At 45.9% G+C, this 71,396-nt stretch overlaps 4 protein-coding genes across 5 annotated transcripts; all 4 read right to left on the minus strand.

Annotated features, from left to right (window-relative positions):
- Positions 1–7,942: 7,942 nt before the first annotated feature.
- Positions 7,943–12,697, minus strand: LOC123181423 (uncharacterized GPI-anchored protein At1g61900). Its single transcript, XM_044593681.1, has 8 exons — positions 12,374–12,697; positions 10,958–11,119; positions 9,406–10,245; positions 8,926–9,168; positions 8,811–8,825; positions 8,500–8,640; positions 8,339–8,386; positions 7,943–8,231 (listed from the first exon to the last, which is right to left on the minus strand). Exons 2-8 carry the CDS (start codon positions 10,986–10,988, stop codon positions 8,161–8,163), a joined length of 1,389 nt encoding a protein of 462 aa, XP_044449616.1. The 5' UTR covers positions 10,989–11,119; positions 12,374–12,697; the 3' UTR covers positions 7,943–8,160.
- A 3,587-nt stretch (positions 12,698–16,284) lies between these two features.
- LOC123168337 (uncharacterized) lies at positions 16,285–17,408 on the minus strand. The gene has a single exon (XM_044586210.1). It carries the CDS (start codon positions 17,227–17,229, stop codon positions 16,561–16,563), a length of 669 nt encoding a protein of 222 aa, XP_044442145.1. The 5' UTR covers positions 17,230–17,408; the 3' UTR covers positions 16,285–16,560.
- A 3,291-nt stretch (positions 17,409–20,699) lies between these two features.
- On the minus strand, positions 20,700–22,186 carry LOC123168346 (probable RNA-binding protein 18). Of its 2 annotated transcripts, none has more exons than XM_044586219.1 (5): positions 22,059–22,186; positions 21,716–21,783; positions 21,558–21,631; positions 21,351–21,477; positions 20,700–21,268 (listed from the first exon to the last, which is right to left on the minus strand). In XM_044586219.1, exons 2-5 carry the CDS (start codon positions 21,716–21,718, stop codon positions 20,969–20,971), a joined length of 504 nt encoding a protein of 167 aa, XP_044442154.1. In that variant the 5' UTR covers positions 21,719–21,783; positions 22,059–22,186; the 3' UTR covers positions 20,700–20,968. The 2 variants fall into 2 exon arrangements, with proteins under 2 accessions (XP_044442154.1, XP_044442160.1); XM_044586225.1 differs by having other exon boundaries at positions 21,716–21,780; positions 22,059–22,165.
- Positions 22,187–25,208: 3,022 nt separating this feature from the next.
- On the minus strand, positions 25,209–45,082 carry LOC123181424 (non-lysosomal glucosylceramidase). Its single transcript, XM_044593683.1, has 18 exons — positions 44,657–45,082; positions 44,023–44,133; positions 43,861–43,917; positions 43,413–43,489; positions 43,217–43,316; positions 42,420–42,493; positions 38,697–38,797; positions 31,047–31,150; positions 30,693–30,746; positions 30,543–30,598; positions 30,424–30,462; positions 29,953–30,094; positions 29,593–29,777; positions 29,203–29,270; positions 28,943–29,015; positions 27,633–27,694; positions 25,968–27,087; positions 25,209–25,711 (listed from the first exon to the last, which is right to left on the minus strand). The coding sequence occupies exons 1-18, from the start codon at positions 44,753–44,755 to the stop codon at positions 25,483–25,485; spliced, it is 2,751 nt and encodes a 916-aa protein (XP_044449618.1). The 5' UTR covers positions 44,756–45,082; the 3' UTR covers positions 25,209–25,482.
- Between the last annotated feature and the right edge of the window lie 26,314 nt (positions 45,083–71,396).

Genomic DNA, 71,396 nt, shown 5'->3' on the forward strand with positions numbered 1-71,396 from the left:
GAAAAAGCTTCAACCTGATAAGCTCGAACCCAAATGGGAGAAATGTGTCTTCATAGTATACCCAAAGGAGATTGTTGGGTACACCTTCTATCACAGATCCGAAGGCAAGACATTCGTTGCTAAGAATGGATCCTTTCTAGAGAAGGAGTTTCTCTCGAAAGAAGTGAGTGGGAGGAAAGTAGAACTTGATGAGGTAATTGTACCTGCTCCCTTATTGGAAAGTAGTTCATCACAGAAATCTGTTCATGTGACTCCTACACCAATTAGTGAGGAAGCTAAAGATGATGATCATGTAACTTCAGATCAAGTTACTACTGAACCTCGTAGGTCAATCAGAGTAAGATCCGCACCAGAGTGGTACGGTAATCCTATTCTGGAGGTCATGTTACTAGACAATGACGAACCTACGAACTATGCGGAAGCGATGATGAGCCCAGATTCCGCAAAATGGCTTGAGGCCATGAAATCCGAGATGGGATCCATGTATGAGAACAAAGTGTGGACTTTGGTTGACTTGCCCGATGATCGGCAAGCCATAGAAAATAAATGGATCTTCAAGAGGAAGACGGACGCTGATAGTAGTGTTACTATCTACAAAGCTAGACTTGTCAAAAAAAGGTTTTGACAAAGTTCAAGGTGTTGACTACGATGAGATTTTCTCACTCGTAGCGATGCTTAAGTGTGTCCGAATCATGTTAGCAAATTGCCACATTTTATGAAATCTGGCAAATGGATGTCAAAACTACATTCCTTAATGGATTTCTTAAAGAAGAGTTGTATATGATGCAACCAGAAGGTTTTGTCGATCCTAAAGGTGCTAACAAAATGTGCAAGCTCCAGCAATCCATCTATGGACTGGTGCAAGCATCTCGGAGTTGGGATATATGATTTAATGAGTTGATCAAAGCATATAGTTTTATACAGACTCGCGGTGAAGCCTGTATTTACAAGAAAGTTAGTGGGAGCACTACAGCATTTCTGATAAGTATATGTGAATGGCATATTGTTGATCGGAAATAATGTAGAATTTTCTGGAAAGCATAAAGGAGTTTTTGGAAGGAGTTTTTCAAAGAAAGACCTCGGTGAAGCTGCTTACATATTGAGCATCAAGATCTATAGAGATAGATCAAGATGCTTGATAAGTTTTTTCAATGAGTACATACCTTGACAAAATTTTGAAGTAGTTCAAAATGGAACAGTCAAAGAAGGAGTTCTTTCCTATATTGCAAGGTGTGAAGTTGAGTAAAGACTCAAAATCCGACCACAGCAGAAAATAGAAAGAGAATGAAAAGTCATTCCCTATGCCTCAGTCATAGGTTCTATAAAGTATGCTATGTTGTTTACCAATCCTATTGTATACCTTAGCATGATTCTGACAAGGGAGTACAATAGTGATCTAGGAGTAGATCACTGGACAGCGGTCAAAATTATCCTTAGAGGACTAAGGAAATATTTCTCGGTTATGGAGGTGATAAAAGAGTTCGTCGTATAGAGTTACGTCGATGCAAGCCTTTTACATCGATCTAGATGACTCTAAGTCTCGATCTGGATACATATTGAAAGTGGGAGCCGTTAGCTAGAGTAGCTCCGTGCAGAGCATTGTAGACATAGAAATTTGCGAAATACATACGGATCTGAATGTTGCAGACCCGTAGGCTAAACTTCTCTCACAAGCAAAACATTATCACTCTTTGGGTGTTAATAACATAGCGATGTGAACTAGATTATTGACTCTAGTAAACCCTTTGGGTGTTAGTCACATGGAGATGTGAACCAATCACATAAAGATGTGAACTATTGATGTTAAATCACATGACGATGTGAACTAGATTATTGACTCTAGTGCAAGTGGGAGACTGAAGGAAATATGCCCTAGAGGCAATAATAAAGTTGTTATTTATATTTCCTTATATCATGATAAATGTTTATTATTCATGCTAGAATTGTATTAAGTGGAAACTTAGTACATGTGTGAATACATAGACAAACAGAGTGTCACTAGTTTGCCTCTACTTGACTAGCTCGTTGAATCAATGATGGTTATGTTTCCTAACCATAGACATGAGTTGTCATTTGATTAACGGGATTACATCATTAGAGAATGATGTGATTGACTTGACCCATTCCGTTAGCTTAGCACTTGATCGTTTTGTATGTTGCTATTGCTTTATTCATGACTTATACATGTTCCTATGACTATGAGATTATGCAACTCCCGAATACCGGAGCAACACTTTGTGTTCTACCAAACGTCACAACGTAACTGGGTGATTATAAAGGTGCTCTACAGGTGTCTCCGATGGTACTTGTTGAGTTGGCATAGATCGAGATTAGGATTTGTCACTCCGATTGTTGGAGAGGTATCTCTAGGCCCTCTCGGTAATGCACATCACTATAAGCCTTGCAAGCAATGTAACTAATGAGTTAGTTGCGGGATGATGTATTACGGAATGAGTAAAGAGACTTGCCGGTAACGAGATTGAACTAGGTATTGGGATACCGACGATCAAATCTCGGGCAAGTAACATACCCATGACAAAGGGAAAACGTATGTTGTTATGCGGTTTGACCGATAAAGATCTTCATAGAATATGTAGGAGCCAATATGAACATCCAGGTTCCGCTATTGGTTATTGACCGAAGACATGTCTCGGTCATGTCTACATAGTTCTCGAACCCGTAGGGTCCGCACGCTTAACATTCGGTGACGATCGGTATTATGAGTTTATGTGATTTGATGTACCGAAGGTAGTTCGGACTCCCGGATGAGATCGGGGACATGACGAGGAGTCGAGTTACGGGAATACGGGGGAGAAGTATTGGGCCTAATGGGCCAAGTGGTGGAAGAGAGGAGGCAGGGCGCGCGGCCCCCTAGCCCAAACCGAATTGGACTAGGGGGCCGGGCCCCCTTTCCTCCTTTCCTCCCTCTCCTTCCTTCTCCCCTTCCCCCTTCCTTTCCTCCTCCTAGTAGGAGTAGGAAAGGGGAGTCCTACTCCTACTAGGAGGAGGACTCCTCCTCCTGGCGCGCCCTACAGGGGCCGACTGGCCTCCTCCCTTGCTCCTTTATATACGGGGGCAGGGGGCACCCTAGAACACACGAGTTGATCATTGATCCCTTAGCCGTGTGCGGTGCCCCCTCCAACATAATCCACCTCGATAATATCATAGCGGTGCTTAGGCGAAGCCCTGCATCGGTAGCAACATCATCACCGTCATCACGCCGTCGTGCTGACGGAACTCTCCCGTGAAGCTCTGCTGGATCGGAGTTCGTGGGACGTCATCGAGTTGAACGTGTGCTGAACTCGGAGGTGCCGTACGTTCAGTACTTGGATCGGTCAGATCGTGAAGACGTTCGACTACATCAACCGCGTTCTCATAACGCTTCCGCTTATGGTCTACGAGGGTACGTGGACGATACTCTTCCCTCTCGTTGCTATGCATCACCATGATCTTGCGTGTGCGTAGGAAATTTTTTGAAATTACTACGTTCCCGAACACACCGGCCATGGCCCAGCACCGTGCGCTCTTGGGCAGGTGTGCATGGGCGCCGACGTCAACAACGGCGACACGAGCACGAAGTCCAGCATGTTCGGGCCGCCGGAGAGCAACGACATGTTTCGACCGCTCGACCCGGTGATGCTCTAGCGGACCAGTCACCTTCTGTGAGGATGTACTACGTCCAGCCGCAGCCGTCGGATGTGGTGGAGCTCCATGCCCCGCCACCCTCGCTCTGCACCTCGCCGGCATCGTACCTCCAAAGATCCAAGGGCCGCAATCGTCAGAGCTAGCCCGCCGTGGCTCAGCTGGTTCACACAGGTGAGCGCACGCAGGGTGCTCGACAAAATGTCAAGGCCGCTGCAGAGCATGCGGAGCTGCGGAGAGGAGATCTGTGGCCCTTTTGCTCGTGTGCTCAGGATCCTCGGAGCTCTTGGATACGGCGACGTTGAAGAGGCTAGAGCTCCACCTCATGTGTGCACCGGACATGGCCCATTCTGCACGTGTAGACCACACCGGAGCTCACCGGACGGACGTTGGGCTGGGCCTGCGCGGGCACACGCGGCGTGCAGCGCACCATGGGGCACGACCAGGGAGCACGAGGGTGGGGCAAACAAGATCTCGCCGAGGTTGAGCCCATGGCGGCCATTGTGGCCGGTGGCGACGACAATATTAGGGAAGAGGCTAGAGGCGTGGGTTGGGACGCGGAAGAAGGGGTCAGGGACTACGCTGCTGCTGGTGGCAACGATGGCGGCGGCAGCATGGCGACGGCGAGCTCCAGATCGCTGGACGTTGTTAATGGCACGGTTGTCAGTTTGTTAGAAGAGAAGATGAGAGGAGGGTGAAAGGAGAAAGACAAGGGTATTGTTGTCTCAAATTTAACGTAATGGAATATAGAGGAGACAGGAAGAGTTGTAATGGCATTTTTCCAACGTGCGGAATTGTAATGACATTTTTTCAACTCGTGAAAGTTGTAGTGGCATATATCCAATTAACCCATATATAAAGGGGTGACCCGGCGGCAAGTTAACTCAAGTAACAATCAATCGAGAGCTAGGCCAAGCGTATTCGCTCCCTGGTAATCAAAACCCAAGCAATACAACCTAAAGCAGGAGTAGGCTTTTACCTCGTTGAGAGGGGCCGAACCCGGGTAAACTCTGTGTTTTCTGTCCCGTTTAACCCCTTCAAGCTAACCTAGTTGCGATAGCTCCACACCTAAGTCATTTTGCTAGGGCATCTGCCGTATTAAGTCCATGATAATCTTCCATTTGGGATAATCATAACCATCAAAGATAGGGCACGCAGCGGAGACTTTGATTATCCCTGCAGTTGACATAGCTAAAACTCCAGGTGGTTAAACCGAATCACACAGAACAAGGGAGCACCTCGCTCTGATACCAATTGAAAGTGCTAGTTATCGACTAGAGGGGGGTGAATAGGCGATTTTTATGAAAGTATTCAAAACACAAGGTCTTTGAAGGCAAACAGTAGAAATGAACCTATATGATATGCAGCGGAAGATGAACTACACTAGACAGGCCATAGTCAATTAAGCAGTACGGTTAAAGTATGAAGACTAACAACAACTAGGTAGTATGGATCAGAATGGAAGACAGTATGAAGCCAAACAGGTAATAGTCTTCACACAGTGAAGTCAATCAGATCAGGCAAGCAAGTAATGACTTCACGAAGACAAAATGAAATGTAAAGGAAGTAGGGGATAGAACCAGTTGCTTGGTGAAGACAAGGATATGGTAGACCAGTTTCAGTTGTTGTGACAACTGTACGTCTGGTTAGGGAGGCTGAGATTGAACTCGGAAGACTGTGTCTTCACCTTATTCCCCTTGAGCTAAGGACACCCATCCTCGCCCAATCACTCTGGTAAGTCTTCAAGGTAGACTTCCAAACCTTCACAGACTTCGTTCACCGGCGATCCACAATGACTCTTGGATGCTCAGAACGCGATGCCTAACCGGCTGGAGGATGCACAGTCCTCAAGTGTAACAAGTCTTCAGGTCACGCGGACAGAGAGACTTCAGTGATGCCTAACACTCTTTGGCTCTGGGTGTTTTGGGCTTTGTCCTTGCAAGGATCTCTCTCTCTCAAAGGCTTCGGAGGTGGGTTGTTCTCAAACGACAAAAGCAGTTCACTAACTCTGAGAAGCCACCAATTTATGGTGTAGGGGGTGGGCTATTTATAGCCTGGAGCAACCCGACATGATATGTCCGAAATGACCCTGGGTAACTAAGGAACCGACACGTGTCCAACGGTCGGATTCCAAACACACGCGGCAGCTTGGCTTGGGCTACAAGCAAAGCTGACTCATCCAACTCTGGATAAAATTTGCTCTCATTTTCTTCGCTCGAAGACATAGGATTTTGGTTGAGCATCACTTCAGTCATCTGACTTTGTTCACTTGGACCCCACTTAACAGTACGGTGGTTCCTATGACTCAATAAAGAAGAAAAGGAAACTACGAAACAACTATGTCTTCGCACTCCATAGTCTTGAAGTGAATGTCTTCACAAGTCATTATCTTCATCGTGAATGTCTTCACGAACCACCATTGTCTTCAATGTCTTCATACATTTTTAGGGGTCTTCTCTGGTAGATAAACCGAATCAATGAGGGACTACTGCCTGTGTTATTCTGCAATTCTCACAAACACGGTAGTCCCTCAACCACGTTTGTCGTCAATACTCCAAAACCAATTAGGGGTGGCACTAGATGCACTTACACATAGGTATATCAGCATGCTATTTTTTCAGGTCTTAATAACAATAATTTAAGTATCAAAATGGTTGATCACTTTGTGATTATTTAATTCTGAGGAAAATGTTGCATATCAACATCAATTTTTATCCTAGGCGTACAGATATTGCATATCAGATCGTAGGCAAAATATACACTACAATATTCAAGCATCAACAGTCGTTATATTTACAACCTTTGCTGTGAAAGAGGCAAGCAACGATGGATATGCTATGACTATTTCTATGGAACAATTACAATAGAGGTATATGCATATATATGTCGCTTTTCTAGCGAAGTGTGTATATAGATGAATTGGTCAGTAATGTGCTTTTATCAGAAAGAAAATCTGTTGATAATTCTCATCCTTAACCGGTTTAGCTGGGAACTTTGTTTTTGTACAAATTTATCGACGTTGGCAGAGGAATGAGTGGCTGGAAGCGCATGTCTTTGGTCTAACATCCAATAGGTTTAAGTTTTTTCATCCTTTAGGCATGCTTGACTACGGTAAAAATTATACTTCATGCAGGGGGGAAAACCTTTCTACATAATGAGTGATACAAAACAATGCTAGTTTTGCTTGATTCATTTTAATACACATGCCTGACTGCTTGATGAATGGACTATCTTAAAGTATATTTTAGAAGAATATTTCATTCAAATTTCTTATTTTGATACAGGTTAAAGATCTGAATTTTTGGTTATGCGGTTCGCCTGCATTTGCTATATATCTCCTCTGTTCCTTCTCCGTCCCGTTGGATGGGTGTTCTGCCATGTCTTCTGTGACGCCTGGTTCGCATCAAGGTTCAGCAACCCCCAACAGAGCACATGTATGTTCTTCTTGATTCTGGCATGGTATTAGTCATCTTTTCATTCTGTTTCTTTGTGGATAGCATTCTAAGCAAAAATGCTACAAGGTTTATACTCTGCCCGAACTGACTTGAATGAAAGAGATAGCTTTCTTCCAATTTGGCACACAGTTTTGTAAACTCACACATGAATATAGTCAGCTTACATACAAAATACATCCATGTACATAGATCAATATTTAATTATTTATATATACAGCTAAAGCAAAGAGGAAGCAAACGACACCACGATGACTTCCAGTAAACAATCCTTCGAAGAAGTATCCCTGAATGACGTACAACGATCCACAAGAATGTGTGCTCCATTGCGTTGCAACTTCATCTTACAAGAATATTGACAGCAATCCTTCGAAGAAGTATCCCTGAATGACGTGCAAGGATCCACAAGAATGTGTGCTCCATTGCTTTGCAACTTCATCTTACAAGAATATTGGCCGATCAACGGGCCATTGTAACTTATTCAACAATCTATGTTAATTCTTCAATCTGCAATTACTATCAAGACTAGCGACAACTGCTTCGAGCTATTTGGTAGTGTAAGCTCTGGGCTCACCATGTTTCTCACCAGTTACAGTCAGTCTAAGATTGACACTACACTGTTTGAGTAATATATTCAAGTGGGGAACTGGTTCCAGTGTCTATCATATCAGACATCAGTGACTTGTGACGTATTTAGCAAATTTTACCGGTTTTTACCTGTATTTCAGTATGTTCACTGAAAATTTAGAGGCATAAACCTGATTGCTGCACTGTATGTTCCCGAGTTTCGACAGCCATACCAATTCGGTTCATATCATCCACTGTCGCAAATCGCAATCCATGCCAGGTGACCAGCCAAAGTCTAGGAGATTTTACTTCCAGAGATAATGTCTGAAAAGGTACAACAGTCCTCTCTAGCACGTCACAATGCTATCTGCTGGACAAAATGGAAGGGGAGAAGGGAAAGGCTCATTTACAAGAATGCAATGCGACATAATTTACAACGCGGGGCCTGCACAGCGGGGGAAATTACGATGCTCCTGGCTCAGGACATGGCGTCCTTTTCTCAGATGGAGATGGTCGTGGTGAAGAGCACAACAGGCAGCAGAATCCCAATTCCAGTTCTGGAGATACGTGCTGTCGTGACAAATATTATTTCAATCTGTTAGCAAGGTCTCTTTGGAAACAAATAGCAAACGAATGGACCCACGGTTGTACTAGCGAGCGAGAGACTGTTGAAGTACCTGAGCTTCCTGATAACGGCGAGACCGGTAATGCAGGCAATGACATTTCTGAAACCGAAACAGACAAAAGTTTATTGTGAATACATGCACAGTCGCAAGGAAGTTCTCTTATTTCTTCGTGCCGCATGCATTTCAAAACACATTTGTGAGTTCCCTCTCACCTGGAGCACACAGCGACAAAGACTGGAGAGACGATGACGATGGCCATGGTGCTGCAATATTGTCACTCAAATCACACGTAAAGCTAATGCCCGTAACGTTGTCGAATACAATGTCCGTAGGTAAGCTCCGAAGTAGACAACCTACAGAATGAAATATTCAATTTAGCACAGAACCACACAAGTACTCCCTCTGTCCCAAAATATAAGAACGTTTTTAACACTACACTAGTGTCAAAAACGTTCTTATATTATGGGACGGAGGGAGTACATATCTATGATGAACCAGATAAAGTTGATCGAACAGAACTAACCTTGCTGCCCAAAAGCTGCTCCAATTTGACAAATGGTGCCACGGAAAATAGACAATGTTATTTTGTGTTCCGAGATGAAGCAAATATTGAAGAGAACTAATATCTTTGTGCATACCTTGCAGGCTAAAATCTTTCAAGTCAATATCACACAGCCCATAAATATCATTCCCCACACCAGCTTTCTGTAGCATTGATCCGAACATTGTTGCACAGTTAATTGCTTGCAAGTTTGTGACAAATATTTGTTTCTGTCTAGTTGCGATATAAGATTGCAACGCTGTGCAGCATGAAGGCCTTGAAGATGCCTTGCCACATGCCTTAACGACTGAAGAAGGATCATCGAACTCCAGTGGACAGACTGCATAATTCAGAACAAGAATCAGAATTTCCACTTGATGCCATGCATTAGTATGATGACACTGACAGCAGTGATGAGTGATGATGACAGGAGGGTCGGATTGTTAAAAAAAAAAGGCACTTGTAATTGAAGTATGACAAACTTCGTGAAATCTTGGTATCACGGCAACCCAAGCAAGGGATTAACATCAGAGAGAAAATATTAATGTACCAACCAAAACTAGCAAAAGTTGTATACCTTTGTTCACCTTGCAGCCAGATAATACTCTGAAAGCACTGTTCGCCACTTCTGATGAAAGTTTCACAGATAAGTAGGAGTGAACCACCCCTTTACAGTCACTGACAGTATTAATTCCAACCGCACTCCCAGGTATGGTAGTACTTCCGAACATGCTTGCCCCTCCTGAGGATATATGAACCGCTGCCTCCACTATTGCAGGTTGGCAAACTGGCCTACAACACTCTTTCAGTGGATCAACACTGCTGCATGCATCCAGGAGTTTGCTTACGTTAACCATTCTCTCAAACGAACTAATATCCTTCACGGGACAAGAAGCATCAGTAAGATTTGACGGCCTCAGAGTACACAACTCAGGGATGTTGGTGTTTGCCCCTTTACTTGCAAGTATGCTCATGATGTCAGAGAAACAAGCATTTGCTGAAGCTTGATTGAGAACAAGCGTATTGTTTCCACCACCATATGCAGCTTGGAATATATTCATCAAGCTACTAACTTGGGGACAACATATAACATCGGCAACCAGTGGTGCTAAAGGTACAGAACAATCAGACGCTGTCTTGTCCATAATAAAAGAGAGATCAGAAAAGTTCACATGGCATTTTCCAGTCAAAACCGGATCATAGGATGTGTAGTTTGGATACATTGGTGACAGTGGCTCAACTGGGTTGGTATTGTGTGGGAGAACAGATGGCGAAATCTCTATCGGATCAAAGAGACCAATAGGTGGGTCAGACAGAAGAAATTTATCTTTTGGTTGAAGTGTCGTTTGCTGAGACAGAACATGCTGACAGCCACAAAGCCATATCAATACCAATACAAGCCAATGACACACTATACCTGCAATGAAATCTTACTTTTAGCATAGCACATCAAAGACAGTGGTCACAAAAATCACACACAAGGCACTTTTACATATGGACGTCTAGCTAAAAAGTAATGTGCATCTACTTTTTAAAACCTCAGTTAGTTTCCTAAAATCACCAGTATCATAGCTGCACTTGTATTGGACTAATGACTAGCAATAATCATCACCTTGTGACTATCATGTATTTTGGACTTTTAGAATGTACTCCCTGTGTAAACTTTTACCAGACATTTTAGGTCGCTACTTTAGTGACCTAAAACGTCTTATAAAATTTACAGAGGTAGTAGAACATAACATTATAGACCTATACAGTGTGTGTCTGTTGTCGAGGAAAGTCAAACCAATAGTTATTTATTTATTTTCACATGGAAAGTAATGCTTCCATGTAAGTATATTGAAAATACATTATCAATGGTTGTACCATCTCATATTGATGGTGGGACTTAATAAAAACATGATGACAGTCTACATTAGACATTCATATGCAGCAGAAGAGAATGTATCCTTAAGAAGCTTCCATGAATTAAGAACTAGAGGTTCAAACAATCTTCTAAAATCGTATGTGAGATCCCCCCGCCCCATTCAGTTTCTGCCGGCTTACAAGAAACCTTAAGTTTTAACCAAATCAAATATACTGTCTAATTATATGCATGAAAAATTTCTGTGTAGATGAAAACGACTCACCATGAAAACAAGAACCAGAGGCCCTCTCCATTTTAACCTGAAGATGTCAATGCACGCATGAGACTGAACACAGGATCCTCAGTCCCAGCACAAGTTTAAGAGTGGAACTCGCAGGATCATTGGAGGGAGTAGCGCCCGCACAAAACAAATGGGATAAAAAACCTGCAAAAAGATAGAAAGCAAAATGAAAGATTAAAATTGTAGTCAAATGCAGCATATAATTAAGTACTACTGCTCGGAACTATCCACATGCAGATCAATTCACTGAAAAATATTTCCTAACTGCGCAAGCGATGATGCGTGAAATTATCCATTTCTAGTATGTTATTAAGATAAATAAACACTTCCATCTAATTTTCAGGTATGATTCCAATCGACAAAACTAAAAGTATATATGCAGGGAAACTGGGTAGGAATGAGTACAGCACTACAGCTAAGTAATTTTCTAATATGTTATGCAATTAAACTGCGCTTAGCAATTGGTTTTCTACAGATAAAGTTCTGGTCCACTAGACCTTTTGTGTGGGTTGGGGGGGAAGCTACAGACTCTGACTACATGTATAATCCTAATAACAGATGGTAGTTATGGAGCACATGGTTGTGGTTTTACAGAGAAGTGACAACCACACAGTAAAAATAGTGCTTCCATGCACAAAAGGGTAAGTTTTATTCCTTATATATGAACCACAGATGCAAGTGTCTGTCAGAAATCATGAGGTAACTCTACAAGCAAAGGGACTTGGAAGCCAAACTATGCTGCCTATTGATGAAATCCCAACTCACTTGACAAAGGATGAAAAAGGTCTGAGGAAACAATCTTCAATCTCAAAAGCGCACAGAAATAAACCATTTCTATTAAATAGCATGGCGTTATCCTTGCACAGCATCAATCTTCAAAGATATATCAATTGTCTGTTGCTATGAAATTCGGAGAACATCCACATGCAGGACCGCCGATTGCACAAGGGACACACAGAATCATAAGCAGAAATCACAACATTTGCTTGAGCTACACAATATGGAACAATTTGTTTGCAATTGAATTAGAAGAACCGACCAGCATGAGTGCAGCTAAGTAGCTACACCCATCTCACGCAACCATCGTTGCGTGAACATACATACGATACTAGCTGCCTAGCTCTCTGCTATACTAGATAGCTGTTCCGTGAGAAACTCGACCGTGGAGCATCTATTTGGCAAGCATTCTTGGGAACATCACTAATTCGATAGCATTTAATCACTTCACAGAATTAGAGCAAGTTACTCCCCCTACCTCTACTCCCTATTCCAGCAAAGAAAAGAAAAGAAAATGCTAAGTAAATGCCATACACACAACCGCAGATTTGCTGTGCGCGTGACCAGGCATTAAACTACTCCGGGAGCACCTCGTCCTAAACACTCTAGCGGGCGCCTCACCTCGGCTCCCTTCGGCGTCGCGTCACTGGATCTGAAGCGTGCCGATCCGGCTTTCCCCTCAACGCCGGGCCCGCAGCCTGGTTGCCGCGCCGCCGGGGGCGGGAGCTGGGAGACGGCGTGCGCGAGTCCGCCCCGCCGCCGCGCGTGCCCCGCTTGCCGCCGGCCGCGAGCGCGGTGCAGTGGGGTGGGGTGGGGCGAGCGCTAGTGCGCCGAGCTGGGGGATTAGGGTTGGCGAGCAGCAGCAGCAGCAGGTGAGGTGGTGGAGTGAGGGGATGCGGCTGTCTCGTGTGTCAGTGTGTGTACACGCCCGCCCACACACGGTGCGGTGGAAGAGAGAGAGAGAGGGGAGAAGGAGAGCGAGAGTGGCCGATACGGGCGTGTCACGGGCTCACGGCCTGCCGCCGAGACGTGGGCCGACCTGAAGCGCGTCGGGCTGGGGCATGTGTGTGCGGCACACACCCCTAAGAAAAAGTGTGCTGCAGACCCATTAAAAAAGAAAATGTTGTTCTAAAAAATAACAAAAAAGAAGGAGGGAAATGCGTGTTGCAATATATACGAGTTTTTTTTCAAAAAAACTTCCAATCTATTCATCTTCAATCATGGCAGTACAACGAACACCAGAAATAAAAATTACATCCAGATCCGTAGACCACCTAGAGACGACTACAAGCACCGAAGCGAGCCGAAGGCGCACTGCTGGCATCACCCCTCCATCGCCGGAACCGGGCACAACTTGTTGTAGTAGTCAGTCGGAAAGTCGTCGTGCTAAGGCCCCATAGGAACAGCACGCCAGAGCAGCAACCGCCGCCGATGAAAAATAACGTAGATCGGAAGGATCCAAACCGAAGACACACGAATGTAGACGAACAACCACGAGATCCAAGCAAATCCACCAAAGATAGATCTGCCGGAGACACACCTCGTCGTGCTAAGGCCCCATAGGAACAGCACACGAACGTAGACGAACAACGACGAGATCCGAGCAAATCCACCAAGATAGATCTGCCGGAGACACACCTCCACACGTCCACCAACGATGCTAGACGCACCGCCGGATCGGGGGCTAGGCGGGAGACTTTTATTCCATCTTCAGGGAGCCGCCGTCGTCTCGCCTTCCTGAGTAGGACACAAACCCTAATAAAATTGAAAAAAACGACTAAAAACGGAGCCCTCCCGCCGGCCCTTGCCAGGATCCACCGCGCCTCCATGGCCCTAGGGCCACCGGAGACCAGGCGGACCTGCGCCGGCGCCGGCGAGAGGCACGAACCCTAACTTTCTTACTTGAAGGAGGAGGAGGAGGCGAAGCCCTGGCTCTAGGTACGTGTACGAGTTTTTCTTTTGTTATTTATACCGCAGCGAAGTGGAGCTTTAGATTGCTCGGGCTCTCATGAACTCTTTCGATTAACTCAAAAGGCCACTAAAAAAATCCTCAAAACAAAAGATTTTGCACATTCCATATAAAGCAAAAAAACGGTGTGCTGCATCTGCGGTTCATATACAAAGGCATGAATGAATGCGTCTAAAGCAAAAACCTGAGATCAAAGAATGCAAAATGTTCTGAAGCTAAGTGCACGAAAGACAGTGACAAAGGATTTTATGAGCACCCATGTATTGGTTCATTTTGCTATGAGAAACGCTCAGTGTACCGATTGGTGATGTGCTTTCTTCCTCTTGCCTCGGCAAATTCCTTAGGAACGATTGTAACAACACTGTACAAAATTAATAAAGCTCTCGAAATCTACAAGACAGATTGCCAAAAATTTCAAGTCTCCTAAAGTTTTTTTTTTTAAATTAGGGTATACCCCAACCTCATTAAGATCGGCCCATCTGCCAAAGTTTTTTCTTCAATATTGCTGTGGTGTAGAAATCCCATTGGTCGTTTTCTTCCCTTCCCCTCGTAAACAGTGGATAGAGCGAATTCGTCCCCGCCAGGCTCCATCGGTGAGCTCATGGACTCGTCTCTCCTCTGCTTGCCACTCCAGCAGTCAGTGGCGGGGAGGACAATCCCAATGCCTCGGCTACGACTAGTTGTTTAAGTTAGTTTTTTTTAGTCCTCGGAGGGGATGATGCTCGAATGGACGACGCTGCTTCTTCCTTGAGTTGGACTTCCAGGCTTCGGTTCTCCTCGGGTTCATCTGTCTGGTCGAAGTAGACGAAGCTTCAACGTAGATTCATGTGGTCTTCTTAGGGTGGAGAGGTTAGATTTTCTCCCCATGCTTCGGCGCGTTTCAAAGGTTCAGCAGTTGCGACAGTGGCTCTAGGTCGCCGATTCTAAGGGGGCATGTACACAAAGACTTTTCAACTGTCATGAACAAGACACAGCTAGCTCCAGCCTCCAGCCTCCCGACCAACATCCGGAGAACACCATCATGATGCCAGCAGCACCAGCAAACCGACGGGGCACGTACGTCGACCCGGCCGGACGGACGTGCGTGAGGGTGCCCTCGAGCTACAAGACACAGCTAGCTCCAGCCTCCAGCCTCCCGACCAACATCCGGAGAACACCATCATGATGCCAGCAGCACCAGCAAACCGGCGGGGCACGTACGTCGACCCGGCCGGACGGACGTGCGTGAGGGTGCCCTCGAGCTACCACCGGGTTTGTGGGTTGTGGCCAACGGGACGGATGATGGCGTTGTCCTGTCGCCGAGCTCCCGGTCGCGCGGGGGCGTTCGTGTTCGACCGCTCGCTCCCCCGTCGTCGCCCATGTGGGCGCGCGGCCGCTGGTCCCGGCCGAACCGACGCATCCCCAACACCCATACACGCAGGCCCCCGCGCCGCGCCGTCACTCTCGCTTGGCCTCTTGCGACGACACGATCCAGCCCGATCCCTTGGCACTAGATACCAAGCACGGCGAACTGCCTGTCTGCCCCGAAAATCTATCGTAGGACACGTACAGGTCGACACATTTCAAAGCGATCGATCGATCGAGTCCAGCCCACCGGCCGGCGTAGCCAAATGATTACCACCACTGGCCACAGGCGTAGATGTCTTCATAAGTATACAAGAGGACGTGCACTTCACTCAAGCCGTCACTCCGATCGATTATGTACTACAGCTGGAGACCGAACTCGATCGACCGGATGATGATAACGAAATCTTCTCCCGCGCTGCCGTGGCTTGGCTGGGCCATATATGCGCATGGGACCATCCCACGAGTCCATTCCATTTTTGCACCGTGAGAGGCGACGTTGCTGCTAGAATGTTCACGTTTACATGCGCATTGTCTCTCTCGGTCTCTGACGGGTAGCGCTCGGGCGGACTGTTTTACGCGCCCTTGGAGAGCTGTCGCCGACTCGCCGGTCGGGAACCGGGGAGATACGACAACCCGGTTTCCATCCGATCACATTATTGGCGCCGGTCTCTGGTCCCGGCCGCGGCCGGCGCATGACGGGAGGGATAGCCCTTCCCATGTATGGGTGGTGAACAGTCCATGTCGGATATCCTCTCTCTCTCTCTATCTCTCTCTCTCTCTCTCTCTCACGCCTAATTGCATGCCAGGATGATTCCTGCGTAGTACAAATGATATTGCTCTGCAAGTTCGATGCCCTGTGCGTATCTACTGTCATTTGGAAGATTGCACCGTAATGTCGGTATGAAACGGTCTACATGTCTCTTACCCTGGCTGACTGGACGACCTAGAAGATAATGGATCAACTGTGCAGCTATATGTTTGACTCGGCGACTTGGACATGGTCGTTCGGCTTGACCTGATCGATATCAGCAGCCTATAGGTTTGAATGAGTTTTAGAATGCGCCTTGCCTTGCCAGGGAAAACACATGAGTTTGCTCAAACGAATCACAATAATCAATAAGTCGATGTTTGTTGACCTAACGCATGGGGTCTGCCTGGCCTGATGCATGCATACATATATAATACGCGCATAATCATGGCAATTAGAAGGAGAGGACAGAAGTGCGTATCTTCCTTAACAATTTCCTTTGAACCGAATCTCGTCCTTAACAATTGATGAGCACAGCCCACATGACAGTGACAGGTAGCTTCATCACAAGGTTAACTGCTTGTTCAAAATGCTTCACAAGGTTAAACCACCTTGGAGCACAGCTCATACTTGCTTACTTCGTAACGTATACGCTATACACTCAGGTACCACATGCATATAGGATCTACACCGGAAATCAATCAAAATCCCCAAGGAGCAGCGACCGATCTTTTGCCGGCCGGCCTACACGGCATCCTGTCGTCCCTGGATAGATTTCTTGCAGTAGAGGATGGCGTCGCTGACGGCGGTGTCGGCGTGGCCGTGGCACCAGTACTCCGTGGCGCTCGCGTAGCTGGACGTGGACTGCCGCGCCGGGGACGACGTCGCCGCGGCCAAGGCAGCAGACCTGGACGACGACCGCGGCGCGAGCGCCCGCACCGGCAGCGCCCTCACCTTCCGGCACAGCGGCGCCAGGAGGCGCAGGTACCGGAGCAGTATCCTCCGCGTCGCCACCAGCGGCGCGTGCCGGCCACGGCGGCGCGAGCTGACCGCGGAGGCCGGCGTGCTCTGCGCGGAGTAGAAAGCGGGCGACGACACGTAGGACACGACGCCAGGCTCGCACGGGAGGAGGGGCTGTCCGGCGCCGACAAGCAGCGGGGAGAAGCACTGCGCGCCGGCGCACGTCAGCTGGCCGAAGTCGAACTCGGCAGCCTCCTCGTCATCCTCCGCCGGCACTGCGGCGGAGGACGTCCACCGCATGGAGAAGAGCTCCGCGGGGTCCATGTCGATGAAGGACGTGGAGCTGTTGAACGAGCACCCGAGGCCGGCGTCGGCGTCGAGCCGCTCGATGGACGCCCTGCAGCCGAGCCACGCGCGGGAGAAGCTGTCGCTGCGAGACGGCGAGGCCTCCATAGACGTTGACGGTGCGCGAGGTGGCGAGAGAGAGGCTTGGATCGGTGACTCAGTATGCGCGTGAGTGAGGACTCAGAGGTAGCTGCGTGCGTGTGAACCGAGGCGAGCGCGGGAAGTGAGTGGCGCGGCGAGGAAGATAATATAGAGGCGGGCGAGGAGGAGGCTGTGTGGAAAAAGAGAAGAAACAAACAGACCGGTTGACGTCTCTGAAGCAAGGCGTTTGGTGCCGTGTCCCCTTCTTTTTCTGTTCCAATGCAGAGGCTAAAAAAGGCTTGCAATTGCGGACCATGTAGGAATAGTACTTTTCACTGTTCCAGGGCACAGAGCAGACTGTTTGCCATTGAAAAATTCCATCCAAATATGGTCGAGAATTATACTGTGCATTTTGTATCGTAGAGTGGATATAGGCCAAAATGATGATCATTTTCATTTGCATTTGCATCATCTAAAACTACACGCCGACAGAATTGTGAGGATGTGTCACACGTAGGTTGCTCTAAATTTGGTCAAACAGAATCACATTCGCAAATCGTGTACCTCCGTTCACAAATACAAGATGTTTTTGATATTTCAATATAGACTACATACGAGGTGAAACAAGTGAACAAATACACTAAGACATGATAATATACATCCGATTCAGAAAAAGGTTAGAACATCTTATATTTGTGTGTCATGTACTACTCTCTGCTGACACTTGTCATGCGGCAGACCTTGCAGTGGGAAAGACAAATAACAAAATGCTATCTCTTTTTCAGTCCCAAAAGACCTGTCAAAGACAGGGTCATCGATGCAGCCAACAATAATGCGGGATTAGTCGGGTGGGTGAGGTAATCGGGACAAAAGAGTGTTCCCGCAGAGAGGAGAGCATCTCCCTATCATGTTGCCATATGCGGTCGAGCTAGTTCCAGAATCTACATGGAACAATGCTCAATGTTTTCAGATCATAAATCTAAGTAAGCGCGAACAATTAACACTATCTACTAGTTCTAACAATTAGGGGGAAATAATCTATGTTTCTCTGAGCAAACATGACAGGAACCCACCAACCAACCAAGAGGCAAGAGCCATTGGCCTTCACATGCGAGCTCGCCCCAGTGATCCTCCTCCTGTCGCCTCGGCCGAGTACCGCCCTGCAATATTCAAATCACGGAGCATGAGACGTGTAAGCTGACGGGGGAAGCAAGCACAGATTCTCAAGGGAGCTTTCTATGGCGTTCCACGAACCTGGTCTTGAGGGAGGCAGAAGAGAAGAACAAAGTTCAACGCCCTCGAAAGATGCCGGGGACAACGGTCTCCATGAGCGTCTGATGGCGTACGGTCTGCCATTTGTTATTCAGTGGGGTGCCCAGTCGGTGAAACAAAAACCACATGGCGAATCCAGCGAGATGATCAAGCGTATTTGTGATGTGATGGACTAAAGGTGTGCAAGTCTAGGCTGCCCCAGAGCCAGAAGGAACCAAACCGGCCTGAATGCAGTTTGGTGCGTGTCTGCATGATGTGTGCGCCGTCGCGCCACAAAGAAGACCTTGTTGGACACTGTGCTGTTAAAGAAAGGTGTGGAGAAGAAGCCTGAAAAGCATTTCTGCCCATGATTAAAGGAGATGGTTAGTTCAGGAAATGTGCTACTGTATATATTGTCTTTGACGAATTGTTTGTGCTTCAGGCTGGAACATGTGTGGACTTTGCGCCTGCTCAGAAATCATTGCACGTTTTGTGGAAATTTTATGGATGGATAACATAATTTTGAGCTCCTTAATTTCTTGGGAGTACCAGATGGTACTCTTTTAGGTAAATGCCTAAACTCCAGTTTTTTTTGAAACGAAGCAAAAGACTTAGTCATTTTCATTGATTAAGAAGAAGAGAATTGCCTGATTAATTGACGGAAAACCGGGCTAAAACCGAAGCGTCCCAGTTGTTGACTATGTTGGTTTAAGAGTAGAGTAGGGGCCAATGTTGTTTACTTACTACAAGCATCCCAGTTGGCAAAGACAATCCTAAGCAGATTTAAGGAGTGAGGACCCGTGGCCGTGGAAACTGTAGCAGAATAGAAATAGTCTCGAAATGAAGAAGAAAAGGCATCAACTACAACTTCTAGCGTATGTAATACTTTCAATATAAGGCATCTCCATTGTAATGATTAAATACATGTAATGATGACCAAACAGGAACAGGATGATACCGTGATGCATGATATTCTCAGTCTCTGATTTCTATACCCAGCGCCTATGAAATGATGTCTTTGCAAACTTTCAGAAGTATTCCGTAAGAACAAAACAAGAAACCGACAAAGCGAACAATTCAATGATGACGCCATTATGTGCTCTAGCATAACAAATATGCCATGAGATTTATGTGCTCTAGCATAACAAATATGCCACGAGATGTGAGACTTGCAGCATCCAGCAGCTATCTACATGACTTTATGGTAGGCAATGCAAAAATGACAGCTAAGGTTTGGAGACATGAATGACTACTGATGCTGGTTCCCCACTGATCCGTGTTCCAAAACTTGACAACAAATTGGACAGAACAACTACATATGAATTATCCCGACCAGGCAGACATGTACATTCGTAATATATGACAGATTCTTAGCTTGTTGTCATACTTTGTCGAGCAATCCAGTACATTTTGTCCCCACAAATCCTAGCTTTCCAGGAGCACAGATTTGCAGAACATTTACTCAAAGTACCTTGCATTAGTATTCACTATTCAGAATAATGACCCTCAAGAAATCATATGCATGGATGCTAGAGCTGGCATGATGTCCAGGCAGCAAACTAACTCAAATAGCAACATAAAGAAAGAAAAGTAAATGTTACCTGCATGTTTCCAACTAAGTGCACCTCCAAGATTGTAAGACAGATAAATAACACTGAAGTCGAAATAGGCACAGATGAGATTTCATCAGATGCTACTCCCCAAATATACTGGAATAATCATGTAGATACTCTAGTTGAAACAACAGATGAGGTAAAAGCCTGATACTTACAATGCTGACAGAGATCACATGTAACAGAACGTTGAGCAATTGTGAAACTTTTCTAGAGTTTCTTAAATCTAAGTAAATTCAGAGATATCACAGCAACATGGCTTATTAAAACGAAATGGTTATTCAATCCTTGCTGTATAATGTATATGCTGTTCTACTTTCTAGTGTATAAATGTAAGCACTGCACTGGTACTGATACATGCCCATTTGGAGAAAATCCCCTTGACTAAGAGGTTCCAATCTTACAAAGCAGTGACGGCACCACATTTCTTACCACCAGAATCGGTTTGCACAAAGTGAAAAACAAAATTGCCATGTATGGTTGGTGACAACATAAAAAACATCCAAAGTGGTCGCATCCTATTCAACTCCAGGATGTAATAACATAAAATGATCTTTTACATCACATGATTTCAGACGCAAGTGACCTTCCAATTTCAGAAGAGCTGAATAAACCAACTGTGACGCAATTCAGTTGGGCAAGTATATGGGGTGGGCTGAAGATCAGCTGCATAGACCAGCATTAACTGGATAACTAGATTGGAAAATGGTTTCTCCATTAAGACTTAATTGTTACTTGGACAATGGTGATTAGTGCAAACAGTTGTACAAATCCGGTGAACTGTGTAATGTTACACCTTTAGTTTGTCTACCTTAATAAAGCTAGAGTATTACAACTGCAACACCATCAACCATGCAACCAGCATAATAGGGCACTGTTCCCATGCGCTGACTAAGCTCACTTCAAAGCTTCTTATCAGATTGTTCTCCAGTGCTTTTCAAGTCATCTGGGTTAAGTCTTGGTCTTTTTGTGCTACAGCCATCATTCTCCAGAGACTTCAACTTGTTTTTTATCGCAGATATCTTTGCAGCACGATCAGTTTGTGCTAATTTGCTTCCCGAACCACCTGCCAGTTTCTTGTCTTTCAGTGCTCTTTGTGAATTACCGGAATCTAGGAAACACTTCTCGCTCGCTAGGTGAACCACCACAGGACGTCCACAGACCAACTTGCCATTCATCTTCTCCTTTGCCAACTGAGCTTCCTGCATGCTCACTTCAGGTGGCAAAGGTGAGAATTACCAGGACCCATCAACATTTGCAAGAAGTAATGAGTATCACTCGTACCTCTTTGGTAGTGTACTGAACAAAGGCATAACCACGAGGCTCGCCTCGCTTCGGGCCACGCGTATGCAACAGGAAATCCTCAGCTATGATCTTTCCATAGGGGGAGAACATCTTGATAACGTCAGACCTGGAGAATCACACTATAATATTGGATTACACATAACACCAGGCCGACCTTGGAAGGGAGACGGGCTAGAGAAAACTCACTCTGATATCCTAAAATCCAGATTGCCCACATAGAGCCTACTCGCCGACTTATCGCTGTCAAGACCCTTGGGATCCTGCAAACTAAGCTGGTTACAAACACAGCATCTAGGCATGCTGCACAATCATCTGTCGCCCCTTTCTAACCAAGACTCACTTACCATTGCCACTTGAAGAAGAAATCGTTGTGTGCACGACTCAGCGCCAATTTCAGAAAATGGATCTTCTGCTGCAGAGAGCAGAGAGGACAACCAATCAGATGCACGAATTCGGCCAATTTACCACAGCGGTATGTACTCTTAGAACAGATTCTCTACAGTACCGCAAACATCAGACATGCACCCAGATATCGGTATCGCCTACAGGATTCGCTGGTCGCGATTGCTAACATCGAACTACCAACATCAGAGCGTACGCGAAGAGTGCCCGCGTGAGGTCTAGATCTATCTGGACAGAACTGGCGACAGAGATGGGCGGGAGGCAGGGCAAGCCGGAAGAGCTTACCGGCAGCGCGGGAGCGATGAGAGCGTGCAGGGATCGCGTTGCTCCGCCGAAGAATTCGGGCAGCGATGAGCCGATGAAGCACGGGGCGGGCGGGCGGGCGGGGCGGCGGCGGCGGACCGGAACAGTTTTTTCTTTTCCAGAACGGAGCAGAACAACTGTACAGCAAACGGGGAATGATCGGATTTGGGTCATTTTGTAGCTGGGCCAAGCCGCAAATGCTATGCCACTGCTCGCCACCGACGTTGGCCGGCCCAGGAGCGGGCGGGCTCAATCGGTTTTTCGTCGTTTTTTCCCTTCTGGTTCATGTTTTCGTGCTGTGGTTCTCAGTGTTTCTCTAGAGCATGTACAATGGTTGATAAGATAGTCTTATTTTAAGTCTTGCATGTGATTTAGAGATGACAAAAAAATATGTCTACAATGGGTCATCTCTTAGCCTTATCTTTAATAACTAGCTATTCCTAAAAACGTGGTGAGACATATTGTGCTAAGAGATCATCTCTTGTCTTCCTTTTCTTATGATTTCTCTCTCCTCCACCTCATCATTTATCCTACGTGGCGTGCCTAAGATAGAACCATTGTACATGCCCTTATTCGACTATTTTTTTCGGGTTTCTTTTATTTTCTCATTCATTTCCTTTTTATTTTTATTTTTAAAATAATTACATAATTCCATGTACTCCCTCCTTTCCATTAAATTAGGCGCCTAATTTTTATGCACGAAAATTAGCGCACGGTGATCCCCGTGCACGATCTCCTCTAACTATCTGGTTGACCAATCCTATCTCTGCTTCAACGTACGCGCCCGCCCCAGGCAATCTGTTGACAGTACGTGTGAGAGAAAATACCGTCGTGGCAGTCAGTTACTGCTAACTGTACGAGAGAGAGGGCATGGAGAGAGAGAGAGAGAGAGAGAGAGAGAGAGAGAGAGATGCATGCGGGAGGAGAAAATCGTGGCAGTCAGTTGTTGCTAACTGTACACCTTAGATTTTAGGATTTTTTTATAAAGGCTAAAACGCCTTACATATCGGGAAGGAGGGAGTATCTAAGAGAGTGATCTCCACTTATGGACGTGTCATTGTTGAGATCAGGGATTGTAGTGGAGATCCCCTTTTAGTTGTTCACCTAAACGTCTTATATTTAGGAATGGAGATAGTAGCAGTTATCCAGATTCAGGCTACCCATAGATGTAATACCCTATTCCTGCTTTACGTTTGTTTGATGGATGATGAACAAATGAACTATATAAGTTTGAGCTAAGTTCTCACAGCCAGCTTTGGTAGTGCTCGGGTGGGCCTATAGCTACCCCGAGCATCCTTCTTTTCTTTCTCTTCCTAGCTTTTCTCCAGATGCTAAATCTGAAGTGTTTAGGAGCAGTCTCCTTCTGATGGCCATGGTCCTGCCCTTATATAGAGTTCGGGGGGACCTGCAATGGTCCTTTAAGTTAAAAAGGTAAGATGTTTCAATAGTCTTTGTTGCTCCTATGCACTATGGAGTTTGCCAAGAGTGGCAAGTATATAATTGTCTAAATCCTAAGTATCTTTGATCGAGAGATACACCTGTTCGCGAACGTCGTCCTGGGCTCCACACATGAGCGTCTGGAAGCTAGTGGAGGCCGCAGCTTTTGTCAGGGTGCCAGAACCATAGTCAAAAAGGCGGCTATGTGTTGTTGTGTCAGTCTAATGAGTTGCCCCCCTTATCGTGTGGGGAAACGCGATATCGACCTGCAAAGCGCCATCATTTCCTTAAAACACATGTTCAACACATTTCACCCGAGAAAAGAAATCGTGTAATTATTTGATTAGACCTTTGTGGGATTGGATTTGTTTGCTCGTTGAAATGCCATAATATGAGAACCAACATCCGTGTACGAAAAACAAAATACGAATGAGGAAGGAAAATATATCGTGATATAAGTCAATGATCCTTGCATCATAGGTGTTGTGATTTCTTGAGATCCTAATTGACATGGTTCTGCAACATCACAAAGAGCAATTGTGAGGAATTGACATTCTAATGAATGAAGCATCATTGGATTGTTCCATTCTTTTCAGCTATGTTCCCAAAAAAGAGAAAGTAGATTGATCTGCTCCCAAAAAGAGAGAGGAGATTGACCTGTCCCAAAAAGAGAGAGGAGAATGATCTTGACGCCTGCGTTGGTTTTCTTAATGAAAAACAAGAACATTCTTTCATGAACTTCCATGACAAATAAAGAAAAGAAAATGTTTCAATAGTCTTTGTCGGATTTTTAAGATTTTCCTGCGAATGCCTGGATTTGTCATGCAAAAACAGATAAAATTGACATGATGTTCTAACGGATTTGCCATGCTCTAAAACAAAAGTTGCCACGTAGTAACAGAAAATGGCAGAAAAAAAATGTTTTTTACGTGTCAACGACGGGCTTGCGCCGGCCTGAACCCTATATAACTTTATAGAAATGTTTACACAGATGAAGGTTACAGCGGGTTGTGAAGAATAGAGAAGAGCAAGGGGATAGCCAAAGAGTACATTAGGTTGCAATCTCGCGGCAAGGTTTGACAACATAGAACTCCAATCTTGGAGGAGCATTTGGCGCTGGGAATTCTTGCATCTTTGAGACCAAAGATTCAGATCGTCCGCCCTGCGCAGAGTAATTGTCATGCATTGATCGGGATCTAACGATCCTAAGGGCGTTCACTGTGATTGCTTACAAAACTGACGTGGTAAATGACACCAAAAAACTCTAGATTAGACCTAGGATCCAAATATAATCAAATTGGTCATTAAAACACACACCCCGACCAACCTTGGATTTCTAGTTGTGCCAGGCGACCCGGATCCCTTCTTATGTGAATATGTAACTATGTAAGATATGGCAAGGTACCGCACAACATTATCGACAAGATGAAGTTTTTTTTTAAGGACAAGACGATAGCAGATGAGATTTTTCACATCCTATATACCTAAGAGAGTCATCCCCACTAACTTATTTATATCAACATGCAAATATGTCACCTCACCGTACAATTATGAATAGAAAAGGCCAACCTCAACATGCAATCAGAAAAAAAATCCACATTCAACCATGCATGAGAAAACGTTCTCCATTCAATCATTCTACTTATATGCAATACATATTTTACAGTTATACATAGTTCGATATGACAAGTCGTGTGATTTAATTTTGATTCTCATGTTATCAACCCAGATTTTCATCAACCAATTCAGGCAATACACGGGGTCTATATGTATATATACTATGTACAGTACTGTACAGAGTTGGGCTCACTGACAATGATCACAATATACAAGACAAGATTGGTTGCACATGACCTTCCCTCCGCAGAAAGGAAATTGCAACTCTGCATTTCTTTACATATGCATGTACAGGAATAATTGAGCTAAATCTCTAATCACACCAGCAACCATAGACCACACACACATTGGCTCAAAAACAGCCACTCTTGGGAGTGATCTTCCTGACGCTATCCTGGAGAAACTGAAGCGCACCAGGGGAAACATAGGCCCTCTCCATTGTATTTACCTTTGGGGCCTCGAGGATCGCCCTTGGAGGAGACAGCGCATGCTGCATTGCCCATATCGCAAGCGGGCGCATATATATCAGCGATCTATAGTGGCCATCAATAGTCCATGCTTCTGGAGTTTGAAACCAATACCTGATTGAAATGATATGTTAACTATTTATAGCTTATATCCAACAACCAGTTATCTCAAATGAATTGAGTCCCTATATGATTATATCCAACAACCAGTGAACAAGTGGTATTTAATGAAATCATAGCTAGGCATTATTAGATGAATTAAGAATTTAAGATAGCGCAACCATCAGCACTAAAAAGCATGATCCTGATCAAAAGTAAATATATGTCAAACACTAAAACTTTAAATATAGTGATGAGACAAGAGGTATACCCATAGCCCTCTTCAGACCATCCTGCAAGAAAAATGCCTTGCGCTGTAGTGAAAGCCTGATCCTCCATTCCATGGAGCAGCATCGTTGCAGCTAAACTGTATGTTACTCCAGTCCAGATTTCTCTTGACTGCATACATGTCTCGTCTACCTTCCCATTTGGGTGCATACCATTGACTGCTCCAATGCGTCCTCCTTTCACCCTCATCACATTATAGTCAAATATTTTTTGAAGCGTGCATTTTATTCTGTCCTCATCAAACAGAGGTGGCAAGCCAGATGATGCAGTGTACCATTGTCCGGCCAACTGATCTGCCTGGATGGAGTGGCTACTGTAACTTGTTCCACTATCATAATTGAAATATGAACCATTCCATAACTTGGCTTCAAACACGTGCTTAGCCTTTGCAAATTTCACCATGCACCTGTCAGCATAGTCATCATGCCCAAGGCTGCGGGCCATTGCGGCTGCAGCTTGAAGGGCAGCAAGCCAAAGACAACCACAATAGGCACTTACTCCAAGAACAGTCCAAGCATCATAAGTTTGATCAGGAAAACCATCATTCTCAATCATACAATCACCATCACGATCAAACTGTTCAATGTATTCCATAGCAGTACAAACTGCAGGCCAGACATCCCTGCCAAATGACATGTCGTCTGTTGCAGCAAAATCCCTGTAAACTTGGAGCACAAACTTGGGATTCAGATCTTTCCATCTACTTGTATCATGTATATTGTATGCATTCAATTCATGCCAAGGATCATGTGCTCCGAGATCATGGGGAACAGCTCCAATTACTTTGCGTGTGCCCCATGTACCATCAGCAAGAAATCTGACTCTAGTTCTATCTTCACGCAAAACAGCTCTAGCAAAGTCCCGTTGAATACTCAGCTCAATCTTAGGAAAGAGATCCAACAGAGCAAACGAAGCATAGAAGTGTACATCGTAAGTGCACCACATGAAGTACTCCACTCCTTCAAGGTACAAAAACTTCCCAACATTTTCTTTGTCATCAAAGTCAGGTGGGCTAGAACCAATAAGTGGAACTGTAGAGTTGCAAGTGCTGTTATGAAGTGGCAAATCACTGTCCTCAGGTAGACTTGAACTCAAATCACTGTCTGGGAGTACATCCACTAGATCAGTAATTACAAAACTACATTATAGAAGCAAACACATAATTATATCTTTTGGCATTGTCACCATTCATGAGAGATGCAATTAAAATGACAAGATTAATTTAGTACTGTGTTAATATACTCTGGAACCAACCACATAGAGTAAGTTTTCTTTGTTACAAAAGAACTTAGCCTTGAAATAAATGTGCTATATAGATCAATAAGAACTTGTTCGTTCCAAAAAAAACTATTTCCAGAGGAATTTGTTTTTTCTTGTTCTAAACAGCTTCTTATTGCAGTGAACTATTTCTACATAGAAATAACCAAGTGATAGTTCATGTGGAATATTCAACATGAATTTTCCTGAATGGAGAAAATACAAATTTGTATTGCAATGTCTCTGTTCATGTAAAATAAATACTGTGCTACAAAGGGGTAACTTGAAGGTGAGGTCTGGACAAGGACATTCCAAGATGAGACTACCAAGTCAAATCCTATCAACAGAGAGAAAAGGAAAATCAGGAACAAGGATCTGGAGAGATGATTACCAATCCAAACAGTTCCTCCCGCTACTAGGAAGTATAACTCATTGAAGAGAGTAATTTTGTACCTGCAAGAGTAAAGTACAATGTAGCACATAAATATATATTTATCGTACATAGCTAAAGCTATAGACAAAAAAGTATATTCTCTAAAGACGTATGAAGTGAAGGCTCAAATTCCATGTGATTAATAATTGGAAACTGTCCACCTCACTCCCCCAAAGGCCAAAGAGTATCGGACCTCAGGTTGACCATGAACTAATTTTCTGAATAATTAACCACCCTGAACTTTGAACGACTATGAACGCAAAAAACGGAGGGACGATCAGGGGGAGGGGTGGAGGGACGATCCCATCGGTAAATGTTTTTACTGTGCTCGTCGTTGCCTACTCCGTCTCAGAGGCGGCTTCGTCGTTGACCCCATGGTGCCCAGCACTGATCCGACCGTTGTGCTGTTGGCGTCTGACGGCGTGTTCGCAGGATCGCCGACTGCAGCGTGCGTGGTGAAGCAGCGACCGTCGCCGGAGCTGAGGCGTTGGAAGGGCCTTCTCCAGGTGGTACCACGGGAGCCTGTCGTCCTCGGCGACGTGATCTCCACGGCAGGATGGAAAGATGTTATATCATCGGCAGGGTCTCGGTTGTCCTCGTCAACGGTGCGGGGAGTGGTGGCTTCTTCATCTTTGTCATCGATGGGCTTTCAGTCAGTGGTAAAGGTAAGCAGCTTGAATATTAGGGCCGTGGAGGGCGGGCAGATGGCCTGGCCCTCTGCGGTTATCATCCCAATCTCGAGGGCCATCAATGATGGGCATATGACCCAGTCCAACTCGGCTTTCCATGACAGCCCACGAGGCATGCATAGCTGACGTGACTATCACGTGTCTTAGGATTACGGTGGAGCTTTTGGAATCAGATACCTCAAAGCATCCGAGTGGGATGAACGGACACAATACTGCAACAACTAGCATTCACGATGAGGAAGATCCAGGAGAGAAGATGGCACCTTGGTTGCCAAGCAGGACAAGCAGGCGGAGAGGCTTATACATGGATAATTGATTGATTTACAGCCAAAGAGAAGAAATGAGAGAGTACAGAGTAGACTATAATGCCCCAGTAGACAAGAACAGAGGACGACTCCTAAAATCGCCCTCCTAGAGAAGTGATCCAGTATTAAAACTCCGAGATGTAACAATGCAAAATATAGCTTATCAGGGGGTTAAGAGGACATTTGAGATACTTTGGGGCAGAAAGTTGGCTATTTCCTTAATAATCTTAGAAATAGTTATGAGTGCAAGTCATGCACAAGTATTATACTGTACCATTCTGGAAACCTTTCATCACGGAGAATTGGGGTCTGCCACTTATCGATTTCCTCTTCCCAATGCTTGTACTCTGTCAATCGGATGGGAATCAATAGACAGATTCAGAAGAAATAAATTAACCAGAAAAATATCTCAACACAGAGAGCACCACTAGAATAGAGTAATCAAACCATAATCTTCATGTATGAGGAGAAAATTAACTGCTATAGTCAACATATACCAAATGTATGCCACAATTTTTTTAAACAAAAACATACTCATCAAGGCATCTTGCGCCAGGTTTATAGCAGATCTTGGGGAAGTTCCGTAGAACTTTGTATATCTCCTGCCAAAAGAGCACGAAATCAAACCTTATTAAACAAATGGAACAGCTGGTCTTATTGATCTTAGTATATATTCAGATAAATACACACGGAAAGTTTAAGAAAAGGTAGCAGAACTATAAATTCAGCCTACGGAATTGGATTTAAGTTTATACAATCACAATCACTATGTTCTATGAAGTATAATGCTACAGTAAGGATGGAGGATAAACTAATGAGTGTGCAGAACATACAAGTTTTGGAGTTCAGAATAGATGAATTAACACCCATTTGGACTTGGCATTATTATCACCAAACATAAGAAGTTTGGAAAATAGAATTTACCTGTGGTACGTACTTCCCTTCTTAAATTTAACCTTGGGAGAAGACCAAGCTAACGAAAATACGACCGTACATCTTCCATGTGGTTCAACCCAGGTTGAAGCAGAAACTGCTGCACAAACTGTATCACCCACTGAAGAAGGCATGCTGGGGCCAGCATTGAAATTATCTCGGTCAAAGCAACCACCCTTTCAAAAATTATATGGCAAGACATAGAGTACAGTCAAATATTTTTGCCAGTTTTTGTTTATTTCAAATGGACAAATCGGTTCAATGTATGATTCACTTCTTTGCACGAGTATCCAAATACCAAGCCTACAAAAAAGAGGTGCATTCTGACTGTAGGACAAAAGGAAAAATCACCTGGACCATTGTGCCCCACATCTCCTTAGCAGTGACTGAACTTTCTCCAGAAAGCCCAAAAATTGGCAACACTGTGACATCAACATTTTGGTTTTCACGTGCAGCAACAGCAAATGTTACTGGAGGATTATTGTTGGCAGTCCTGCAACGTTTTTAATTGATAATTATTGCTAGATAAGCAAAACACTAGATTAGAAGAAACATGCAGAGAACGTCATGTATCTGGCAAAAACTATTGCTTCTTTAGACAGAGATTGTTGGTGCTTCTAATACAAATATAGGGATGAGAATACGTTATGTCACTGAAAAAACTCCGTCCCCAAATCGATCAGAACAAGCCAGTGTGGAGATACTGTTGCAAACAATGATCAGCTAGAAGCTCTTAGTTTGCATTTGGCACTTCACAGAAATGCTTAAGGAAATCTGCCAAATGACCATAGGAAAGACAATTATGGACACTTGATGACTTACTTGTGATGTAGGAGAACACCAGAAATTCCATTTTCTCCACTGCATACGAAACAGATTACAAATCATTTCACTATATTTTTAGTTATAGCATAAACTGTACTAAGCGAAGCCCAACTGACATGAATGGTTCATTTACATGACCACCAGACTGATGTGAAAGTCCACCAATAGAATTCTGGATCGCATCAAGAACAGAACATAATTAAATCAAAGAAACAGAAGAAAAAATTACATAAGAACATTGGAGTAGAAGAGTAGCAAGTTACTACCGCCCAGGTCATTACTAGGCTGACTTTTGCCCTTTCCTTTCCGGTATTCACTAGCTGCACAATTTTCATACCCATACAAACATAAGATTACAAACACTACATAAGGCAGCAGTTATTAATAAGAAAAAGCATGATGCTAAATCAAAATTCTCTAATAAAATTGGTGGTCATGCCACAGTACTTAAATGTACAGTAATATTCTCAGTGTGTTAACAGCGTATACACTCTTCATAAACATACACGAGCTCTGCATACAAGCTTATACAATGAGGAGTTCAAATTTCAGACATGTGAAACATTAAGTCTATATCGCGCCATAATAACCATTGCTCCTACAAGTAATGAAGAACTTACAGTGTAGACAAAAACGGAGACTGGGAGACTACTCTCTTCGTAGTTGTGGGGAATAAATGGAGATATTTGACGGCAAGATAATTTCAGTTCAGGATCAGGTTCACCTTTAAAATCAAATGGATAAGAACTTGTGAGTCTCATTAGCATGTTTGCAGTACCTTTAATGATGTGCCTCATAATCTATATCTATACAATAACAACAACAACAACAACAACAACAACAACAACAAAGCATATATTGCTCCAATGGCGAGTGTTTAACATGTTTAGCATGCAATTAATAACATACCAAATATAGACTATCCACGTAATTAACGCGTAATTGATATCCTACCTAATATTAACGTGTAATTAATTTTCTGCCTAATATAAACATGCAATTAATTTTCTATCTGATATCAACGTGCATTACGCATTTAGTTCATACTAAAAGCACTTAGTAGTTTATAATTCAGTGGCAAGTGTTCAGTATTTATTTTTTATTTTTATCTTATACAAACATTTTTTTTCTTGCATTTTACCCCCTTCATTGCATATAACACGTCGTTTTAGACATGGATGCAGTCCTAAGCTGTAACTTCGACCTTTTTTTTTTTGAAAACCCAACCCATATATTAATTAAATTAGAATGTTAATACAATCATTCATTACAGCATCTGCCACACAGGCCGGAACACTACTAATAAGAACACTGTCAGACCTTCATTTTGTATATGAATATGATTATGTTACTAAGAAATAGCAAAAGAATTTAAAATATTTAGAAAAATCTAACGTTACTGATTTTTTTTCTCAATAACCTGTTTATACCGTAGGTGTGGATGACACCAACCAAACTAACCCGCAATATGAAGACCTGCGCGGGCCTGTATCCATGTCTAAACAACGTGTTATTTGCCCTATGTCATTTATCTGCTTCTGTTCATATCCTCCTCGAATTATGCTTGCACTGAGATTTTGCTTATACAATTGGATCCTTCTTTTATAACTAAAACAAAAAAAATTAACAAATCAATGATTAGCACCCTCAGCCTAAATTCCTTAGGTTCTAGTAATCAACGCTTACGCGCTCCTTTGTCGATGCTCATGCTGGAGCCTAGTAACTTTCCAACCACTTTTTTAGTGTGTCGTCCTAAAGAATTTGTATGTTGTCGGTAGTCTAATTGTTTACAGAGCATAAGATGGTAAAAGGAAATTTTGTACTATATTTTTATAGGAGTCTGTATCCATTGCACATCATTAGTGTATGTGGTGGGGTCTAAGTTATTTAAATAACATTTAGCATGCATGTACTATCGTTTATAGTTCAACTAATAATAATTAACATGTGCGCTTAAAAATATTTTTGCGTGAGATTTTTCTAAATGCAACTGTGATGATGTATCGTTTGTGATTTATGTAGCTAGAGTTACAAAATATACCTGCTACGATCTGTGTAGGACTGTAGGTACAATGTAGCTATAGTTACGCAATCTACCAGTTATGATCTTGCGGAGGTACAATTATGAAGATCTAATAGGTGTGATATGTTTAGGCACAATTACAAAGAATCGATCTGTTTAGGTCCATTTATACAGATCTAACAGATGGGATCTAATGGGTACGATCATTTAGGTACATTTATGTTGATCTAACGGGTATGATCTGTTTAGGTACGATTATATAGATCGAAAGGTTGTGATCTACTAATAAAGAGACGGTCCACCAGATCAACGATCGGATGTTTTGCTTTTTGTGGAAATTTCTAGCATATCTCTCTATTTTCAACCTGTTATGACCGGTTTAGCTTATAACCGGAGGAGGCCCACCGGGCAGTAGTTAGGGGCTTGGCCCACAAGTTATCTTAGGTTAATTATTATGCAAGTTATCTAGGTTATAAGTATAGGCTGTAAGACTCTTTTCGGAATTAAGCAATAAAGATATTTTCTATCCCTATTGCCCGGCTCCCAGAGGAGCCGGAACCCTAGCCGCCGCCGCCCTCCTCTTCCCTCGCGACGGCGCCGACGCGCCGGAGCGCGCGCCCTCGCCCCCAACCTCCGCTGTTCTGCCCTTATAACCTAAGGAGTAGAGCCGGTAGGAACCCTAGTCCTACCAATTTGGTAATCAGAGACCAAGTTCCGATCATGTCGGTGCCACCACCACCGCCGGCGTTTTCCAGCGGCTCCACCGCGCCGATGACGACGGCGCCGCCCCTCACCGCGCCGATAACGTCCACCGCCGGGACAACCGCGCTGGCGGGCCTCGGCTCCACGGCGGCCCCGGCCGCGCCGCCATCCCCGGTGCCCTCTGCGCCACCGCCATCCGCCGTCTTCACACCGGAGCAGGTCACGGCTACCCTGCGGGACCTCGTCACCGCCGTCCAGGGCCTCCACCTGCAGCAGCAGCAGTACGCGGCCGGGCCCTACATGCACCTGCCGACGGCGCCCGCTACCGCCTACGGCCACCCGCCGTGGCCGGCCCAGGGCGTCTCCTCGTTCGGTGCCCCTCTGATGCTGCCGTTCCAGGCGGCTTCACCGGGCGGCCCTCCGGCTGCCGCGGCGCCCCTCTGGCCCTCGGTGCCGACGCCGTCATCGGGTCCCTGGCCGATCCAGCAGATGCCGTTCCAGGCGGGACACCCCAACGGGACCACGCCGGCCGCGGCCCCTCTGTGGTACCTGCAGCCACCCTCCCCCGCGGCCACCGACGCCCCCGCCCACTCCCCGCCACCGGCGCCGCCCCTGCCTAGCTCGGGGGCACCCCCGCCGACCGGCCTCCCGCTTCATCAGGTCCGGTTCCCGCCTTCCCCGTCGCCACTTCCAGCGTGGGCGGCTGGGTCTTCGCCTTCGCCGGTCTACACCACGGCCCCCGGACAGCCGACCCCGTTCCCGCAGTTCGGGGGGCCATCGGGTTCCGCCGGTCCCTACCCGGAGTACTCCGACCAGGCGCCACCCGCCTCGCTGCTCCGCACCTCCGAGCCAGCTCGACACGGTGTTCCCTCCCAGGCACCGCCGCGGTTCGCCAAGATCGACTTCGCCACTTATGACGGCACGAAGGACCCCCTCAACTGGCTCAACCAGTGCGACCAGTTCTTCCGCGGGCAGCGCACACTCGCTTCGGAGCGGACCTGGCTTGCCTCTTATCACCTCCGCGGCGCGTCACAGACGTGGTACTACGCTCTCGAGCAGGACGAGGGTGCCAAGCCTACTTGGGAGCGCTTCCGCGAGCTCTGCCTCCTCCGCTTTGGGCCCCCGGTTCGCGGGAGCCGCCTGTCGGAGCTCGGCCGCCTTCCTTTCACCTCTACGGTGCAGGACTTCGCTGACCGCTTCCAGGCCTTGGCGTGCCATGCGTCGGGCGTGACGGCGCAGCAGCGCGCCGACCTCTTTGTTGGTGGCCTTCCGGATCACATTCGCGTCGACGTGGAGCTTTGCGGCCCTCAGGATCTCCAGACGGCCATGTATTACGCCCGGGCCTTCGAGGCTCGCGCCCAGGCCATGTTGCCGGCTACCCCGGCCCGAGGAGGCCGGCAGACCAGCCGCCCGCCACCTGCACCAGGCCGGCCGCCCCCGGCCACACCGGCACCCACTACCTCGACCACGACGCGCCCCTTTCGGCGTCTCTCTCCGGCGGAGCAGATGGAGCGGCGGCGCCAGGGCCTCTGCTTTAACTGTGACGAGCCCTATACGCCGACCCATGTGTGCCCGCGCCTCTTCTACTTGGAGACGGTCGATTTCACCGAGAAGGACGCTTTGGCCGATGAGGCCGCGGCACTACCACCCCCAGCGGCGGCTGAGGGCGCACCCACGGCTGCCCCGGCGACGGCCCTCGTGGTCTCTCTCCACGCGCTCGCCGGGATCCGTGACGAGCGGACCATGCTCTTGCCGGTGACGATCCACGGCGAGCTCTTGGTGGCCTTGGTGGATACAGGCTCCACCCATAACTTCCTGCCCGAGGCTACCATGCGTCGCTTAGCGCCCGCCGACGGGCGGGAGCAACTTCGGGTCACGGTGGCCAACGGCGATCGCCTCCGGTGCCATGGCCTCGCACGGGACGTACCCATCACCATCGGCGGGGAACACTTCTCCATCACCTGTGCAGGCATCGACATGGGCTGCTTCGACTTCATCCTTGGCGTCGACTTCCTGCGGACCCTCGGTCCCATTCTTTAGGACTTCGACGCGCTGACGATGACCTTCTGGCGCCTGGGCCGCCGCATTCGGTGGGACGGCGTTGGGGGCGCCACGCCCGTACCACCTCAGCTTCAGCTGGCCGCGGCCACCTCCGAGGCCGAGCATCCGCTCTTGGAGAACCTTCTGCAGCAACACGACGACCTCTTCACCGAGCCACAGGGTCTTCCGCCCGCCCGCGCATATGATCACCGTATACATCTCTTGCCGGGCTCCGCGCCGGTGGCGGTGCATCCTTACCGTTACCCGCAGCTGCAGAAGGATGAGTTGGAGCGGCAGTGTGCGCTCATGCTCGCGGCAGGCATCATCCGGATCTCCACCTCGCCGTTTACAGCGCCAGTGCTTCTTGTCCGCAAGTCGGACGGCACGTGGCGTTTCTGCATCGACTACCGTGCCCTTAATGCTGTTACGCTTAAGGACAAGTTCCCTATTCCGGTGGTTGATGAGCTCCTGGATGAGCTACACGGGGCGCGCTTCTTCACCAAGCTCGATCTCCGGTCGGGGTACCACCAGGTGCGCATGCACCCAGATGACATCGCCAAGACGGCGTTTCAGACTCACCATGGCCACTTCGAGTTCTTGGTGATGCCCTTCGGCCTCACCAACGCCCCGGCGACCTTCCAGGCCCTGATGAACGACGTCCTCCGGCCCTACTTACGTCGGTTTGTGCTCGTTTTCTTTGATGATATTCTGATCTACAGCGCCTCTTGGGCAGAGCACCTCCAGCACGTCGCCATCGTCTTCAACGAGCTTCGGGCGCACCATCTTCATCTTAAGCGCTCGAAGTGCTCGTTCGGGACGCCTTCCGTCGCCTACCTCGGCCATGTCATCTCGGCCGACGGGGTGGCTATGGACGCCGACAAGGTGGCGGCCGTCGCAGCCTGGCCGACGCCGCACTCGCCGCGGGCTCTTCGCGGTTTTCTCGGCCTCGCCGGATACTACCGGAAGTTCATCCGGGAGTTCGGCCTCATTGCGTCGCCACTCACGCGGTTGTTGCGCCGCGACGCCTTCGCCTGGGATGAGGAGGCGACAGCAGCATTCGAGGCCCTCAAGGGGGCCCTCACGACGGGGCCCGTTCTTCAGATGCCGGATTTTGACCGCCCCTTCGTGGTGGACTGTGACGCCTCGGGAGCCGGGTTCGACGCCGTGCTTCATCAGGGCGATGGTCCTCTCGCCTTCTTCAGCCGGCCCTTCGCTCCGCGCCATCTTAAGCTCGCGGCGTACGAGCGGGAGCTCATTGGCTTGGTGCAGGCCGTGCGCCATTGGCGGCCCTATCTGTGGGGCCGGTCTTTCCAGATTCGCACGGACCACTACAGTCTCAAGTTCTTGCTGGACCAGAGGCTCTCGACCGTGCCGCAGCACCAGTGGATTAGCAAGCTCTTCGGCTTCGATTTCTCCGTCGAGTACCGCCCGGGTCGTCTTAATACTGTGGCCGACGCCTTGTCGCGCCGCGACTCCGACCTCGACTCCACCGTCGGCGCCGCCGAGGGGACGGCGTTGTGCATCCGCTCCGGGCCCACCTTCGGCCTCTTCGCCGAGATTCGCCGGGCGACGGCGACCGCTGCCGACGCGGTCCTCCTTCGGCAGCAGCTGGCTGCCGGCGACCTGGAGGAGCCTTGGCGCTTCACGGACGGCCTGCTCCTCCATGGGCGCCGCGTTTTTGTTCCGGCACATGATGATCTTCGTCACCAGGTCATGTTGCTGGCCCACTCGGCTGGTCATGAGGGTGTGCAGAAAACCCTCCATCGTCTACGCGCCGACTTCTACATTCCTGGTGATCGTGCCTTAGTCCGTGACTGGGTGCGATCTTGCATGACATGCCAGCGCAACAAGACGGAGACATTACGGCCGGCTGGTCTGCTTCAGCCTTTGGACGTGCCGTCTCAGGTCTGGGCAGATATCTCCATGGACTTCATCGAGGGCCTTCCCAAGGTGGGCGGCAAATCAGTCATTCTCACTGTGGTCGACCGCTTCTCCAAGTATGCCCACTTCATCGCGCTGGGGCATCCATATACTGCCGCGTCCGTGGCCCGTGCCTTCTTCGAGGGTATCGTTCGTCTTCACGGGTTCCCCTCTTCGATTGTCAGTGATCGGGACCCGGTGTTCACAGGCCATGTTTGGCGCGACCTCTTCAGGATGGCGGGCGTCAAGCTCAGCCTGAGCACGGCCTTCCACCCACAGACGGACGGCCAATCCGAGGTGGTTAACAAGGTGATTGCCATGTATTTGCGCTATGTTACAGGTGATCGCCCTCGGGCTTGGGTGGATTGGCTCGCGTGGGCAGAGTACTGCTACAACACCTCCTATCACTCCGCCCTGCGTGCTACACCATTTGAGGTGGTCTACGGTCGGCCGCCTCCGCCTATCTTGCCGGTGGACCCGGCGACGGCGCGGACGGAGGCCGCCGGTGAGCTTATTCGCAACCATGATGAGATGCTCGCTGAGGTCCGTCAGCGTCTCCTCCAGGCCCAGCAGCTGGCCAAGCATTACTACGACGGCAACCATCGCGAGGCGGAGTTCGCGGTGGGTGATTGGGTGTGGCTGCGTCTTCTCCACCACTCTACGCAGTCACTCGACCCGCGCGCGAAGCGCAAGCTCGGCCCTCGCTACGCCGGGCCCTTCGCCGTCTTGGAGCGCATTGGGCAGGTGGCCTATCGCCTTCAGCTTCCGGCCGGTGCTCGCATCCACGACGTTTTCCATGTGGGGCTGCTCAAGCCTTTTCGTGGAGAGCCACCGGCCGCTCCACCCGCGCTTCCTCCGACCGCCGACGGACGTCTTCTTCCGGAGCCAGAGAAGGTGTTGCGGGCGCAGCTCCGTCGCGGGGTGTGGTTCGTTCTGATCCAGTGGGCGGGCCTTCCGGAGGAGGAGGCTACTTGGGAGCAGCGTGACGACTTCCGCCAACACTATCCAGACTTTCAGCTCGAGGACGAGCTGTTTGCGCAGGCGGGGAGAGATGTTATGACCGGTTTAGCTTATAACCGGAGGAGGCCCACCGGGCAGTAGTTAGGGGCTTGGCCCACAAGTTATCTTAGGTTAATTATTATGCAAGTTATATAGGTTATAAGTATAGGCTGTAAGACTCTTTTCGGAATTAAGCAATAAAGATATTTTCTATCCCTATTGCCCGGCTCCCAGAGGAGCCGGAACCCTAGCCGCCGCCAGCCCTAACCGCCGCCGCCCTCCTCTTCCCTCGCGACGGCGCCGACGCGCCGGAGCGCGCGCCCTCGCCCCCAACCTCCGTTGTTCTGCCCTTATAACCTAAGGAGTAGAGCCGGTAGGAACCCTAGTCCTACCACAACCATATTGTGCTTTTAGTATATATAATATATAATAGACAGATGTGGAAAGCTCGAACAGCTATTGTGCCTGCCCAACTAAAAACTGTGACCTATGAGCCATAAGATAAGGAAACTGGAGCGATCTTGTTATCATGACGTCCATCTTACTGCTTGGAGTGATTTCTTACTAAAATAAATGAGTAGCATACCATCATAAACAGTCCATGCTCGAGGAAACAAAGCATGGTATGTTGAACGGTCACCCCTTAATTTCCAATCCCAGGATGATATGCCATCATCGCTAGATTTTCTGAATCAAGAAACACCAAATGATCAGTCAAGTATTTACGATACAACTGATATTAAAAGCTAGAAAGAAGAACCCCCCACAAAAGGGGGATCATGCTTGTCTATATTGTCCATATAATTGAACAGAAATAGTCTAAAGACCGGCGCATTAGGTACTGAAAGGGTTTATTACAAAAAGATCCATGGCCTTCATATGAGAAATGTGATTAGGACCGCAAATCAGTTAAATAATTAAATAATTATTTTTTATAGTAGATTGTGTCATGACTAACTCCGCCTATGTTGTCTCAACATAGCCGGTCCCAAGCCCGGGTAAAGGAGGAGGGTTGTGATAGGCTTGGCGAGCCAACGTCAAACCTCAGCCACTCTTATGGAAATGAAAACCAAAAGGACTATGTTGGGGCGTAACCCTCTTTGCGACATGCCATGAACCAGGGTGTGGTGTTAAATGGGTAAGGGCCAGGCCGTCACCCCCTTGGTGGCGCGCCGTATCTTGATTTGGATACGGTGGTAAGTGAGCAAGGATCGGGTCATCGCATCCTCAGTGGCACACTACATCGACGCCCAGGTGTAGTGAAAAGTGAGCAAGGATCTTCGCATTTGACTTGACGAGTGCGAAGGGTAAGGAAGCTAGCCAAGCCACGTAGGATCCGCTTAGGTAGTTGGAATGTAGGGTCCCTAACGGGTAAGTTACAGGAGTTAGTTGATAAAGCGACGAGGAGACGTGTTGACATCTTATGCGTACAAGAAACTAAATGGAAGGGGCAAAAGGCGAAGGAGGTGGAGGATACTGGCTTCAAGCTATAGTACACGGAGACAACTACAAACAAAAATGGAGCAGGCGTCTTGATCAACAAGAGCCTCAAGTATGGAGTGGTAGACATCAAGAGGCAAGGGGGCCGGATTATCCTGGTCAAGCTGGTAGTTTGGGACTGAGTTCTTAGTGTTATCAGCGCATATGCCCCGCAAGTAGGCCACAATGAGAGCACCAGGAGGGAGTTCTAGGTAGGCCTAGGACATGGTTAAGAGTGGGCCTATTGGCGAGAAGCTCTTCATAGGAGGGGGCCTCAATGGCCACGTGTGTATATCTAACACAGGTTTTGAAAGGGTGCATGGGGGCTTTGGTTATGGCGGCAGGAATCAAGGAGAGGATGTCTTAAGCTTTGCTTTAGCCTATGACATCATCGTAGCTAACACCCTCTTTAAAAAGAGAGAATCCCATCTAGTGAATTTTAGTAGGGTCAACACTCTAGCCAGATTTATTTCGTCCCCGCGAGAAGAGAGGACATGTGTGCTTGCCTAGATTGTAAGGTGGTACTTGGAGAGTGTTGTCCCTCAACATAAGCTTGGTGTGGCTGACTTCAGCTTCCGGATATGTGTCTAGAGGGATAAATGCGCCAAAGTCGCTACAACGAAGTGGTGGAAGCTCAAGGGGGTGGGGGCAGCTCAGGCTTTCAAGGAAAGGTTTATTAAATAAGGTTCTTGGAAGGAAGGAGGTGGTGCAAACAATATGTGGATGAAGATGGCGACTTGCGTTTGGGGTGACCAGGGGAAGTAGAAGCGAAGCTAAAGATACCTTGTGGTGGAACGATGATTTTCAGAAGGCTATTAAGGAGAAGAAAGATTGTTTCAGACGCCTACACCTGGATAGGAGTGCTGACAACATAAAGAAGTACAAGTGGCAAAGAAGACCACAAACCGAGCGGTGAGTGAAGCAAGGGGTCGGGCGTATGAGGACCTCTACTGGCGTTTAAACATGAAGTAAGGCAAAAGGGACATCTATAAGATGGCCAAGATCCGAGAGAGGAAGACGAGGGATGTCAACCAAGTCAAATGCATCAAAGATGGAGCAAATCGACTTTTGGTGAAGGACGAGGAGATCAAGAATAGATGGCAAGAGTACTTCGACAAACTGTTGAATGGAGAGAATAAGGGCCCTGCCATTGAGTTGGACGACTCCTTTAATGATGACAACGACGTTTTGTGTGACGAATCCAGGAGTCCGAGGCCAAGGAGGCTTAAAAAATGATGAAAGGAGAGAAGGGCATGGGCCCTGATTGTATCCCCATTGAGTTGTGGAGATGCCTTGGAGATAGCAATACTGCAATGGTATGCCTAACTAAGCTTTTCAACCTCATTTTTCAATCAAACAAGATGCCCGAAGAATGGAGGCGGAGTATATTAGTACCAGTCTTCAAGAATAAGAGGGGTGTTCAAAATTATATTAATTACCGTGGAATTAAGTTGATGAGCCATAGAATGAAGCTATGGGAGAGTCATTGGGCATCGCTTCAGAAGAATGACAAGCGTGACAAAAAATCAGTTTGGTTTCATGCCTAGAAGGTCGACCATGGAAGTTATTTTCTTCGCACGATAACTTATGGAGATACATGGAGCAAAAGAAGGACCTACATATTATGTTTGTTGACTTGAAAGGCCTACAATAAGAAATCGTAGAATGTCATGTGGTGGGTCTTGGAGAAACACAAAGTCCCAACAAAGTACATTACCCTCATCAAGGACATGTAAAACAATGTTGTGACAATTGTTCGAACAAGTGATGGCGACACCGATGAGTTTCCAATTAAAATAGGACTGCAACAGCCACCAAGGGTCAGCTTTGAGCCCTTATCTTTTTGCTTTGGTGGATGAGGTCACAAGGGAGATACAAAGAAATATCCCATGGTGTTTGCTCTTTCCAGATGATGTGGTGCTAGTCGACGATAGCTGGACTGGGGTTACTAAAAAGTTAAGAGTTGTGGAGACAAACTTTGGAATCAAAAGCTTTTAGGCTTAGTAGAACTAAAACTGATTACTAGGCACAAGGAGGAGGAGGTTAGCCTTCATGGGCAGGTGGTACCTCAGAAGGACACCTTTTGATATTTGGGGTCAATACTACAGAAGGATGGTGATATCGATGAAGATGTGGGCCATCGAATCAAAGTCGGATGGATGAAGTGGCGCTATCTATAGGACGGCGGTTCGACCTGCGATGTTGTATGGCGCAGAAATGTTGGCCAACAAAAAGGTGACATGTCCAAAGTTAGGTGTTGCGGAGATACGCATGCTGAGATGGATATGTGCCCACACAAGAAAGGATCATCTCTGGAATGATGATATATGTGATAGAGTTGGGATAGCACTAAGTGAAGAGATGCTTGTCCAACATCATCTGAGATGGTTTGGGCATATACAATGCAGGCCTCCAAAAGCGCCGGCGCATAGCGGAAGGATGAAGTGTGCTGATAATGTCAAGAGAGGTTGAGGTAGACCAAACTTGACATGGGAGGAGTCCATAAGGAGAGACCTGAAGGAATGGAATATCACCAAAGAACTAGCCATGGACAGGGGCGCATGGAAGTTAGCTAGCCATGTGCCAGAACCATGACTAGGTTTCGAGATATTATGGGTTTCAACTCTAGCCTACCCCAACTTGTTTGGGACTGAAAGGCATTGTTGTTGTTGTTGTTGTTGTTGTTGTACTGTGTCATGACTGATATATATATTCTTACATACAAAGACCGAAGAGAACATTCCATACTTGCATCCATTAGGCAGAACATCCATGGATAGAATTTCAGGAAATTAAGAATGTGTTGTCTGACATGGCAAAAAAAACATACTTTAAACCATCATGCTGACCAGGAGCTAAAACTGAGGAGTACTTTTTGGTTCCTCCTTCTCTAGTTATAAAGATCTGCGGTGAATTAAGAACAGAATGATTAAAAAAATGAGAGGTGTATTTTAGGTAAGAAATTATACTTTTAGCAAAATCATGCACTGCTTGCTTTGACACTCGTAGAGAACTTAAGAGTGTAGATAAAGATACATCACAAAGCTTATTTAACACGCATGGTCATGAAAAAAAAAACTTACTTAACACATGAGGCAGAATAATCTTCAAGGGCATTTGTTTTTAGTATGGAACATGTGAGTTTTCATCAAACCTCAACAATCCAAAAACATGATGCCATTTTTAATATGTAACAAAAAGTTAGGACATTAGTATATTTTTGCTTAATTAACTAGCAGTGCATCTATGATCTATCTACCTAGTGGCTAACACAACGAGAGGGTTCTCAATAATTATGTACTGTCTGTTGGCTGATAACACCATGAAGTATCGTATTCCAAACAACTATTCCAAAGGATAATAGGGGGGGGGGGGGTAATATAAACTACTCTGTTCCAAATTATTAGAAGTTCTAGCTTTGTCCTAAGTCAACTTTTCTTTATGTTTGACCAATTATATAGAATACATAAATCAACATGTACACCTCATTAGATTCATCATAAAATATTGTTCAAAATTGGGATCCATAACAATATGCATTAGAAGCAAGGAAAAAGAATGAAACTGAGAAAAAGGTAAATATTTGAGGATATAGCATGTTTTAGCAGGGTAAAAGGTCTCAGTCACCGAAAATTGGTTTTCCATCACTGGTGACATATCACATGAACCAGGGGTTATCTGCCAATGTTTGAACTCCCCTCTAAAACCTCTTGATATGCTACCAGTCCTGAAAAGGGGAATAAATCATAAATAGGGAGTGATTGTTGGCAACAGAAATAACGGAAGCATGTTTGTGAAGTTTATCATCATGAGTTACACACACCCCATCCCACCAAGGGGTACTCCTTGTGAGGCTGATGGTTTGGTGCTCTCCCTCGTGAATGGATCAATCGGTGCTTTCTGGAAATTGATAAATATCCATGTTAAAAGGAGCCAATAAATAAAGGTACACTTGAATGTAACAAGGTTTTCCTTACGTAGAACATTTAGTAATATGAAATGCACAATCAGCAGGCTCTTGATACATCAGCATCCCAGACCAGGGACCCGTGTCAGCAGCTGCTGCTACAGTTTTGCCGTGATCAGAAATTTATGTTCTTTGTTTCAATGTTCTTCTTCTTTTTATAATTTTATTTCATTTGTTTGGAATTGATTTTGGTTTGGGTTTGTATTCTGAGGCTTCTCAGTGTCTTTCTTCTAAATTCTAATACAAAATTATGTGAATTTAGATGCATGCTTAAGAAGAAAAAAGTAGTATGCCAATGCATTACCCTTCCCTGGGAAGCTTCTTCTCGAACATATGACCAAAGCCGGAGGCCAAGCTTCATCTGATGGTCAAGGGGAAAACATAATTTGGACATCTTCCTCAAGACTTCAGAAGAATGACAACAGGGACAGTTAGTACCTCTGTTTGACAATTGCATTTTTCATACCATTTTAAAAGCTTCTCTGAACGTAACATTGAACTCCTTCAGTCTATTAGCGTGACTACTTAATTTTCTTCTCCAAGCATGTTCTGGTGGTGTACCGTCATCGAAGTCCAGCTGCAGGTGTTGCCATAAAAATCAATAAGAAACATCAGAATAATGAGGCCAGTAACAACAACAGCCTGTTGCAATTATATGATCTAACAAATCCCTATCATATTTTGGGAATGATGCCACATGTTTTACCAAAAACTAAGAATAACTCCTTTCCAAATAAAAAGAAGTCTGACGAGTCTGTGATGCCTTAATCGTGAAATTTGATCTCTTGACTGCATAAAGCCTGATAAACTGTTTTAGTACAGGTACAACTTCTGAATATTCACAGCAATACACAAAACATGCCATAAAAAATACACAAAAATAGAAGGACTCTGGATATTCAAAGCGGCCATAATAATCAGCAACATAGCAGACTAAAATATATCAGCAAAATGCTGTTGACTTGGAGAATGTCGAATGGCGCAATATTACAATTTTGCCACCTCCCCAATACGCACAAAGAAACAGTGTCTGCAGGCCGATTCTGACTGGCAAGTGTCAACTGATAGCAATTGATGGGAGATGATGAAGAAGGCCTCACCAGATGCAGGGTGCTCCTGCTCACTAACTCATCGCGGCGCCATGAGTGCTTCCTCCGGTAGAACAAGCTGCCGCCGGAGGAGGACTTGCCGCGGGGCATGGCGGAATCCCAGGTTTATTTCGAAAAATAAACTGGTGCTGGTAGTATTAGTTGAGGGCAGCTTGGATAGGGTCAACCGAGATTGGTCTTCAAGAGGGAAAATTTTCGTTGGATTCGATTCTTGAAAACAAAGAAAAAGACGAGAGCAAAGACGAACAAACAATACAAGCAAACTATGGCGAACAACCCTTGCTTTCCAGCAGAGGGAACCACGTCCGCATGGGACGGCACCAGAAGATGGGAGAAGGAGGCTGACGAGGAGAAGAGGCGAAGGATTCCGGCGGAGGAGGAGAGAGGACTTTATTGGGGAAGACTGCCGCGTGCCGGCCCGCCCACATTCAATATACCTATTTTACTCCCTTTGTTCCATTTTTTTTAAAGCACATTTGTTCCATACTCCCTCCGTTACTAAATACTCCCTCCGTTACTAAATATTTGTCTTTTTAGAGATTTCAAATAGACTACCATATATAGACATATAGAGTATAGATTCACTCATTTTACTTCATATGTAGTCACTTATTGAAATCTCTAGAAAGACAAATATTTATGAACGGAGGGAGTAGATGACTCAACTTTGTATTAATTTTAGTACAAAGTTGAGTCATCTATTTTGAAACGGAGGGAATATATATTAATAAAAATGTAGTAGTATAAAGTTACTAAATCAACAACATTTAATTTAAAACAAAGTAAGTACCTTTTAAACAAACAGGCTAAATAAATGTGCGTTCCTACATGATGTAACAATATTAAAAAGGACGTCCATAACAGGTGCGGCAGTTGATAGTTAATCCTGAGTCTCTATGTGCTAGGATTTTGAAGGCAAAATATTACCCAAACCAAGATATCCTTGAAACTGGCCCAAGAAGGGTTCGTCTTTCACATGGCAAAATATAGTTGCGGGTATTCAAACTTTTAAAAGAGGTTACATCTTGTGTGTGGGAAATGGCGAGTCCATCAACATGTGGAGAGACCCATGGATTCCAACTAGCCCGAATAGGAGGAATATCTCTAATAGGGGGTTGTCCTGATTGATAGGGTGTCAGACCTAATCAATCCATAGACGGGTAAATGGGATGAGAACTTGATTCAGGACATTTTCTCTATGGTAGATGTTACATGAATTTTAAGGATACCACTCAGCCCAAATGGGTTCGAGGACTTCGTGGCGTGGCGTGGCACTTTAATAAATCTAGAACTTTTTTTGTCAAGTCGGCATATCACGTGGAGTGGAGACACCAATTTGGAAATATTTCACAGCAGTTTCAATCTTCATCCACAGGTTCATATCCTATATGGAGTAAAATCTGGAAGCTCATCGTTCCTGGTAAAAAAAATTGTTGGAGGGCTCTTCATGCGACACTCCAGGTGAAAGCTATACTTGTAAATCACCACATAGGGGCAGATCCTTTATGCCCCATGTGCCATAATTATCTCGATGATATTTCACATCTTCCCTTTGAGTGTTTGCCGGCTCAACACCTTTGGAAAGAACTGAAGCTTGAATAGCGGATTATGGCATCTTTTGCTGTAGACAGATCAGGTTCAGAAATGATGGAATAATTACTTGAATCATCATCAGATCAGTATCGTGTTCTCCAAAATGTGGGGGTGGCTGAGGTGATAGCTACAGCCTGTTGATACTTGTGGTGGATCTGTCGTCAAACAACACATTCAAAAAAGGTTCTACCTGCTGCTAGTTGGATGATGTCTACCTTGGCGTTGTGCAATGCTTACGTGAATGCTAATCAAAGGTGTACAGCGAGAGAGGTTGAGAAGTGGAAGAAACCACGTATGGATCAACTCAAACTGAACATTGATGCTTCATACCATAGTGACTATGGGCGCAACTGCAGCAGTGACTAGGGATTCTCTTGGTAAATTTGTGGTTGTGGCTTGCTCTTTTATCCCTTATGCGTCTCAAGCCTCTACATTGGAGGCATTGGCCATGAAGCATGGTCTGTCCTTCATTTCTTCTCTGGGTATCAACCAAATCATTGTGGAATCTAATTCTTCTGAGGTTATTGATGCTTGCACCGAAGGAAATATGCCCTAGAGGCAATATTAAAGTTGTTATTTATATTTCCTTATGCCATGATAAATGTTTATTATTCATGCTAGAATTGTATTAACCGGAAACTTAGTACATGTGTGAATACATAGACAAACAGATTGTCACTAGTATGCCTCTACTTGACTAGCTCGTTAATCAAAGATGGTTAAGTTTTTGACTTGACCCATCCGTTAGCTTAGCACTATGATCGTTTAGTTTATTGCTATTGCTTTCTTCATAACTTATACATGTTCCTATGACTATGAGATTATGCAACTCCCGAATACCGGAGGAACACTTAGTGTGCTATCAAATGTCACAACATAACTGGGTGATTATAGAGATGCTCTACAGGTGTCTTCGATGGTGTTTGTTGAGTTGGCATAGATCAAGATTAGGATTTGTCACTCCGATTGTCGGAGAGGTATCTCTGGGCCCTCTCGGTAATGCACATCACTATAAGCCTTTCAAGCAATGTGACTAATGAGTTAGTTACGGGATGATGCATTACGGAACGAGTAAAGAGACTTGCCAGTAACGAGATTGAACTAGGTATTGAGATACCGACGATCGAATCTCGGGCAAGTAACATACCGATGACAAAGGGAACAACGTATGTTGTTATGCGGTTTGACCGATAAAGATCTTCGTAGAATATGTAGGAACCAATATGACCATCCAGGTTCCTCTATTGGTTATTGACCGGAGATGAGTCTCGGTCATGTCTACATAGTTCTCAAACCCGTAGGGTCCGCACGCTTAACGTTCGATGACGATTTGTATTATGAGTTTATGTGTTTTGATGTACCGAAGGTTGTTTGGAGTCTCGGATGTGATCACGGACATGACGAGGAGTCTCGAAATGGTCGAGACATAAAGATCTATATATTGGAAGGCTATGTTTGGACACCGGAATGGTTCCAGGTGAGTTCAGGCATTTACCGGAGTACCGGGGGGTTACCGGACACCCCCCCCCCCCCAGGGAGTCTATGGGCCTTATTGGGCCTTAGTGGGAGAGAGGAGGAGGCGGCCAGGTAGAGGCCGCGCCTCCCCCAAGCCCAATCCGAATTGGGTGGGGGGGTCGGCCCCCCTTTCCTTCTCCCTCCCTCCTCCTTCCTTCCTCTCCAACTCCAACTAGGGAAGGGGGAATCCTACTCCCACCGGGAATAGGACTCCCCCCTTGGGCGCGTCATCAGAGGGCCGGCCCTCCCCCTCCTCCACTCCTTTATATACGGGGGAGGGGCACCCCATAGACACACAAGTTGATTGTTTAGCTGTGTGCGGTGCCCCCCTCCAAAGATTTCCACCTCGGTCATATCATTCAGTGCTTAGGCGAAGCCCTGCGCCGGTAGCTTCATCATCACCATCACCACGCCGTCGTGCTAACGCAACTCTCCCCGACCTCAGCTGGATCTAGAGTTGCGGGACGTCACCGAGATGAACGTGTGCAGATCGCGGAGGTGTCGTATCTTCGGTGCTAGGATCGGTCGGATCGTGAAGACGTACGACTACATCAACCGCGTTGTCATAACGCTTCCGCTTACGGTTTACGAGGGTACGTAGACAACACTCTCCCCTCTCGTTGCTATGCATCACTGATGACCCACAAGTATAGGGGATCTATCGTAGTCCTTTCGATAAGTAAGAGTGTCGAACCCAGCGAGGAGCAGAAGGAAATGACAAGCGGTTTTCAGTAAGGTATTGTCTGCAAGCACTGAAATTATCGGTAATAGATAGTTTTGTGATAAGGTAATTTGTAACGGGTAACAAGTAATAAAAGTAAATAAGGTGCAGCAAGGTGGCCCAATCCTTTTTGTAGCAAAGGACAAGCCTGGACAAACTCTTATATAAAAGAAAGCGCTCCCGAGGACACATGGGAATTATCGTCAAGCTAGTTTTCATCATGCTCATGTGATTCACGTTCGTTACTTTGATAATTTGATATGTGGGTGGACCGGTGCTTGGGTACTTCCCTTCCTTGGACAAGCATCCCACTTATGATTAACCCCTATTTCAAGCGTCCGCAACTACAAAAGAAGTATTAAGGTAAACCTAACCATAGCATGAAACATATGGATCCAAATCAGCACCTTACGAAGCAACGCATAAACTAGGGTTTAAGCTTCTGTCACTCTAGCAACCCATCATCTACTTATTACTTCCCAATGCCTTCCTCTAGGCCCAAATAATGGTGAAGTGTCATGTAGTCGACGTTCACATAACACCACTAGAGGAAAGACAACATACATCTCTCATAACCCACAAGTATAGGGGATCAATTGTAGCCTCTTTCGATAAGTAAGAGTGTCGAACCCAACGAGGAGCTAAAGGTAGAACAAATGTTCCCTCAAGTTCTATCGACCACCGATACAACTATACGCACGCTTAACGTTCGCTTTACCTAGAACAAGTATGAAACTAGAAGTACTTTGTAGGTGTTGTGGATAGGTTTGCAAGAATATAAAGAGCACGTAAATAAAAACTAGGGGCTGTTTTAGGTAAAGAAGCAATAAAGTTAGTATAGCGAGTGTGGAAAAGTGGTGGTAGGAGTTGCGAAATTGTCCCTAAGCAATTGACTACTTTACTAGACCGATAGCAAGTTTTATGTGGGAGAGGCCACTGCTAGCATGTCATCCCTGACTTGGAATTCTATGCACTTATGATTGGAACTATTAGCAAGCATCCGCAACTACTAACGTTCATTAAGGTAAAACCCAACCATAGAATTAAGATATATTGGTCCCCCTTCAATCCCGTATGCATCAATTTCTATGCTAGGTTGAAGCTTCTGTCACTCTTGCCCTCCAATACATAGTCCTATCAACATACAACTAACCCTATGGTGTGATCCACGCGCGTGCTCATATGATGGGCACCAAAGGACAACAACATAACCACAAGCAAATTAAACCAATCATAGCAATTCACCAATTACTGATAGGACAACGAAAATCTACTCAGACATCATAGGATGGCAACATATCATTGGATAATAATATGAAGCATAAAGCACCATGTTCAAGTAGAGGGTACAGCGGGTTGCGGGAGAGTGGACCGCTGTAGATAGATGGGCGAAGGTGATGAAGATGTTGGTGAAGATGACAGAGGTGTTGGTGTAGATTGCGGTGATGATGACGGCCCCGGCGGTGTTCCGGCGCCACCGGGAGAGAGGGGAGAGGGCCCCCCTTCTTCTTCTTCCTTGACCTTCCCCCTAGATGGGAGAAGGGTTTCCCCTCTGGTCCATGGCCTCCATGGTGGCGGAGGGGCGAGAGCCCCTCCGAGATTGGATCTGTCTCTCTGTTTCCTTCTGTTTCTGCGTTCCTGATTCTGCCCTTTCACCGTTTCTTAAATTCCCGGAGATCCGTAACTCCGATTGGGCTGAAATTTGGACACGAATTTTATCCGGATATTGGCTTTCTTGCGGCGAAAGTAGGGCACCTACCGCCTTACGGAGTGGCCACGAGGGCCCAGGGCACGCCTGACCCCCTGGGGCGCGCCCCTCACCCTCGTGGGCCCCTCGGGCATCGTCTCGCGTTGATTCCACTTCCCAAAATTCACATATATTCCAAAAAAATCTCTGTCAGTTTTTATCCCGTTTGGACTTCGTTTGATATGGATTTTCTGCGAAACAAAAAACATGCAACAACCAGGAACTAGCACTGGGCACTGGATCAATATGTTAGTCCCAAAAATAGTATAAAAATTTGCCAAAAGTATGTAAAAGTTGTAGAATATTGGCATGGAACAATCAAAAATTATAGATACGACGGAGACGTATCAGCATCCCCAAGCTTAATTCCTGCTCGTCCTCGAGTAGGTAAATGATAAAAAAGATAATTTTTGATGTGGAATGCTACCTAGCATAATCTTGATCATGTAATCTAATCATGGCATGAATATTAAGACACGAGTGATTCAAAGCAATAGTCTATCATTTGACATTAAGACAATAATACTTCAAGCATACTAATAAAGCAATCATGTCTTTTCAAAATAACATGGCCAAAGAAAGTTATCCCTACAAAATCATATGGTCTGGCTATACTCCATCTTCACCACACAAAATATTCAAATCATGCACAACCCCGATGACAAGCCAAGCAATTGTTTCATACTTTTGACATTCACAAACCTTTTCAACTTTCACGCAATACATGAGCGTGAGCCATGGACATAGCACTATAGGTGGAATAGAATATGATGGTGGAGGTTGTGTGGAGAAGACAAAAAGGGAGAAAGTCTCACATCGACGCGGCTAATCAACGGGCTATGGAGATGCCCATCAATTGATGTCAATGTGAGGAGTAGGGATTGCCATGCAACGGATGCACTAGAGCTATAAGTGTATGAAAGCTCAAACTGAAACTAAGTGGGTGTGCATCCAACTTTCTTGCTCATGAAGACCTAGGGCATTTGAGGAAGCCCATCGTTGGAATATACAAGCCAAGTTCTATAATGAAAATTCCCACTAGTATATGAAAGTGATAACTCAAGAGACTTTCTATATGAAGAACATGGTGCTACTCTGAAGCACAAGTGTGGTAAAAGGATAGTAACATTGTCCCTTCTCTCTTTTCTCTCATTTTTTTGTTTTTTTCCTTTTCTTTCTTTTTTGTAGGCTTCTTTGGCCTCTCTCTTTTTTTGGGGCTTCTTTGGCCACTTTTATTTTGATAACCTCACATGGGACAATGTTCTAACAATTATGATCATCACACTTTTATTTACTTACAACTCAATATTACAACTTGATACTAGAACAAAGATATGACTCTATATGAATGCCTCCGGCGGTGTACCGGGATGTGCAATGATCTAGCGTAGCAATGACATCAAAAAAACGGACAAGCCATGAAAACATCATGCTAGCTATCTTAAGATCATGCAAAGCAATATGACAGTAAATGATCAAGTCATGTATGTGATGATGATGGAAGTTGCATGGCAATATATCTCGGAATGGCTATGGAAATGCCATGATAGGTAGGTATGGTGGCTGTTTTGAGGAAGATATAAGGAGGCTTATGTGTGATAGAGCGTATCGTATCACGGGGTTTGGATGCACCGGCGAAGTTTGCACCAACTCTCGAGGTGAGAAAGGGCAATGCACGATACCGAAGAGGCTAGCAATGATGGAAGGGTGAGAGTGTGTATAATCCATGGACTCAACATTAGTCATAAAGAACTCACATACTTATTGCAAAAATCTATTAGTCATTGAAACAAAGTACTACGCGCATGCTCCTAGGGGGATAGATTGGTAGGAAAAGACCATCGCTCGTCCCCGACCGCCACTCATAAGGAAGACAATCAATAAATACCTCATGCTCCAACTTCGTTACATAACGGTTCACCATACGTGCATGCTACGGGAATCACAAACTTCAACACAAGTATTTCTACAATCCACAACTACCCACTAGCATGACTCTAATATCACCATCTTTATATCGCAAAACTATTGCAAGGAATCAAACATATCATATTCAGTGATCTACAAGTTTTATGTAGGATTTTATGACTAACCATGTGAATGACCAATTCCTGTCATCTCTCTAAATAGATATAAGTGAAGCAAGAGAGTTTAATTCTTTCTACAAAAGATATGCCCACGCTCTAACAAATATAAGTGAAGCAAAAGAGCATTCTACAAATGGCGGTTTTCTATGTGAAGAGAAACAGGCAATCCAAACTTCAAATGATATAAGTGAAGCACATGAAGCATTCTATAAAGCCATACTCAAAAGATATAAGTGAAGTGCAAAGAGCATTCTATAAATCAACCATGGACTATCTCATACCAGCATGGTGCATCAAAGAAAAGTGAAAACTAAATGCAAAAGACGCTCCAAGATTTGCACATATCACATGAACGAAACGAATCCGAAAACATACCGATACTTGTTGAAGAAAGATGGGATGCCTTCCGGGGCATCCCCAAGCTTAGACGCTTGAGTCTCCTTGAATATTTACTTGGGGTGCCTTGGGCATCCCCAAGCTTGAGCTCTTGCCTCTCCTCCTTCTCCTCACATCGAGACATCCTCGATCTTCGAACACTTCATCCACACAAAACTCAACAGAAAGCTCTGTAAGATCCGTTAGTATAATAAAGCAAATCACTACTCTAAGTACTGTTGCAACCAATTCATATTTTGTTTTTGCATTGTAGCTACTGCAATATAACTTTTCCATGCCTTAATCCACTGATAGAAATCAATAGTTTCATCAAAACAAGCAAACTATGCATCAAAAACAGAATCTGTCTTAAACAGGACAGTCTGTAGTAATCTGAACATTCACCATACCTCTGGTACTCCAAAAATTCTGAAAAAATAGTAAAAATAAACAATTTGTATAGAAAGACAGTGCAAAATGTTTCAGAACCGTTTGAAGTTCCAGTAAAAAATGTAAAATCATGCACTACAGCCAAAGTTTCTGTTTTGCACCGCACAAACCAACAAGCAATCTAAACATCCTAAAGGCAAATCTTGGCACATTATTTTTATTTTTAAACTTTATAAAAGCACACAACAAAAACAATGACTCTCTAAAACTTCCGGGTTGTCTCCCTGGCAGCGCTTTCTTTAAAGCCATTAAGCTAGGCATATAGTGCTCAAGTAATGGATCCACCCGGATCCCAAGGTATATCAAAGCCAATTTTAATTAACAATGATTTGTAATTTAGTAGTGAGCACAAAGTAACATATATCATGCAACAACGAAGTCTAACTCTCTTCCTATGCATCGGCATGTCATACAAGAACAATTCATGCACATCAAGTAAAGGCCAATACATAGCATAAGCAGTTTCTTGCAATTTTATCGTGTGGGAAACATAGAGAGGTGGAGATATAGTTCCTCTCTCATAATAATTTCAAGTAGGAGCAGCAAGCACATGCATATTATATCTATCAAAATCATCATGTGTAGTAGTAAAACGCAACCCATCAATATAATCCTTAATAAGGGAAAACTTCTCCGATATAGTGTAGTCGGGAGAATTCAATAAGATAATAGGACTATCATGCATGGGTGCAATAGAAACACTTTCATGTTTAACATAAAGAACTATAGCAAGTTCATCTCCATAAGCATAATTCATATTGGCATCTTGGCCACAAGCATAGCAAGCATCATCAAAAAGGGATATTTCAAAAGAATCAACGGGATCATAGCAATTATCATGGCATTCATCCTTGGTAAGAACGAAGGGACATTAAACAATGTATGAGTTGGAGGGTTACTCTCATTAGAAGGTGGGCACGGGTAGCTAATCCATTCTTCCTCCTTTTGTTCTTCGCTCTCCTCCTCATCTTTTTCATCCAATGAGCTCATACTATCATTAATTTCTTCTTCCATAGACTCCTGCAAAATATTAGTCTCTTCTTGGACAGCGGAGACTTTCTCAATAAATTCATCAATATCATAATTGTATTTATAATTCTCATAGCAATATTTAAGGATAGCTAAATTTTCAGGTCTATAAACTGAATCATCAAAATCTTCAAACTCTTTAAACAAAGATTCAATTTCACATGCACCCTTAAAAGCAACAAATTCTTCTATTTGTTCCACATCATAGTAATCATATATACCATTAGCATAAGAAGCCAAGGTTTTATTATCATTAAATCTGCATGAAAAGGGAAGGTGTGGAGCCTTCATCCTAGAGCAACAAGTATAATCATATCTCAAGCATAGTTGCCGAGCATACCAATGCAACATATGAATTTGATCCCATAATAGTTTCCCTTTTTGAGTCAAGCGATAATCCCTAAAGTATTCACGTTGATCCAACGTGTCTCCCATTATATAATTGAATGGGTTTTCTCAGGATTATTAAAGTAGTGCATAATATCTTTCACATAATGAGCATCGAGGGTTTTAGGAGGTTCCCCATCTCCATGAGTAGCAAGTAAACCTAATTTTTTTGGTATTTCGTGTTCCATATCCATAACTAAAGATAGAGAACAACTTAGAACAACAAATAAAAATTACTTAGTGATAAAGCAAACAACCACACACGAGAATATTCACCCCACGCTATAACTCCCCGGCAACGGCGCCAGAAAAAGGTCTTGATAACCCACAAGTATAGGGGATCAATTGTAGCCTCTTTCGATAAGTAAGAGTGTCGAACCCAACGAGGAGCTAAAGGTAGAACAAATATCCCCTCAAGTTCTATCGACCACCGATACAACTCTACGCACGCTTAACGTTCGCTTTACCTAGAACAAGTATGAAACTAGAAGTACTTTGTAGGTGTTGTTGGATAGGTTTGCAAGATAATAAAGAGCACGTAAATAAAATCTAGGGGCTGTTTTAAGTAAAGAAGCAATAAAGTTAGTATAGCGAGTGTGGAAAAGTGGTGGTAGGAGTTGCGAAATTGTCCCTAAGCAATTGACTACTTTACTAGACCGATAGCAAGTTTTATGTGGGAGAGGCCACTGCTAGCATGTCATCCCTGACTTGGAATTCTATGCACTTATGATTGGAACTGTTAGCAAGCATCCGCAACTACTAACGTTCATTAAGGTAAAACCCAACCATAGCATTAAGATATATTGGCCCCCCTTCAATCCCGTATGCATCAATTTCTATGCTAGGTTGAAGCTTCTGTCACTCTTGCCCTCCAATGCATAGTCCTATCAACATACAACTAACCCTATGGTGTGATCCACGCGCGCGCTCATATGATGGGCACCAAAGAACCGCAACATAACCACAAGCAAATTAAACCAATCATAGCAATTCACCAATTACCGATAGGACAACGAAAATCTACTCAGACATCATTGGATGGCAACACATCATTGGATAATAATATGAAGCATAAATCACCATGTTCAAGTAGAGGGTATAGCGGGTTGCGGGAGAGTGGACCGCTGTAGATAGATGGGGGAAGGTGATGAAGATGTTGGTGAAGATGACAGAGGTGTTGGTGTAGATTGCGGTGATGATGATGGCCCCGGCGGCGTACCGGCGCCTCTGGGAGAGAGGAGAGTGGGCCCCCCTTCTTCTTCTTCTTCTTCTTCCTTGACCTTCCCCCTAGATGGGAGAAGGGTTTCCCCTCTGGTCCATGGCCTCCATGGCGGCGGAGGGGCGAGAGCCCCTTCGAGATTGGATCTGTCTCTCTGTTTCCTTCTGTTTCTGCGTTCCTGATTCTGCCCTTTCACCATTTCTTAAATTCCCAGAGATCCGTAACTCCGATTGGGCTGAAATTTGAACACGATTTTTATCCGGATATTGGCTTTCTTGCGGCGAAAGAAGGGCACCAACTGCCTTACAGAGTGGCCACGAGGGCCCAGGGCATGCCTGACCCCCTGGGGCGTGCCCCTCACCCTCGTGGGCCCCTCGGGCATCGTCTCTCGTTGATTCCACTTCCCAAAATTCACATATATTCCAAAAAAATCTCTGTCAGTTTTTATCTCGTTTGGACTCTGTTTGATATGGATTTTCTGCGAAACAAAAAACATGCAACAAACAGGAACTGGCACTGGGCACTGGATCAATATGTTAGTCCCAAAAATAGTATAAAAAGTTGCCAAAAGTATGTAAAAGTTGTAGAATATTGGCATGGAACAATCAAAAATTATAGATACGACGAAGACGTATTAATCTCATCAAAATATCGAACGAATACCAAATTCACATGACTACTTATAGCAAGACTTCTCCCATGTCCTCAGGAACAAATGTAACTACTCACAAATCATATTCATGTTCATAATCAGAGCGGTATTAATATGCATAAAGGATCTGAGCATATGATCTTCCACCAAATAAACCAACTAGCATGAACTACAAGGAGTAATCAACACTACTAGCAACCCACAGGTACCAATCTGAGGTTTTAAGACAAATATTGGATACAAGAGATGAACTAGGGTTTGAGAGGAGATGGTGCTGGTGAAGATGTTGATGGAGATTGACCCCCTCCCGATGAGAGGATCGATGGTGATGATTTCCCCCTCCCGGAGGGATGTTTCCCCGGCAGAACAGCTCTGCCGGAGCCCTAGATTGGTTTCACCAGGTTCCACCTCGAGACGACTGTCGGTGTCAAAACCGGTGGATCTCGGGTAGGGGGTCCCGAACTGTGCGTCTAAGGTCGATGGTAACATGAGACAGGGGACACAATGTTTACCCAGGTTCGGGCCCTCTCTATGGAGGTAATACCCTACTTCCTGCTTGATCGATCTTGATGAATACGAGTATTACAAGAGTTGATCTACCACAAGATCGTAATGGCTAAAACCCTAGAAGTCTAGCCTATATGACTGTGTCCGTTTCTGGACTAAGCCCTTCGATTTATATAGACACCGGAGGGAACTAAGGTTATACAAAGTCGGTTACAGAGAAAGGAATCTTCATATTTGGTCGCCAAGCTTGCCTTCCACGCCAAGGAGAGTCCTATCCGGACACGGGAAAAAGTCTTCGGTCTTGTATCTTCTCAGCCCATTAGTCCGGCCCATGTCCAACAGGCCGGACGCCCGAGGACCCCTTAGTCCAGGACTCCCTCAGTAGCCCCTGAACCTGGCTTCAATGACGAGGTATCCGGCGCGCAGATTTGTCTTTGGCATTGCAGGGCGGGTTCCTCCTTCCGAACTCCAAGATAGTCTTCGGATGCAATGATCGTGTATGAACCTGTAACACACATACCACACACAACCGCACAGAGTATAATATTCCACGAGTCCAATCCGCTGACAACTTTTTGCAATATGACATCACGTCTGCCCGGTCATTATTTCAAACCTTTTTCTTCTGCCGTTCCATGTTTCGAGATGCGGTTTCCATTGGCACGTCTTGTCAAAGCAGAGATCGTGTCCCCTTATTGCAGGATTCTCATCAATACAGGCGTGGGTAATCCAACCGCGCCGTTTACACAGCCCTTGGGAATAGGCGAGTGGGAGGCGTTCGATTTTTACTGCCTTTATAAGGGGATAAGGATTACCTTTCTTCACCCACGCCTTCTCTCCCTCTCTGTCCTTCCATTCTCGAGCTCCAGCGCCCAAGTTCTCATTTTTTCCACTCCGAGCAAGCTCCCAACCATGTCCGGATCCGGAGGTCAAGGCAAGTGGATGGCTTCTTCTGTCACGGTGAAGGACATCGCCGAGCTTCGGGAGGCCGGGTATCTGGCGAAGGAGATCGCCCACCGGCTTCCGGCCAAGGGACAAGTCGTCCCCACACCGAAACCCAACGAGAGGGTGGTATTCCTCCCTCATTTCGTCCGCGGACTAGGGTTTCCATTCCACCCTTTCATCCGCGGACTCATGTTCTATTACGGGCTAGATTTCCATGATCTAGCCCCGAACTCTTTCCTCAACATCTCGGCATTCATTGTCGTGTGCGAGGCTTTCCTCCGCGTCCAGCCCCACTTCGGCCTGTGGCTTAAGATCTTCAACGTGAAGCCGAAGGTGGTGGACGGCCAACATGCGGAGTGCGGAGGAGCCATGGTGAGCAAGATGCCCAACGTCACATGGCCCAAGGGCACATTTGTGGAGACTGTCAAGGAATGGCAGAAGCTGTGGTTTTATATCACAGAGCCCCGCGACGCCACCTGGGCCACGGCTCCCGAATTCAAGTCCGGAGCTCCAACGCGGCTGACCTCCTGGATGGAGAAGGGCCCGAATTGGTCTTCGTCGGACGAGCTGATGGTGCTACAAACACACATCCAAAGCATGGTGGACAAAAACATCAGGCTCGTCGACGTGATCCAGGTTATGCTAGTTCGCCAAATCCTCCCCTGCCAAAGCCGAACTTCCCCTCTATGGGAGTTCAATCCGGAGAAGCACCAGACTTTGGTGAGGCTCTTCGGCACCACCCACGAAGACGCCTGGAAGCTGCTCTTCAAGGGCGACGAGAAGCCGCCGACCATAGATTCGGATCGTGGGCATGATCTTGCCCACCTTGCCAACGACGTAAGTCTTTCGCATCCCAAGGCGTATTCTCTACCTGCTTGTCCAAGGAGGGAAACTAAACTTCGCTAATTTATCCTTTCAGGAATGGACGGAGAAAGCGGAGCGAATTCATAGTTCGGCTCCGCTGCCCGAAGAGCCAGTCATCTCGCTCCTGGCGAAGATGCTGGTCCTGGCGCCCTATCAGCCGCCGGAAAAGAAGGCCAAGAAGAAGGCCAAGGGGGGCCGGGGTGGCCCTCGTCGCAAGGGCACTTCGGGCGTGATGTCCGAAGACAAGACTCACTCCTCTGTTGCCGAAGATGACGAAGAGGAGGAGGAGGAAAGCAACCCTCCCCCTGACGGGGGGATGAAGAAGAGGGTGGCCTCCACAAATCTGGAGGCGGAGGCGCCCAAGAAGGGGAAAAGCTCCCTCGCGGATAAAACCGCGTGGGACGTTGACAGCAGTCCGGAGTGACCTCCCCGGAGCAAGCCCCTGGCCGCGTCATAAGTACTGATAGACTCGCACTTGCTCGTGTATCCAGCCTTTTTCTCCTTATTGTATTAACGTGGTTAATTGCGCAATTGCAGTCCGGCCCATGACAGCTCCCAGCGATCCTCATCAAGAGGTTCGTTGGATTCAAGGGCGATGGCCAGCGTGTCACCGCCGGCCGCTTACGCTCCCACGGCCAAGGGCGACGCCGAGGTGCTATCACGGAGGACTTTCCCAGGCCAGGGAGAGTCTCGGGAGGCTGTTAGGGTGGCGCCAGAGGGCGAGAACTCGGCCGCCGGACACATGGGGGAGCAGTCCCCCATGGATACTAGCGATGGGGGCCATATTTAGTTCGGCCCCCGTCCGGATTCGGTTCTGGAGACCTACACGGCTCCGAAGTCCGGCATGCCGTCTCCTTTGAAAGACGGAGGTGTGCCTATCCCACCGGTGACCTCTGTTCAACCAGAGGCACCGGACAATCTTCTGGAAGCGCTGCGAGGCGCTTCCATTGTGGAAGAACACCGTATCCTTATGGGTACGGTGATTGAGAGGGTTCAGTCCGTCAAGAGCGGACTGACCGAAGCCTGCAGCGGCCTGCTGACAGGTTTTGAGGTAAACGACGCAAAGGAGAAAATCCCCATATAGACAATAGCCCCTGAGACACTGTCTGGTGTTCTGAAAAGAAAAACCAGACAGAGGATCAATTCGTCTTTGCAGGAAACTAACTAGGTGTGTCTTGTATTAATGAGCAAGCGTCGTTGTTGGCCGCAACCTCGCACGCCGCTGAAGTCTTTGGACTAAAGCAGAAGCTGGAGCGGGCCGAGGAGGAGCTCGGCCAAGTGAGGAAGGAGCTAGCAGACCATCAAGGTAATTAATGAGTCGCTATATATTCGGAAAGAATAAATGGTGTGTATTGACCATAGCGTTTATGATATGTGCAGGAGCAACGACCGAGGTCGAGGCCCTTAAGAAGGCCCTAGCCGAAGCTGAGGAGAAAGCTGCCAAAGAGCAAGCCGCCCGCAAGAAGCTCAAGCCAGGGTCAACGAGGTTCAACAAGAGCTCCAAGACGCCGTGAAGAAGTGCGAGGCCTTGGAGTGCGATGTTTCGGCCCGAGAGGCCGAACTCGCCAAGGCCCGCCAGAGCACGGAAGAAGCCCGGGTTGAGGCCCAGGGCGCCCTCCAGGAGATCCAGGAGGCCAAGAAGATCGCGGCGGGTAAGGAATTTAGTATGCAAAGCAAGTATGTGAAGAAGAAGTATGTCTTACTAACACGGATTCGGAGTTCTCCAGGGGCGTTTGCGGACCTGCCGCGCAGTGTCTCAGACGCTGCGGAGTTCTTCCGAGCTGAAGAGGGGAGCTCAACGGAGAAGCTGTTCTGGTCGCAATACCTTGCGCCAGAGCATCCCGTGCCCTTCATCGATCAGCTGAAACGGCTGGTCGAGCTGCATAGGGTGGCCGAACTGGCCATGAAGGATTTAATAATCCGGCTGTGGCCCACCGAAGCTATACCCGGCAGTTACTTCGGCCTCGTGAAGCGGCTGGTGAACGCCTGTCCTCGGCTGGACGTCATCAAGCGATCGGTCTGCATCGAGGGAGCGCGGATGGCCTTCGCACGAGTCAAGGCGTGGTGGGCGAATTAGATGGACGCCAAGCTTGTGACTGAGGGCCCGCCCGAGGGCAAGGAGCACCGCACGCCCGAGCGGTATTTTGGAGACGTCCTGGAGGGGTCTCGCCTTGTAGAGACGCAGTGTTCACAAGACATTATCTTTGAATGAATATATTCGAGTTGTCTGTGCCTTGTAATATGAAACAAAGTTGTTATGTAATATAATTTTTGTTATTAAAAAGTTTTATCTCCTGTGCGGCCGTTTTGAATGAAATCTGAGAGTTGGCCAGTCGTCGGCTTTTGCCCCCACGTAGGTAGTACGGGGGTGTTCGGGATGGAATCTAAACACTCTTGATCCAATTGTTAGGTCCTTGAAGGAGGTGTTTAGCGCAACGAACCAGGCAATCAGACTATACGGCTTTAGCACTCTCACTTAGCCATAGGAGTTTGACAAAAAGTGTGGGCGCAGCCCCTAGTATCCGAACTAGAATGCTATAAGCACCTGACCGGGTAAGTAACGATCCTTCGCGTAATGCGGAAAAAATCTCTATCGATTTGAAACCTCCGAAGAGCTGACCGGCTCTCGCTGCATCATGACAGTCAGTTTTTGGCTTTCTCTACTGAGGTGCTCCTTCGGGTAAACCAGGGCACAATTGCAGTAGTGCTCCCTTTACTACCTTAGCCGATATAGCTGGATGTAAGGTAGCAAGCACAGGAACCGGGCAACCCAACTATTGACCAAAGACATGATTCAGAGCCAATGCATATAGTGCTAAATTCGGGGTGCCGAACTATACTGTAAAAAGTGTTCGGACTTTTGTTGCCAAAGAGCAGGGCGCTACGAAGCCCCTGGCAAATTGAGACGTACCATAGTGTACGGGTGCTATCTGATAAGCTTATTAATAATAATAAAAAGGAGGAAAATAGAAAAGCATAAAGTAGGGGCCTAAAATTTGGGCCGCAAGCTGTTTCCATTGTAATTTGATTAATACGTTAAGGCGCATTGATACAAATGGTGCGATAAGCAGCGGGCTATTTAACATGCCATCACCAAGGGAGAGCTGTGTGTGGGCCCTGAAAACAGGTAGAGTGGTCGTTAAAGAGACCACCTGGAAATTCCCCTCTACGTCCAGGCTGACTGCCGTCTTGGTGTATTTGTCATTCGAAAGGAACTGTGATCCAGCCATCAGGGAAGGCTTGTGAAAAAGGAACCTGAAAAGGAAAAAGGAAACAGTGAAAGTAAATGTGTCCAGGAGCGGTCAAGCCGTATTGTGGATCACAAGGTAGTTATGCCTCCGTCTGTGCCCATGGTATTTTGAGTGGGTAGTTATGTACGCGCGGTACCAATGCCTTTACTTGATTGGGACTGGGACAGGGGCCAAATTGCTAGTCGAGCTCCTGACGAGCCGAGCTGCCCTGCTGCAGAATAGTCCGGACCCTCTTAACGGTGTCCGGGGGCTCGGCAGCCGAATTAAGGTTCCGCTTGAGAAGGCCGCTCTGTACTTCTGCTGCTAAGGCAGCGGTGTGCTCTTCTGTACGGAGGGAGCGTTCCGTGTTTCCATTGACTGTTATGACGCCACGTGGACCGGGCATCTTGAGCTTGAGATAAGCATAGTGTGGCACCGCATTGAACCGAGCAAATGCGGTCCGTCCAAGCAGTGCATGGTAGCCGCTGCGAAAAGGGACGATATCGAAGATCAGCTCTTCGCTTCGGAAGTTGTCCGGAGATCCGAAGACGACCTCTAACGTAATTGAGCCCATGCAACGGGTCTCTACACCTGGTATGACTCCTTTAAAGGTAGTCTTTGTGGGCTTGATCCGTGATGGGTTAATGCCCATTTTGTGCACTGTATCCTGATAGAGCAGGTTTAGGCTGCTGCCGTCGTCCATAAGGACTCGCGTCAGGTGGAATCCATCAATTATTGGGTCCAGGACCAATGCGGCTGAACCGCCATGATGGATACTGGTCGGGTGATCCCGTCGATCGAAAGTGACCGGGCCTGATGACCATGGATTAAATTTTGGGGCGACTGGCTCTATCGCGTAGACGTTCCTGAGCGCGCGCTTGCGCTCCTTCTTGAGGATGTGCGTAGCATATATCATGTTCACCGTTTTGATCTGGGGGGGACTTCTTTTGTCCCCCTGTGTTCGGTTGCCGGGGCTCCTCGTCATCATCCTTGCTTTGGGATCCTTTTTCTTTGTTTTCGGCATTTAAGTTGCCGGCCTGTTTAAAAACCCAACAATCTCTGTTGGTATGATTGGCTGGTTTGCCAGGGGTGCCATGGATTTGGCACGGACGATCGAGTATGCGGTCCAAGCTAGATGGTCTCTGATTATTTCTTTTATATGGCTTCTTCCGCTGACCGGACTTGGAACCACTGAATACGGCGTTGACTGTCGTGTTGTCACCATTGCTTCGGCGTTTGTGTCTGCTGCGTCGGAGCTTGCCGTTGCTATTTTTGGCCTCGGGGTGCCCGTTTCGCTTTCTGTATTTTTGCTACGGGCCAACCAACTATCCTCTCCCGCACAAAAGCGGGTCATGAGTGCCGTGAGGACTGCCATGGACTTTGGCTTTTCCTGGCCGAGGTGGCGGGCGAGCCATTCGTCATGGATGCTATGTTTAAAGGCCACTAGGGCTTCGGCATCCGGACAGTCGATGATCTGGTTCTTTTTAGTTAGGAACCTAGTCCAGAATTTCCTGGCTGACTCTCTAGGCTGTTGAACTATATGACTTAGGTCATCGGCATCTGGTGGTCAGACATATTTACCTTGGAAGTTGTCAAGGAAGGCTTCTTCCAGGTCCTCCCAGCTGCCAATAGAATTCTCAGGCAGAATGTTTAACCAGTGCCGAGCTGGCCCTTTGAGTTTTAATGGGAGGTATTTGATGGCGTGGAGATCATCTCCGCGGGCCATATGGATGTGGCGAATAAAATCTTCGATCCATACCGCGGGATCGGTTATCCCATCGTATGATTCGATGTTCACGGGTTTAAACCCTTCTAGGAATTCATGATCCATTACCTCGTCAGTGAAGCAGAGAGGGTGTGCGGCGCTTCTATATCGGGCCGCATCGCGATGTAGCTCCGATGGAGTCCGTCTGCGGTTTTCGGCCCGGATGTGACTAGGTTTGTCTCGTCCGAATAGGTAGCCGTCGTCGCGTGTCAAGGCACGCCCCCGTGATCCATAGATTAATATTGTATGTCCTGCTCTGCTGTCCAGGTCCTGCCGAAGGTCATATGTGTAACCCGGAGCTGTTTTATCCCTGCCCTTACGGTGAGGTGGGCCGGTCTGGTGTTCGGCTTGAGTTACCTCCTTATCCTGACCCCGTGGTGGTCAGTCAGGCGCATTGCACGATGATGGTACAGGCTCCAGCACCTCGTCATCGAACTGAGGTAGCAATTTGCGCTTCGGGTAACTTTTGGCTGGGCGTTTAGGGCCGTGTTCTTCGGCTACTAGGACATCAGTCCATCTATTGTTGAGCAGATCCTGATCATCTTGAAGCTGCTGCTGCTTCTTTTTCAGGCTTCTTGCAGTGGCTATTAGCTGACGCCTGAAGCGTTCTTGCTCGAGAGGTTCCTCAGGCACGATGAAATCCTCATTGCCAAGGCTCGCCTCATCCTCGGAGGGTGGAAGATAAGTGCTGCCCTCCGAGTCATCGTCTATGGCCTGTTCGTCAGGGCTGACTTGCCCATCTTCCCGATCGTCCTGTTTGGCTGTTTGCTCGTCGGGATCTTCTTCGGCACCATCCGGAGTGTGATCGTCTCTTGTGCCGGTGTTGCTGTCCTTGCTGCGGCGAGATTTAGAGCGGCGCCGCTGATGCCGGCGCTTTGGTTGTGTCTTGGGAGGCTCGTCCTCAAATGGCTTTTCCTTGTCTTCACCGCTATTCTCTTTGGGTGTATCCACCATGTATACGTTGTACGAAGAGGTGGCCGTCCAGCGCCCGGTAAACGGCGGGTTTTGGCCGTGCTCCACATCTGCATTGTCGTCCATACCGTCGATGTCTTTGGAGCCGTAATCGAGTATGTTGGTCAAGTCCTCGACAGTGGCTATGTAATGGGTGGCGGGTGGGAAGCGAAATTCCCCGTCATCAGCCTCCAGTTCGAACCGGATATAGTTCGGCTGTGAGTCCCCCGCTAGGGATAGATTTCTTAATGAGTTCAGCATGTCGCCTAAAGGCGAGTGCCGGAGGATGTTCGCCGCACTGAATTCGGTGATTGATGACCGATCCCGCTCGACATAAGCGGACGCACATGGTTCAGAACTTATCACCGGAAACAAGTCCGAGGTTCCGGAGACACAGATATCACCCGAGGTTGGGTCTGTGTGCGGCTCCAACGCCGCGGAGTTCGCGGCTTCCGTGGCGGGGTTGAGCTTCCCATCCTCGGATGTCGCGATCTGCTCCGGGTCTAGGGCCAGAGTAGTTACAGGTGCAATTTCCTGAGTACGGACCGGTGATAGATTTAAGTCATGTTCACCGTAGGGACAGGGAGCGGCCGCCGTGGTCTCAAAGCCGTCGAAGATCAAGTCTCCACGGATATCCGCAACACAGTTCAAGGTACCAAATCTGACTTGATGGCCAGGGGTGTAGCTATCGATCTGCTCCAGATGGCCAAGCGAGTTGGCCCGCAGGGCGAAGCCGCCGAACACGAAGATCTGTCCAGGGAGGAAGGTTTCCCCTTGGACATCATCGTTGTTAATGATTGAAGGAGCCATCAAACCTTTTGGGGATGACACAGTGGAACTCTCAATGAAAGCACCAATGTCGGTGTCAAAACCGGTGGATCTCGGGTAGGGGGTCCCGAACTGTGCGTCTAAGGTCGATGGTAACAGGAGACAGGGGACACAATGTTTACCCAGGTTCGGGCCCTCTCTATGGAGGTAATACCCTACTTCCTGCTTGATTGATCTTGATGAATACGAGTATTACAAGAGTTGATCTACCACGAGATCATAATGGCTAAAACCCTAGAAGTCTAGCCTGTATGACTGTGTCCGTTTCCGGACTAAGCCCTCCGGTTTATATAGACACCGGAGGGAACTAGGGTTATACAAAGTCGGTTACAGAGAAAGGAATCTTCATATTTGGTCGCCAAGCTTGCCTCTCATGGCAAAACCGGGTTTAAGGATATTTGGAAGCACAAGTAGTATCTCTACTTGGTGCAAAGAATTTGGCTAGAATGAGGGGGAAAGGCAAGCTCAACATGTTGGATGATCCATGACAATATACTTTATTTCGGATATAAGAAAACATAACCCATTACGTTGTCTTCCTTGTCCAACATCAAATTTTTAGCATGTCATATTTTAATGAGTGCTCACAATCATAAAAGATGTCCAAGATAGTACATTTGTATGTGAAAACCTCTCTTTATTTATTACTTCCTATTAATTGCAATGATGACCAAAACTATGTTTGTCAACTCTCAACAACTTTTATTCATCATACTCTTTTATATGTGAAGTCATTACTCTCCATAAGATCAATATGATCTCTTTAATTCTTTTTATTCTTTCTTTTATTCCCTCAAAATCATAGCAAGATAACCAAGCCCTCGAATCAAGACTAATCTTTATTATATATAGCTCACGAACTCGGTTACATAGAAGGATCATAAAGCAAAGCTCAAAACTAGATCATACTAAAACTTTATTCTACTAGATCAAGATATTACTAAAAGGATCGAACTAAGAAAAACAGTAAAGGTAGAAGTGTGATGGTGATACGATACCGGGGCACCTCCCCCAAGCTTGGCAGTTGCCAAGGGGAGTGCCCATACCCATGTATTTATGTCTCTTTCTTCGGAGGTGGTGATGTGATATTCCTGGCGATGATGCCCCTCAGGATACGATTCTCTTCCTCGAGCTTATTGACTTTTTGCTTGAGGTCCATTATTTCCTTACAAAGCTTACCCGTGGCGGCTAAAGCTCCTTTCACCCATGGATGTTGCATAGCTGCGGGAGAACAAGTAACACTCTTTTTCATACTTTCATAAGAAAGGAATCTAACATTGGAGGGGATGACCGAGTTTGGAATAGCTGAGCTCTATAGTTCCCCCATCGTGAATCCGGCTCGGAAACGAGAAGTAACTTCTTGATCCTCCCCCATGGCATCTATCATTTTCAAGTCGGCCTCCATCTCTTCCTCCGTTGATGGCCCAAAGTGGTCAGCATCACTATTTGCTCCTGGTCTCGGTGTCGGATGAGACACCCGACTCTCCCCAACTGACTCTTGAGAAGACATCTTGCTCTAATATGCAGTAGAAACAACTCAAAACAAAAATAGAGGATTGCGTCGTGGTATGGTGGTCAAAACCTTCGGAATATTATATAATGATTTTTTACCGACCAAAAGCAGTATCGTGCAAGAAAACGGAGTCCAGAGGGCACATGAGGTGCCCACGAGGCAAGGGGCGCGCCCAGGGGGGTAGGGCGCGCCCTCCACCCTCGTGGATGCCTCGTGTCCCTTTCAGACTACTTCTTATTTTCCTATTTCCTTAAATATTCCAAAACAGAGAAAAATTGCCATTAGAACTGTTTTGGAGTCGGTTTACTTACCGTACCACATACCTATTCCTTTTCGGAGTCGGAAACGTTCTGGAAAGTGTCCCTTATATATTCCTCCGGGGTTATGGTCTCAATAACATTAGTGTCAACATTTATTGGATTACCTGAGATATAATGTTTGATTCTTTGACCGTTCATCACCTTTGGATTTGTGCCTTCGAAGTTGTTGATTTTTATGGCACCGGAACGATAGACCTCCTGGATAATGTAAGGACCTTCCCATTTAGAGAGAAGTTTTCCTGCAAAAAATCTTAAACGAGAGTTGTATAGCAGAACATAATCACCTACATTAAACTCACGCTTTTGTATCCTTTTGTCATGCCATCTTTTAACTTTTTCTTTAAACAGTTTGGCATTCTCATAGGCCTGGGTTCTCCACTCATCAAGTGAGCTAATGTCAAATAGCCTCTTCTCATCGGCAAGTTTGAAATCATAATTGAGCTCTTTAATGGCCCAATATGCATTGTGTTCTAGTTCGAGAGGTAAGTGGCACGCTTTTCCATAAACCATTTTATACGGAGACATACCCATAGGATTTTTATATGCAGTTCTATAGGCCCATAATGCATCATCAAGTTTCTTGGACCAATTCTTTCTAGATCTATTAACAGTCTTTTGCAAAATTAATTTAATCTCTCTATTACTTAGTTCTACTTGACCACTAGATTGTGGATGGTATGGAGATGCAATTCTATGATTACCATCGTACTTAGCAAGCATTTTACGAAAAGCACCATGAATAAAATGTGAACCACCATCAGTCATTAAGTATCTAGGGACTCCAAACCTCGGAAAAATAACTTCTTTAAGCATCTTAATAGAGGTGTTATGATCAGCACTACTAGTTGGAATAGCTTCTACCCACTTAGTAACGTAATCAACAGCAACTAAAATATGTGTGTACCCATTAGAGGAAGGAAATGGTCCCATATAATCAAAGCCCCAAACGTCAAATGGTTCAATAACAAGTGAATAGTTCATAGGCATTTCTTGACGTCTACTAATATTACCAATTCTTTGACATTCATAACAAGACAAGAAAAACTTACGAGCATCTTTAAAAAGAGTAGGCCAATAAAAACCGGATTGCAATACCTTATGCGCAGTTCTATCTCTAGCATGGTGTCCTCCATAAGCCTCGGAGTGACACTTGCGTAGGATCTATTCCTGTTCATGCTCAGGTACACAACATCTAATAACACCATCTAATCCTTCTTTATAGAGGTGTGGGTCATCCCAGAAGTAATGTCTTAAATCATAGAAAAACTTTTTCTTTTGCTGGTATGTGAAACTAGGTGGTGTAAATTTAGCAACAATGTAATGGGCATAATCAGCATACCATGGAGCAGTACGAGAAACATTTATGACAACTAATTGTTCATCAGGGAAGCTATCATCAATAGGTAGTGGGTCATCAAGAACATTCTCTAACCTAGACAAGTTGTCTGCAACGGGGTTCTCAGCTCCCTTTCTATCAATAATATGCAAATCAAATTTTTGTAGCAAGAGAACCCATCTAATAAGTCTAGGTTTAGCATCTTTCTTTTCCATAAGATATTTAATAGCAGCATGATCAGTGTGAACAGCTACTTTAGAATCAACAATATAAGGTCTGAACTTATCAGAAGCAAATACAAATGCTAAAAATTCTTTTTCAGTAGTAGCATAATTTCTCTGGGCACTGTCTAGAGTTTTACTAGCATATTGGATAACATTTAATTTCTTATCAACTCTTTGTCCTAGAACAGCACCTACAGCATAATCACTAGCATCACACATAATTTCAAAGGGTAAATTCCAATCAGGTGGCTGAACAATAGGTGCAGAAATCAAGGCTTTCTTAAGTATTTCAAATGCTTCTACACAATCATCATCAAAGACAAAAGGAACATCTTTTGTAAGAGATTAGTCAGAGGCCTAGAAATTTTAGAGAAGTCTTTAATGAACCTCCTATAAAAACCGACATGACCAAGGAAACTTCTTATACCTTTGATGTCCTTAGGACACGGCATCTTTTCAATAGCATCAACTTTAGCTTTATCAACTTCAATACCTCTTTCAGAAATTTTATGCCCCAAGACAATACCTTCATTAACCATAAAGTGGCACTTCTCCCAATTCAAGACAAGATTAGTTTCTTCACATCTCTGCAAAACTCGATCAAGGTTGCTCAAGCAATCATCAAAAGAAGTTCCATACTCGGAGAAATCATCCATGAAAACCTCAACAATCTTTTGCACAAAAGTCAGAGAGTATAGCAGTCATACATCTTTGAAAGGTAGCAGGTGCATTACATAAACCAAAAGGCATATGTCTATAAGCAAAGGTACCGAAAGGGCAAGTAAAAGTGGTCTTTTCTTGATCCTCTTTTGACACAGGTATTTGAGAGAAACCAGAATAACCATCTAGAAAGCAAAAATGTGTATGTTTGGATAATCTTTCTAGCATTTGATCGATAAAAGGTAAAGGGTAATGATCTTTTCTAGTAGCTTTATTCAATTTGCGGAAATCAACTACCATTCTATAATCTGTAACAATTCTTTGTGGGATCAATTCATCTTTATCATTAGGAACAATAGTAATGCCTCCCTTCTTAGGGACACAATGGACATGGCTTACCCACTGACTATCAGCAACGGGATAAATTATACCTGCCTCCAGATGCTTTAGTATTTCATTTCTTACCACTTCTTTCATCTTAGGATTTAACCGTCGATGGTGATCAACAACCGGTTTAGCATCTTTCTCCAATTTTATTTTGTGCTGGCATAGAGTGGGACTAATGCCCTTAAGATCATCCAGAGTATATCCAATAGCAGCACGGTGCTTCTTCAGAGTTTTTAATAATTTCTCTTCTTCCTGCTCTGAAAGGTTAGCACTAATAATAACATGATTTATCTTCTTTTCATCAAGATAAGCATATTAAAGAGTACGAGGTAATGGTTTAAGCTCAAACACGGGATCACCCTTGGGTGGAGGAGGATCGCCTAGAATTTCAACAGGAAAGTTGTGTTTCAAAATAGGTCCCTATTTAAAGAATACTTCATCTATTTCCCTTCTTTCATTCATAAACATATCATTTTCATGGTCTAACAAATATTGTTCTAAAGGATCATTAGGAGGCACGACAATAGAAGCAAGAACAATAATTTCATCTTTACTAGGCAATTCTTTATCATGGGGTTGTCTACGAAATTTAGCAAAATTAAGATCATGAGACATATCCCCCAAACCAACAGAAACAACATCCTTTTTGCAGACTATCTTAGCATTAACAGTATTCAAGAAGGGTCTACCAAATATAATGGGGCAAAAGTTATCTTGTGGGGAAGCAAGAACAAGAAAATCAGTAGGATATTTAATTTTCCCACACAAGACTTCAACATCTCTAACAATCCCAATCGGTGAGATAGTATCTCTATTGGCAAGCTTAATAGTAACATCAATATCTTCTATCTCAGCAGGTGCAGTATCATGCATAATTTCTTTATATAAGGTATAAGGTATTGCACTAACACTAGCACCCATATCACATAAGCCATGATAACAGTGATCTCCTATTTTAACCGAAACAACAGGCATGCCAACAACAGGTCTATGTTTATCTTTAGTATCGGGTTTAGCAATTCTAGCAGCTTCATCACAGAAGTAAATAACATGCCCATCAATATTATCAACCAAGAGATCTTTAACCATAGCAATACTAGGTTCAACTTTAATTTGCTCAGAGGGTTTGGGTGTTCTTATATTAATTTTGTTGACCACAGTTGAAGCTTTAGCATGATCCTTTATTCTAATAGGGAAAGGTGGTTTCTCAATATAAGCAGTAGGAACAATAGGATCAACATTATAAGTGATAGTCTTTTCTTCAACTTTAATGGGTTCAACTACTTTTACTTAAATGGGAGGATGATATTTAAACCACTTCTCCTTAGGAAGATCAACATGAGTAGCAAATGATTCACAGAAAGAAGCTACTATCTCAGAGTGAAGTCCATATTTAGTGCTAAATTCACGAAAAGCATCGGTATCC

Source organism: Triticum aestivum, chromosome 1D (genome assembly GCF_018294505.1).
Source record: "Triticum aestivum cultivar Chinese Spring chromosome 1D, IWGSC CS RefSeq v2.1, whole genome shotgun sequence".
In the NCBI taxonomy this organism is placed as follows: Eukaryota; Viridiplantae; Streptophyta; class Magnoliopsida; order Poales; family Poaceae; genus Triticum; species Triticum aestivum.

Bases quoted from the DNA above. Each gene is read 5' to 3' on its own strand.
- LOC123168346 (XM_044586219.1), bottom strand. The intron at 21,478-21,557 runs GTGAGTTTTCTC...GTGATTCTCCAG, and splicing joins CTGGATTTTAGGATATCAGA to GTCTGACGTTATCAAGATGT. The intron at 21,269-21,350 runs GTACGAGTGATA...GTGAGCATGCAG, and splicing joins TTCAGTACACTACCAAAGAG to GAAGCTCAGTTGGCAAAGGA.
- LOC123181423 (XM_044593681.1), bottom strand. From the start codon at position 10,988: ATGGAGAGGGCCTCTGGTTCTTGTTTTCATG. The intron at 8,387-8,499 runs GTGAGAGGGAAC...TTTCGGTTTCAG, and splicing joins TTTGTCGCTGTGTGCTCCAG to AAATGTCATTGCCTGCATTA. The intron at 8,232-8,338 runs GTACTTCAACAG...TTGTCACGACAG, and splicing joins GCCGTTATCAGGAAGCTCAG to CACGTATCTCCAGAACTGGA.
- LOC123168337 (XM_044586210.1), bottom strand. From the start codon at position 17,229: ATGGAGGCCTCGCCGTCTCGCAGCGACAGCTTCTCCCGCGCGTGGCTC.
- LOC123181424 (XM_044593683.1), bottom strand. From the start codon at position 44,755: ATGCCCCGCGGCAAGTCCTCCTCCGGCGGCAGCTTGTTCTACCGGAGG. The intron at 38,798-42,419 runs GTATGTTTTTTT...TTCTTGATTCAG, and splicing joins GGTCAGCATGATGGTTTAAA to AAAATCTAGCGATGATGGCA. The intron at 30,463-30,542 runs GTCAGTTGGGCT...TTTCGTATGCAG, and splicing joins CATGTAAATGAACCATTCAT to TGGAGAAAATGGAATTTCTG.